This window comes from Stegostoma tigrinum, unplaced genomic scaffold (genome assembly GCF_030684315.1).
Source record: "Stegostoma tigrinum isolate sSteTig4 unplaced genomic scaffold, sSteTig4.hap1 scaffold_57, whole genome shotgun sequence".
NCBI lineage: Eukaryota > Metazoa > Chordata > Chondrichthyes > Orectolobiformes > Stegostomatidae > Stegostoma > Stegostoma tigrinum.
This window is the reverse complement of record NW_026728505.1, coordinates 3,075,778-3,147,866: the sequence shown is the minus strand read 5'-3', so window position 1 is coordinate 3,147,866 and position 72,089 is coordinate 3,075,778. Positions and strand designations below refer to the sequence as shown.

The 72,089-nt window shown below is 45.5% G+C and overlaps 1 long non-coding RNA gene and 4 other non-coding genes across 5 annotated transcripts in view; 1 reads left to right on the top strand and 4 right to left on the bottom strand.

Moving 5' to 3' along the window:
- Positions 1-8,838, bottom strand: part of LOC132208897 (uncharacterized) — a 12,799-nt gene extending 3,961 nt beyond the window's left edge. Inside the window, exons 1-3 of the long non-coding RNA XR_009444999.1 lie at positions 8,679-8,838; positions 6,808-6,962; positions 3,072-3,172 (exon numbers count right to left, since the gene is read on the bottom strand). This is a non-coding gene — a long non-coding RNA (uncharacterized LOC132208897). The remainder of the gene's footprint in view (positions 1-3,071; positions 3,173-6,807; positions 6,963-8,678) is intronic.
- Positions 8,839-18,820: 9,982 nt separating this feature from the next.
- On the bottom strand, positions 18,821-18,902 carry trnas-uga (transfer RNA serine (anticodon UGA)). The gene has a single exon. It is a non-coding gene; the product is annotated as a tRNA-Ser (tRNA).
- A 5,936-nt stretch (positions 18,903-24,838) lies between these two features.
- On the bottom strand, positions 24,839-24,911 carry trnar-ucg (transfer RNA arginine (anticodon UCG)). The gene has a single exon. It is a non-coding gene; the product is annotated as a tRNA-Arg (tRNA).
- Positions 24,912-41,884: 16,973 nt separating this feature from the next.
- On the top strand, positions 41,885-41,957 carry trnav-cac (transfer RNA valine (anticodon CAC)). Its single transcript has one exon. It is a non-coding gene; the product is annotated as a tRNA-Val (tRNA).
- A 4,335-nt stretch (positions 41,958-46,292) lies between these two features.
- trnar-ucu (transfer RNA arginine (anticodon UCU)) lies at positions 46,293-46,384 on the bottom strand. Its single transcript is given in 2 exon segments — positions 46,293-46,328; positions 46,348-46,384. It is a non-coding gene; the product is annotated as a tRNA-Arg (tRNA).
- Between the last annotated feature and the right edge of the window lie 25,705 nt (positions 46,385-72,089).

Sequence of the window (72,089 nt, the reverse complement as noted above, 5' to 3'; positions counted from 1 at the left end):
CCCAGCAAGTCTTTTCTGACCTGTCTCCAGTTTAATAATAATAATGTCCTTCCTGTAACAGGGCAACCAGAGCTGCACACAATACCTCAGATGAAGCCTCACCAATGTCCTGTACAACCTCAACATAACATCCCAACTCCTATACTCAAAGGTCTGAGCAATGAAGGAAAGTATGCAAAACAATTTACTAACCACCCTGTTGGCCTGTCTCCATAAAGTTCGAAGAATTATGCAGTGAATCTCAGCATTTCTCTATTCCACAACTCTACCCTGGGTGCAACCATCAATTGTGTAATTCCTACCCTTGTTCATTTTACCAAAATACAATATTTCACATTTATTCAAATTGAGCTTCATCTTCTCCTCAACCCATTGACCCAAATGATTAACATGTCACCGTCATCTCAGATAACCTTCACTAACCACTATACCACCAATTCAGTATCATCTGCAAATTTACTAATCTTGTCCCTTAAATTCTCATCCAAATTGTTAGTGTAAATGAGAAACATAAGTGGACCCTGTACCGATTGCTGTGGAACACGCTGGCCACAGAACTCCACTCTGAAAAATCCTCCAGCACCGCGTTCTCTCCAAAAACTAAACCAATTTTGTTTCCAATTAGCAAGCTCTTCCTGAATCACATGTGATCTAACTTTACTGGAATTCTGGAACCCTGACAAAAGCTTCACTCTCATTCTAGAGGTGCTGCAAATCTGACCCAATTCCCCTGCCATTTGACCATGAAACCTCTTGATCGTTCCTTGAAAAGTTAAATCCCAAATCTTTGAGAATAACTATTGAATCTGCATCTAGCTGCCACACAGACTGTTGCAGATTCTGGGAACTTGCTGAGTCAAGTAACCTTCAAGATTTCACCCTGCATTATTTGCCAATTATCTGAATGTTGTATTCTGTAGTTACCAAACATTGTCACAACGTTCATAATTTTTCTCTCTCTGCAAACTATTATCCGGGAAATAAACCTACTAAACTAAATCATTGCTAATCAGCTCCAAGGAGAATCATCCGAGCTTCTGTTAGCTCTCTCCAAACCAGAAACCCATCATAATTATAGATAACGAAGTGTGGAGCTGAATGAACACAGCATTTGCTGCTTGGCCTGCTGTGTTCATTCAGGTCCGCACTTTGTTATCTCGGATCCTCCATCATCTGCAGTTCCCATTATCACCCATCATAATTGTTATTTACTTATGGGACGTGGTCTTTGCTGCCCAGACTAATATTGATTGTCCATTTTTATTTGATTTGGAGAAAGTGGCAGTGAACCACTTTCTCTCACTACTGCACTCCGTGTGCTGTAAGTGCACCACTGTGCCGCTCAGATGATAATCCACCCTGGAGCCTCACCACACTCTCTATCGCAGGAATCATATCTCAATCCTCACTACTCTCCCAATCATGAGAATGACCCTTGAGCCTGCACTAATGCAGGGTCCACCCTTAAGACTTACGACCTTTCCTATCACTGGAATCTCTCTCCAGCCTCACGACCTGCCTATTGTTGGAATCCCCCTCTAGCCTCAGATCTCTCACGGTCTCTGTAGATTCCTCCAGTCTCTCAAGCCTCCTTATCTCTAATCTCCTCCAGCCTCAACACTCTCCTATCTCTGTAAATTCCTTCAGCCCGTATAAACTTCCTTAGCTCTGTAATTGCATTTACCCTCACAAACCTCCTTTTGTTTGAGGTCTCCTCCAGCCTCTCAATCCTCACCATTTCTCTAACTCCCTCCAATCCCACACTTTCCCTATTTTTGAAATCTTCTCCAGTCTCAGAACCCTTCCAGTCTCTAATATCCTCCAGCCTCACAAATCTCAACATGTCCCTTCCTCTAATACAGTCCTAATGATGATGCCCCATTTTTATTCCTCCACTTGATGGTGGCACTTGCAATTTCCTGGGATTCAAGCTCCAGAATCTCCTGGTAAACCGCTTCATCTCTATACCTCACTCGTCTCCCAAAAACATTAACCAATTATGAGTCATCTATTCTAACATCTCCTTTCCTGAGAGGGAAAAAAATTGCTTGAACTATTGCTTGGTATCTTCTCTGTGAAGTGTCTCGGAGGTCGACAGTACAGAAAAGGGCTCTGTGGCCCATCCAGCCTGTGCCAGTTAAAAACCACCACCTAACTATTCTAATCTAATTTTCCAGAACTTGGCCCATAGACCTGTCTGTGTTGGCATCACAAGAGTGCATCTAAATATGCCTTAAACGCTATGAGGATCTCGGTGCCTACCACCCTCACAGACAGTGAGGTTCAGTGCCATTGTCACAGCATGATGACATCACAGACAGGAACAGAGACGAGCTGAGTCTGTGCAAACCAAAGATGCCCCACACACTGTGAAGGACGGGAGGGACCCGGATAGTGGGCAGAGGAGATTTAACAGAATGGTTTGTAGGAAGAGGGTTTTTAGTTGCATGGTTAGGACTGTTTATTTTTAAAATTTTTCTTTCATGTGACCTGGAGGTTGCTGGTACATAGAGAATATCCATCTATGATAGATGGACTCTCCTTCTCAACCTCTCCCCTCGCCTGGGGTGTGGTAATCTCCAGGTTAAACCAGCCCTATGGTCAGGTAGGACAGTGGTGACTTTACCTCTGACACAGTGATGCCACTTTGCCTCGGTGGTGTAGAGGGGAATGTTGAATGTGGTGAATGGGACACCACTTTGACACAGTGCTTCATCTGGAGGATGTTCACTTTTTCAAATAGTGTTGGGGTTGTACTCATGCAGGGAAGTGGAAAATGTTCCAACACAATCCAGATGAGTGCCTTACAGACAGCAAACAGTCATTGAGGAATCAGGTGCTTGGAGAAACTGAGATTGTTCTCCTTGTAACAAGGTATTTTGAGGGGACCGTTGATAGAGTTGTTTACAAAAGAAACACTTTATCATGATAAAATGTACACATGACTGATCATAAAAAACATTACAGGACATATATTGAAAATTTTAGGGACGATCTATTGAGAGAATGGGGTGATTTCAGAGAAAAAAAATAGACGGCAAATGAGAAATTAGCAGGAACACAATACTCACACACAATGCAAATATCCAGATGTTGATGAAGTGAGTAACTCTGTCAGAGTTTGGGGTTACAATTATTGAGTTTCCCCACCTGAAAGTCCACTTGTAATATCCTGTGACACAAATTCATAACATCCATCACTGTCAGTCCGGGTAGAAATTCACAACATCCCCTCATCCTGGCTGAAGATGACTGTGCATTGTCCCTATTGCACATTATCCCTTGTGGAGGTCAGTCATCGTTTCAGAGGGAAATCTATTTGGGTTTCTAGGAATTTCCACCTGGGGACTTCATGTCACTGACCAGAACTGCAGCTCTTTGACACATGGCAAATAATGGCCAAGATTTAGTGACAGGAAAGAGAAAGAGATGGAGTGGGATTTTCCAATGACAGTGAAGTCAAATATTGGTTTTTAACAGAATGGATGAGATGGACATCACCAGAAAAGAGGAGCAGACAGAACAAGGACAATATCTGAACTGGCATGAGGGAAGAGGCAAGGAGGAGGAGGAGGAGGAGGAGGAGAAATAAGAGAGACTTAGAATGTTTGTGGTTTAGCAGGAATAGGGAAAAGGATTAAGACGAGCTCTGATAAGGCTTCACACAAGACTGGAGAAAGATGCAAGTTTGGGACTGAAACGACGAGCAACATGCAAAGCAATTTGGTTTGGTGGGCTAATGAAAGAGAAGGAAGCAGCAGAGGCATCCGATTTGGATTGTCTCAATCTGAGTGACATGGAGTTTCTATGTGTCTCCCTCACTTGTTGTTGGAGGGGAGGATGGAGGAGAGAGGATGATGGACAATGGTTTGCAAAAAAAGAACAATGCCTGTGTTAGAGATATTCAAAACTGAATGAACAAACCTGATGAATTAACTTTTATACAGAATATTAAAATGTACAACAGAAGTCCGGTTTTGAATCCCATCTCAGCAGATGGTGGACTTTGAATTCAATAAAAAAAAACTGGAATTAAGAATCAACTGTTGCCATGGTACCATTGCTAATGGCAGAACAAGGAAAAAACCTGACGTCCTTCAGGGAAAGAAATTTGTGAAACTCAGCAAGCCACTCAGTTACAAATCAGTGCAAAGTCTCAACAAAGGAATGAAGCTGGGTGGCCCACTTGGCATCTGCCAAGGCACAAGGAAAGACACCTGCAGAATCAGCCCTATCGATTCCATAAACACCTCCTCACTAATATCGGGGGCGAGTGGCAAAATTTGGAGTGATGGCTCAAAGACTAGGCAAGGAACAGCATCATATGCTTAGAATCTACCTTATAGACAAGTGACACGCACCACCATCAAGGTCCGTAGTGACGGCCTGTCCCAGGAGCAGGACAGACATGGCAGAACAGACATGGCAGAACAGTGCTATTCTGATCGCAGTAATTGACCTGGGAATACGACATTGGCTCTGACGCCTGGAAGACTCATGGCTCCTGTTGAATGCCATGGACCATCCTCCCTCAGTTGATAAACTGGCAACAGTGTTATCGCCAGATTATTAATCCAGAGACCCAGACACCATTCCGGGTACCTGGGTTCGAATCCTGCCATGGCAAATGGTGGAATTTGAATTAAATAATGATGTGAAATTAATAGCTGAACGATGACCATGAAACCATTGCTGATTATTTGGGTTCGCTTATGTGCTTTCGGGAAGGAAATCTGCCATCCTTACCTGATCTGCATGACAGGTAACTGCAAACCCACAGCAATGTGGTTGACTCTTAACTGCCTTAAGGGAAATTAGGATGGGCAATAAATGCTGGTCAGCCAGCGACTTCCACATCCCAAGAGAGAATTTTCATAAAAAACTCCATGTTGAACAGCAATTGGTGTAAGCACAGAGTGTAAATGGCAATAAGTGTACTCAATGCCCGCTATGAGGAGTAGTTCACAGCAGGATTACCAGTCAGGCTGGCTGGGTCCTAAAGGGAAAAAAACACTACTTAGCAGGGACTGAAGCAGGTGCTGCCACAACCAACAGAAGGGAAAAACATAGCAGATCTCATTGTCACGAATTTCCCAGCTGCAGATGCATCTGTCTGTGACAGGATTGATAACAGCGACCACCGCACAGTCCTGTGGAGACTAAGCCTCATCTTAACCTTGATAATACCCTCCATTGTGTTGAGTGGCACGAACATCGGCTAAATGGGACAGACATGGAACAGATACAGGGGCTCAAAACCAAACATCTATGAAGCTTTGTGGGGCATCAACAGCAGCAGAACTTTCCAGCACAATCTGTAACCTCAGGGGCCAACATATTTCGCACTCAACTATTACCATTGATCCAGGGGAACCACACCTATTGAATGGATAGTATAGGAGGGCATGCCAAGAGCAGCATCAGGCATAGCTAAAAATAAGGTGCCAACCTGGTTAAACTTCCCAACAGGACTATGTGCATGCCAAATAGCACAAGCAGCAAGAGTTAGAGCTGAGCCATCCCAGAGCCAGTAGATCAGATCTAAGCTCTGTAGTTCTGCCACACCCTGTAGCGAATGGTGATGGGCAATTAAACTGGAGGAAGCATGCCAGAAAATCCCCATCCTTATTGACAGAGGAGCCCAACCTATCCACACACAAGACAAGACTGCTGCATTTGCAGGAATATTCAGCCAGAAGTGCCAATTGTATGATAAATCTCAGCCTTCTCCAGAGGTCCTCAAGATCACAGATGTGAGTTTTCATCCAATCTGATTCATTTCAAATGATATTAATAAGTGGAGGAATAGTGCAGCAAAGATTATGGGCCCTGGCAACAGTACCGATGACTTGTGCTGTACAGCTTGCTACCTGCCAAGCCAAACTGTTTCAGTGCTGCTACAGCACTGGCATCGACTGACAATTTGGAAAACTGCCCAGGTCTGTTCAGCACAAAAATACAGAGCAAGTCCAACCCGACCAATTTCCCCTCAAGCAGTCTACTCTCTATCATCGGAGACGTGATGGAAGGTGTTGACAACAGCGGTATTAAGCACTTACTCAGCAGGAACCTGCTCAGTGACAGCCAGTTTGGGTCACGCCAGGCACTCAGTTCCTGATCTTATCACAGACTTCATCCACAAATTCACAAACATGTGAATTCCTGAAGTGAGGTGAAGGCAACAGCAGAGTCCTGCACAAAAACCATTTCGTTCCACTTCAGTGACAATGACACCTTAGTTTCAGCTCATCTGCTGAACCTCTCATCTAGTTCTGCGTTACCTCTAGACTTAACTATCCAAACACACTCCCAGTTGACCTCCCACATTCAACGCCCCTGTAATCTCAAGAATACATAAAATTCTGCTGCACACATGTTCATTTGTACAAAAACCTGTTCACTCATCACTGCTGTACTCCCTGACGCACAAAGGCTCCTATTTATGAGTAACAATTTAAAATTCTCACCCGTGATTTAATTCCTGGCCGTGATGATCCCCGTTTCCCTGCACCACACAACCTATGAGACTCTGTTGGAGTCAGAAAGTAAATGGAATTGTCAATGTGTTTAATCATTGTTTCACTACTGGAGGCTGTTTCTACAGTTTCCAGGCAACATGGTCTGGAATTCCTATGATAAACCTCTCAGGTTTGTTCTCCTTCTTTTAGGTAGTCAAAAAAACCTGCGAATTTGGTAATGTTTTTGGTCACCTAACCTAATAGGCCTTACATCAAAAGTTTCTTGATAATATCTTTGTGAAATTATAAACAAGATAAAAATACATATAGTTTGTTGATTTGGACATACACCATCAGCTCTTCAGTATCGCCAGATGAATGATCTGTAACTTCTCAAATGACCGCATTGTGGGAGCACCTTCATCATACGATCTGAAGCAGCACACGAAAGTTAAACATGACCTTCTCCACAGGTAACAGGGCTTTGGCAACGATCGCTGGTATCTGTGGAAGGAGAAACAGAGTAAATGTTGCAGAAGTGCAAAAATGAACGAGAGAATAAAAAAGCTGTAGAATGTGGTGGTCTGAAATGGAAGAAAAATGCACTGTCTTTCTGGGAAAATATTACGTGACTTTGAAAGACGCCATTCAAAAATTAATCTGGGAAGAGAGCAGCACACAGTTAGGGGGTGGACAGCAGTGGAATATTCAGTTACAATAGGTATAAGAAAAGAACTGTAAAATACGAAACAAAGATCAAATATATCCATCATTAGAGACTGAAGAGATTAGACACCGACAGAGATTTGATCAGGAAGCACAGAACTAAGTTAGCAGTGCTAGCTGCTATGATCCCACACTCTGGGAATGAAATCCAGAAGAAACAAACATTTCTCTTGGTTTGAATTCACTCAGCGTGATTTCATTTCATTTCTGAAGAATCGTCCAGACTCAAAATGCTGGCAGTACCGATTCAGTCATCCATGAACTGGAGGAAGAGGTGGGATTCGGGGCTAGTGTAGGTATGGAAGAGAGATTGTTCCACGTAACCGACAAAGAGGCAGGCGTAGCTTGGGCCCATGCAGGTACCCATGGCCACCCACTTTGTCTGTAGGATTTGGGAGAAGGTGAAAGAGAAGTTGTTGAGGGTGAGGACGAGTTCACTTCATCATACAAGGGGGTCAGTGGAGGGGAACCGGTCAGACCTGCAGGACACGAAAAAGCATTGGGCTTTTAGGGCGTGTGCATGGGGAATGCAGGTGCTCATGTGGTATACTGCCTCTGCTGCAGCTGTTGTGGCCTCCCCCACATCTGGGAAACCAAGCGGAGGCTTGGGGACTGCTTTGGAGAATATTTACACTCAGTACGCAATAAACAACTGCACCTTGCAGTACCATTCCACCAGCAACATGTCCATCATGGCCTTCCTGCAACACGATAACGATGCCACCCAAAGGTTGCAGGATCAGCAATTCATATTCCGCTTTGGAACCCTGAAGCCCAATGCTATCAATGTGGATTTCACAACCTTCAAAACCTCCCCTCCCCCAACCACAGTCCAACACCAGCCCAGCTCATTCCCCACCTCCCTAACCTGTTTTCACTCTCGCCTATCCCCTCCTCTCATATCAAGCCACACTCCAATTTCCTACCTGCTAACCTCATCCCACCCCCTTGACCTGTTTGTCCTCCCTGGACTGAACTCATCCCTCCCTACCTCCCCAGCTACACTCACCTTTACCTGCTCCATCCCCACCTCTTTACCTTGTCTGTCTCCTCTCCACCTGCCTTCCCCTCTCTCCCTGTTTATTTCAGAACCCCTTTCCCCTCCCCATTTCTGAAGGGTGTAGGCCCGAAAAGGTCAGCTTTCCTGCTCCTCTGATGCTGCCTGTCCCGTTGTGTTCCTCCAGCTCCACATCTTGTTCTCTCACTTTCTCCCAGGGACAGCTGCGCATGCGCCCAGCTTCACCTCCGCCCTCAAAGTTTCAACGCTGCCGCGCATGCGCCCCACGGATCATTGCCCCCAATAAAGATGGCGGCGGTCACACGGGCCTATCACTATCTGAGGCTTTAATTTATTTTCTGCAAACGTGAGCCTGGGAGTTTCAAATGTGGGTTTTCCGATGTGCACTCCCAAGCCCATACGAATATCACTTCCCTGCCACTTTCTGCCGTTTTATCTTCTTCACCGGGTCCTGCTCTAACCTCAATTGCACAAACCTCCGTCTCAGCGAAGGGGCCAGGCACAAAACGTCAGCTTTCCTGCTCCTCTGATACTTCTTGGCCGGTTATATTCACCCAGCTCTACACCTAAGTATCTCGGAATCTCCAGCATCGGCAGTTGCGACTTATCTCAGCAAACCTGCACTGCTCTCGTAGATGATCACGTGGTTTGCACTGATCCAGCCCCCTCTTCATTCCGATTGGTTGGAAGGGTCATGCACGTCAACACTGTATTCCTATTGGTCCCACACTGACATCAATCAAACAGATGCCATTGTGACCTGAGCATGCGCAGTGCTTTCTGTTGTCATTGATCAATGAGACTGAGAACTGGATGAGAAAGATTGTTACATTAGCGATCCTGGGGCTTTAATAAGTCGCTCTGAGGAAGGGGCACTGCACCCGAAACGTTAACTCTCTCTTTTTACCTTCACAGATGCTGCCAGACCTGCTGAGCTTTTCCAGCAACTTTGTTCTTGTTCCTGATTTACAACATCCCAGTTCTTTTGTTATTTTTGAATCAGTCACGATTGAAAAGGCTTCCTGCAGCTCAAAGCTAAAAATACTCTTGATACCGCTCTGGCAGCGAAAAGAGAAATGGCGGTGAAATAAGGGTAATAAATACAGGTATAACAGTCCTCAGGTAAGATGTTAAGGGAATAATTATGAACATGAAGAACATCACGTGGTGAAGTGAGGTGAATGTTGTTCATATGAACTGTGATTGGGCAGAGAGGAAGGTTTATCAAAAAAGAACAAGCATAAAAGAGATTCTCAAGAAAGGTCTGTGCGATAGAAAGCAAGGAGAATCAGAAGATAAAAGCCCAAGATGGAGGAAACAGTTTGAAGGCCAAGGCTGCAAAAACTTCAATAAGTTGTTTCACTGCTAGTTATTGACACTAGCAGTATAACCCACATTCAACTGGAAATAGCTGTCTGAGTTTGTCACTGTAGTTTACTTCATAACAGATAAACTTTTCCACACTTTGTCTCAATAAGGCTGACCGTTGGCTCATAAATCAGTTCTGCTGCCAAGTCCATTCCTGTTTGAAAAGGGGTGTAGATCACATTTAAATAGACAATGTTAAATGTTAATCCAGGCTGGCAGCAAAACTCCACTCCATCACAATTGACTCCATCCCTGCCCCTGTAACTGGCTGGTTACACACTGCTCACAGCCATGGTGCAATATTTCACCTCAAGATGAGCTTCCAACCACATTTCTCACCCCCACGCCCATTACCACAAAGGCCACGTATAATTTCAACCTCAACAACATCTCAGTTCATCTGTTGCTGAAACTCTCATGCATTCCTTTGTTACCTCTCGACTTAACTCCCCAAACACACACACGGCTGGCTTCTTAATTCTACTTTCTTGAAATCTTGAAATGACCCAAAAATCTGCTGCCCGTGTGTTTACTCTCACCCATTTCAACGTCTTCGGGTTTTGCCATCCTGTGCTCATTAACATACACATTTTCTGGGTGGCGAAGCACCAAGGTATTAAAATTCATGTCCTAATTTTGAAATTTTGTCATCAAACCTCCTTCTTTTGATAGTGCCTCCAGCTGCAAAGCCCTCTGAGATACGTCTGAAGAAGGGTCACTGGACACAAAACAATAATGCTGCTTTCTCTCCATCTGCACTGCCAGATATGCTGAGTTTTTCATGAATTTCTGTTCGTGTTACTACTTTCAAGCATCTCCAGTTCTTTTGTTTTTTTCCGTCAAGATATTTGTTCTCCCTGACTTCCAACCTCCTGTGGATTTCTGGATTTAACTCTCCCACCTTTTTCATGTTTTTGGTTGCCAAGGCCATAAGCTCTTGAATTTACTCCCTAAACATCCCTGGTTTTCAAAGTCCCTTTGTTTGTTCAGGATATTCCTTGAAACCTACTTCTTTGGCCAGTTTTGTGCCACTTGTCCTAATACGTGCCTGGTATCAAATATTGTTTTGTGACAACCTTGTGTAAAATGTCGGATCATTGGATTGAATCAAAAATGTGAAAACATTTAAATTGTTCATTTGGAAAACATCACTAATCCTTCACGATCATTTGGTAACTCCTTACCTAATATCATTGCAAGTGTGACTTCACCACACGGACTGCAATCGTTCAGAAAGGTCAAACATCATATTCTCCAGAGGTAACTGAGAATTGGCAATAGTTACTGATACCTGTGGAGAGTGATCCAAAGTTCATGTCTCAGGAAATGTTGAATGAATGACATGGTGCAGAACTTGTTGGTTAATATAAGCTCAGAACAGAAAAGAAAAGGACTGCTTTAAGAATAATTCCTGACTACAAAACATACTGTGGGAAGACAAAGCGTCTTAATCCATAGCGTTCAATCAAAGAAATGTGGTGGAAAGCTCATCTGGACGTCATCTGATAGAGTAACAGAAGCATTAAACAGACAGGTACTCACACAATATTAGAGACAGAGGGAAGGCAGAAGTGAAACAGAGCAATATGCTGAAATGGATTCGGATCCATACTAAAGGAGACACACCAGCCTGAGAGCTACAGAGTCTCTCACAGGTAACAGGCACAACACTAAAACTCAACATTGTTGACGAATGGTCAAAAATACTCCACCACGTCACTGTTGACAGTTTGAGATTCTCCTGTTGCACCTGCAGCTGGAAAGATATCAGAAATACAGGAGTTAGAGAAAAATCTCTCAGTTAAGGAAATCCCTAAGGAACAGGTGATGTCACTGTGCTACTCTTGCTGCAGTCAGATCCTCAGAGGAGATAGATTCATTCATAAACCAGAAAGTTTCAGGACTGAGGGAGTTGTGATGCGATGGACCAACTGGAGTTGGAGGGAGATTTTATGAATGAATCTGTCTCCTCTGAGGATCCTCCCCTCCTGCAAAATGTATGATAATCTGTGTTCGAGTATATCTGGTCAACCTTGGCCAGGAGGACGGATGTTGTGAATTCTTGAAAAACAAAGAGAGGTGTTGGAGCACCCAATAGGACTGAAAACCTCTCGGGAGAGAGAAATAGTGTTAATGTTTAGAACCAGTTATTATACTTTTATCTCTGCACTGATAGTGATTGATTTTTGAAGTTTCTTTCACTGAGGCTCATATGAGGACTTACACATAAAATATTAAAACAAACAGAGGGAATAATTTGTGCATCTGATTTCCAACTGAGACTGACACTGTCCTTACTAAACTTCTTTTGCAGAATATATATATAAAAATCACAGACAGAAAACTTTAAACAAACATCAAATCAAAATTTGGCATGATCAATCGATTAATCAGAAACTGGACATTATTGGCCTTTTGAGTATAAGTATTCAGGTCCCTGTCATTACCATTCACTGCATGTAATTTAACCATTATAACCTCCATGTTGATCTAAATCTGACATTTGTATCCCTTGATCCATTTCTTTTCAGTTAAAGTAAACCCCTTATTTTGCTGACATTGCCTTAACCAACAGTAAACATTACAGTTCCGTCAAATCTCCCTTCAGCTTCAGTTAATCCCTGACATCATAAACCTTTCCATTTTTAACCTTCCTGGCAAAGGAACAGGTCTGCTCCCTCTCAGCGACTGTCCGTCCTTCCCAACGTGTGGGTGATCTCTGGTTTGCACAAACCCAGATGCTGTGTTCCCGTGTGTGATGTCATCATGCAGCAACAGTAGCACAGTGACACCGCCTGTTCCTTAGGGATTTCCTCAATTTATTGATTTTTCTCTAGCTCCAGTATTTCTGCTATCATTCCAGCTGCAGGTGCAACAGGAGAATTTCAAATTATCAACAGTGACGTGGTGGAGTATTTTTGACCATTCGTCAACAAGATCTTGGACAAAATCGAGAAGGAAGATCTGATGAAGAAGCTGTGTGCAAGAGCTTCTATTAGCCTGGCTGCAGTAAATGTTTGTAGATAGTTTGACTGAGCGGTCAAAGTCACTGCATTTAAGCTCTAGTCTCTATCGAGTCATGGGTATGAATCTTACCGGTAACCAAAATCTTGAGTGATCTACCTCAGACAGTCACATCGAAGGAGCTGGGCAAATTCAAGTTTGCAATGTTTACATTTCTTCTGGGTAACTGTGGCTGCTTGGGCCTCTGATACTCTCGGTGCTGAAAGTGGGAAAACGGGCAACAGACTCCGAAAATAACAAGAGCTCTGGCTTCACAACGGCCCTTCAGCGCTCCGCTACCACCCTGCTTTACCGGATTTTGCATAGCTTGTTGATGCCAGTTTTTATGGCTCAACCAGTCAGCATTAGGTGGTAAACTGAAGTCGGGTGTTTGAGACCATCCAGGCACACAACTTTAGTTATTTTGGATCAAGCAATTTGAGTGACCACCTACCTGCATGTAACCCATGAAAAAGCTACAACAAGATTGGATTCAAAACACATCCATCAATGATTCTCTCTTCCCCAGCTCCACACAGAGTGAGATTGGGGCAACCAGCAGGGTTTGACTTCGCTCTCCAATCTCCATTGCCAGGTTTTATGGGCAGAGAGATCAAGGACAGAAAGATCAAAAGATCGTACAAGTGGTTTGAGTGCAGTCTCCTATAAATTGTCTCTGCAGGTGATCTAAAGTGTTAAACGGTGTGAGTAAAGTATCAACAGCTGAATAACAGATGAAGGGATGACCTTTCATCCGATTAAATGAGGCAGAGAGATAATTACAAAAACAAACTAAAAATAAGGTCGTGCTTGGCACAAACCAATTTCTGATAAAGGGTCTAGGCCCAAATCATCGGCTTTCCCGCTCCTAAGATGCTGCTTGGCCTGCTGTGTTCATCCGGCTCCACACCTTGTTATGGCTTGAATTATGTGATAGGTATAAGAATCGCCTGCTGATAGTCTAACCAAAGTAATAAATAATCCAACATTGTACAAACTAATCGAGAGAGAGGTCATAACAATTTATCAAGGTGATGGTGTCGAAATAGGACAATTAGGAAGATTTTACAGACACAGAACAGTACAGCGGGATCACTTGTAGATATGAATTTAAGATCATGATTGAGGCTGTCTTCATGGCCATGGAATCTGGCTATCAGTTTCTGCTCGTGATTCTGCGTTGTCATGTATCTCAAAGGCCATCTTGCATGCTTACCCGAAGATCAGAAGCTTAATGTACTTTATGCTGAAGTGTTCCCCAACTGGGCGGGAACATTCTTGTCTGGCAATTGTTGCACAGAGTCAATTCATTTGTTGTCATGGTCTCACTAAAATACCATGCCTGGAGCATTCTTGCCTGCACTGTGTGAGATCGATAATGTTGGCCGAGCCACATAAGTATCTCACCTGATGGGTGGTGGCCCCATATGTGATGGTAGTATATGTGTCAATGATCCGACATCTTTCAGAGGCACCAGTGACAGGGTTATGTCGTGTTGTGGTCGATGTTGCCCTGAAGGTTGGTTTGCTCGCTGCGAACGACAGCCTGATTAAGGTTTGGAGGTTGTTTGAAGGTGAGAAATGGAGGTGTACGGATCATCTTGGTGAGATGCTGGTCATCATCAATGACATGTTGAAGGCTGTGGAGAACATCGTGCAGTCTCTCTGCTCTGGGGAATTACTTAATGATGAAGAGTACTCTATAGTTTGCATCTTGTGTCTGTCTTCTGAGGGGGGCATTGTGGGTTTTCACTGTGGCACATCGGAAATGGTGAGCCTCTGTCCAAAACTAAGTCTCTGTCGGTGATCAAAACGTGTTAGATGGTGTGAGTAAAATGTTAACAGCTGAATAGCAAGGGAAGGGATGACCTATGATCCAAGTAGAGGAGGAAGAGAGATAATTACAAGAAAATTAAAACAAGACGGTGCTGGAGAGAAACAAAATAACTTTGTTATTCCTGCAGAACATTAAAACCAATTTTGAGACTTATTCCAGGATTTTAAATGAATATTTTAAAGTTATTGCCCTCATCTTTGAGCAGCCCACATGACTGCAAATTACACTGTCAAACGCTGAATAAATCTGGGAAATTGCTTCAATAAACCCAGTCATTTCTGTTACAGATCGTAAGGAATTCTCATTTGCCTGATGAGACACAATCAACAATTTGTCTGTTCTGTGTGCAGGGTGTCAGCGAAGATCTGAAGAGACCTTGTACAACTGAAGGTTTCACTGTTTTAAGAAACGTTCGCCAATTTTACTGCTTACAGCAGCCAGTGCATCGGAGGCCTGCAGATCCGGCAATTGCTCAAATCTGGGGATGCTGGTTACATCGCAACTACATTTAAACTCTCTCCCAACTGAGAAAGCCCTCGAAAATCCATCACAGTTTGAAGGAAACTACAAAACACATATGGAGTAATGAATTGAATTATTGATAATGTAGAAACCATGTTTTAGGATTACCGAACGAACGAACATTGCTGATGGTTCAAATCTGAAAGACTAAAAGTGAATGCGAGAGACACCCAGCAGGGCAGAATGTAATCTGTCAGCAGGGAATCTCTCCATCCTCAGAGACTGGGGTTAGATTCGTTAGAGCAGAATAGGCTGAGGAAGGGTCACCGCACCTGAAAAGTTAACACAGGCTTTTTCTTCTCAGATGCTGCCAGACCTGCTGAGCTTTCCCAGCAACTTCTGTTTTTGTTATACACTGAGAGACGGGGAAGAGGGGAGGGTGGTGAGGAAGTGAGTGTGATGTGTACATTTATGAGGGAAACAGACAGAGTAAACAACATGAATCTTTGTGCTTGGTGGTGGAATCAGTATCGGGGAGGCGGCGACAAGGACAGACACTTTAGATCAGATGTGAGGATTTTTTTCACTCAGATGGTGGGAATCTGAAACTCACAGCCTGGAAATGTGGGAGAGGTGAAAACCATTCATCACATTCCACTGCCCTTTAGATGTATAAAAATAAGCGCTGAAAGAACTGTGGATGTTGTATATCAGAAACAAAACAGAAATTGTTGACAAAGTTCTGCAGGTCTGGCAGCATCTGTGAAGAGAAATCAGAGTTAACTTTTCGTGTCGAGTTTCCCTTCCTTAGATCTATTCTCTCCGCAGATGGTGCCAGACGTACAGAGTTTTTTCAGCAATTTCTGTTTAATTGTGACGCCATTTCAGACACGTCTCTGGGAAAAGTGCTGGAAATGACACTTGAACAGCTATTTGACTGCAATGATTCGATGGGCCAAAGGGCCTTTTTCTCTGCTGTGGACTCCGAAACCGGGAGATTGGTTCAGCAACGGCACGCGGAGCTGGAGGGGGATGGTGAACAAAGGGAATCAGCGGGTGAAGAATAGGAGAATTTCACTGAAAAAAGTTTTTAAACCAAGGGGAGTGGTGATGGAGAAGTAGAGACAAAAGAAGCGTCTGATATAACAAGGTGTGGAGCTGGGTGAACACAGCAGGCCGGGCAGCATTGCAGGAGCATGAAAATTGACATTTCAGGTCTGGGCCCTTCAGAAATGGGGAGGGGGAGGGGTCTCCGAAGTTAGTGGGGAGACAGTGACAGCAGGTAGATAGAGGAGCGGATAGGGTGAGAAAGAAGAGGGACAGGTCTGATGAAGCTTGCAGAGGTGAGTGCAGGAAGGGAGTGGGGATGTGGGTTGGTCAGTGAGGAGGGAGGGGTGGATGTGGGAGAGAAGATGGACCAGCCAAGGAGGCAGGGATGAACGGGCGCTGATCTTGGGATGAGGTCAGTGTTGGGGAGATATTGAAGCTTCTGAAGTTCCGTTAATACCACTGGGCTGCAGGGTTGCCAAGCAGAATATGAGGTGCTGTTCCTCCAACCTTCGGGTGGCATCATTGTGACACTGGAGGAGGCCTAGGATGGTCATGTCATCAAGGGAATGGGAAGGGGAGTTGAAGTGGTTGACGACTGGGAGGTGTTGTTTGTCACAAAATGAGTGTAGGTGCTCTCTGTGATCTCTGAGCCTGCGCTTGTTCTCCCCGATGTAGAGGAAGCCACATTGGGAGCAGTGGATACAAAAGACCTCATCAGCAGATGTGCAGGTGAACATCTGTTTAGTATGGAAGGTTTTCTTGAGGCTTGGGATGAAAGTGAGGAGGGAGGTGTAGGGGCAGGTGTAACAATTCCTGCGGTTGCAGGGAAAGGTGCCAGGGCTGGTGGGGCTTGTGGGAAGTGTGGAGCGGACGAGGGAGTCGTGGAGAGAGTGGTCCCTCCAGAAAGCAGATCAAGGTGGGGAGGGAAAAAATTCTTTGGTGGTGGGGTCAGATTGCCGGTGGTGAAAGTGGTGGAGAGTGATCTGTTGGATCCGGAGATTGATGGGGTGATACGTGAGGACAAGGGGAATTCTGAATTTGTTTTTATTGTGGGGAGGGGGTGTAAGGGCTGAGGTGCGGGAAATGCAGGAGATGCGGTCAAGGGTATTTTCAACCACTGTTGCGGGGGTGGGTTGTTGTGTGTGTGTGTGTGGTCATTGCCGTCCTTGAAAAACAAGGACATCTCAGGTGTCCGGGAGTAGAACACCTCATCTTAGGAGCAGAGAGGGCTAGGAAGGACAGACAGATATCAGAAATGGTCCACGTGAACGTCAGGTCGGGGGTGGAAGGTGTTAGTAAAGTGGATGAAATGTTCCAGCTCCTTGTGGGAGAATGGAGCGGCACTGATACAGTCATCGATGTAACACAGGAAGAGGTGGGGGACAGGGCCAGTGTAACTGTGGGAAAGGGACTATTCCACATTTCCCACAAAGAGGCAGGTATAGCTTGTGCCACTGTGGCCACCCCTTTCATCTGCAGGAAGTGGGAGGAGTTGAAGGAGAAGTTGATAAGATTAATGACGAGTTCGGTTACGTGGATTTCGGTGAAGGGGGACTGGTCTGGCTTGCGGGACAGGAAGAAGCATAGAGCTTTTTTGTAGAATGCAAGTATACAGGTATTGGACATCCATGCTGAAGATGAGGTGTTGACGGCCAAGGATTCGAATGTTTTGGAGAAGGTGGAGGGATTGGCTGGTGTCCCGGATGTAGTTGGGGAGCACCTGGACCAGGGGGAGGAAAGAAAGTCGAGATAAGTGGAGACAAGTTCGTTGGGGCAGGAGCAGTGACGATGGGTCGATCAGGGCAGTCGGGTTTCTGGATTTTGAGATGGGGATAGAAGCGGGCGGTGTGGGGTTGGGGAACGATGAGGTAGGAGGCTGCTGGTGATCAGGTTATGGGTGGTCTGGGAGATGCTGTTTTGGTGGTCGGGGGTGGGGTTATGATCGGGGGACGGTAGGAGGAGGTGTCAAAAGCTGACACATGGCTTATATATGTTATCCTTGTAGGAGAAAATTACATAGAATACTTGCACACACAGCAACAAATGTCCCCGAGAATATCAGAGTCAATGTGTGAGCCTCTTCAAGAAGGGCAAGGTGCCAGACTGTCTTTGTTCAGTTGGACAGATTCACGCTTCATTCTCCCCTCCCTTCTAAAGGTTCATAATGCTGAGCCTGAGTTTTTGTGTTTTGTTTTCATTCCCAGCAACTGCAGTGATTTGGTTGGTGGGGTTCATAAATTGGCACATACCCATGAGCAGCTTGTGGACTATTTCAGCTTCCCCTCCGCTTTTGCTGTTCTCGGTGAGGCCTTCAAAGGATTTTCGTTGCCTGCAGATCAAGAATTCAAAGCTTATTTCACTTTCAACGCCACGAGAAAGTTTAGTCTGGAGCTCCAGCAAATGGCTCACCGTGTCACCATGTTTGTCCCTGAAAGTTTTTCTCCGAAAACACGTTAACTTTTATGAAGATAACAAAGTGTGGAGCTGGATGAACACAGCAGGCCAAGCAGCATCTCAGGAGCAAAAGCTGACGTTTCGGGCCGAGACCCTTCATCAGAGAGGGGGATGGGGAGAGGATTCTGAAATAAATAGGGAGAGAGGGGGAGGCGGTCCCCCTCCCCATCCCCCTCTCTGATGAAGGGTCTAGATCCAAAACGTCAGCTTTTGTGCTCCTGAGATACTGCTTGGTCTGCTGTGTTCATCCAGCTTCACACTTTGTTATCTTGGATTCTACAGCATCCGCAGTTCCCATTATCACCGATCACAACTTTTATGAAGGTTTGGTTTGTTTGAACATGACCGGCAGTGAGTTGCCTTTTCCAACCATTAGCAATCTCTTGTTGGCCCTGCTTTGACTCCTGTCATAAACAGCCTTTGCGTTTGTACTCAGCTTTCACCCGTAGTCAGCAGAATTCGAACCTGCGCAGGAATAACCCAATGGATTTCAAATCCATCGCCTTAACCACTCGGCCATGACAACTGGGAGAAATGCCCTTCTGTTTCTCTTTTCAGGTCATTTTGCATGGCCAGTCACGCTGTGGATGAATTATTGCTGGGTTTGTTTGAATCTAATCACTGCAGATTTCGAAGTGTTTAATGTAATACATGGTGATTCGGGTTGTTTAATTCCAATAGATAAAATAAACGTTCATTTGCAAATGAAAATATACATTGCAGGAAAAAAAAACCTCAGCAGATCTGGGAGCATCTGTGGGCAGAGAACTTGAGTCAACATTTCAGAACTTCTTCAGAACTCTGTTTACTCCTTTATGTGGTGCAGTTTAGGCTTTTGATTCTGATTCCAAGCATTCCCAGCTCTTTATTGTACCTATTAAAGCAACATGGAAATAACTTTATGGTCACTCACCTAACAAGATTTCAGTTTGGTGAACATTTTCCTGACTACATTAAAACCCATAACTGTACAGTCAAAAGGGAACTGGTGGAGGGAGAACAGCACTTGTTCCTTCCTCAGTGGCCTCAAACCACCAACTTCACATTTCACAGTCGAAAGCACCAGCCAATTGAACCACAGAAAATGGCAAGCTCTTGCAGCAGCCCTTAAAGCGGGCTTGTAGTGAATTCAAACTTCTAACTGCTTCGCTTGGAATGACAATTGTCTTGTAACAGCTGTACTTTTCCAAAATAAAACCTGGGACATTCATTGAGGGGACATGGGATCAGACTGATCCTAAACTCTGCAGACCCATCCACATCACTGGGAACCAGATCTTCTATCACCGGGCCTGTCTCCCTTTGACTCTTTCAGTGCCTTGTCTATTTCTCAGTTTTCTCATTGTCCCGGAGCCGAGATTTGAATTCCTGATGTGCAGGAACGAGAATTCTTTCCATGTCTCAGCTCAGTTCATGTCCCAATAACACCCAGCCTCTTAAAGAAGTGGCAGGTGTCTGGACTGTTTGTGCTCAATCAGAAAGTTCACTCCATTCGCCTGTGGTTCCAGTTCCCAGAACGTTCTGGCATGTGGTCAGGGGAGGGAGATTTTGAAGCTTGTGAAATCCACATTGATACCCTTGGGCTGCAGAGTTCCCAAGCAAAATATGAGATGCTGTTCCTGCATCTTTCAGGTGGCGTCATTGTGGCACTGAAGGAGGCCCAGGATGGACATGTCGCCAAAACCACCCCGGCTCGTCCCCGCCTCCCTAACCATTCCTCCCACCTCAAGCCCCACCTCCATCCCCTACCCACTAACCTCATCCCGCCCCGCTGACCTGTCCATCCTCCCTGGACTGACCTATTCCCCCCTTAACGCCACACCTACATTCAACTTCACTGGCTCTCACCCTGACTCTTTGACCTGTCAGTCTTCTCTCACCCTGTCATCTCTTTTCTCCATCTTCAATCCGCTTCCCCCTCTCCCTATTTATTTCAGAATCCCCTTCCCCTCCCCCATTTGTGAAGAAGGGTCCCGACGTGAAACATCAAGCTTTCCTGTTCCTCTGATGCTGCTTGGCCCGTTGTGTTCTGTCAAGGCGAGGTATGTTCAAGGCTGAGATAGACAGACATTTAGTCATTTTGGGAGTTAAGTCAATTGTTGGGGAAAAACCTACCCGTTTCACTGATATCTTTTCAGGAAGGAAACTGCCATCCTTACCTGGTATGGCTTATGTGTGACTGAAGACCCACAGCAATGTGGTTGATTCTTTTCTGCCCTCTCTGGAAATTGGAAATTGCTGATAAATGTTGGCCTCTCCAAACATCGCCCTCATCCTTTGTATGAATAAAGGATCTGCAGTTCTTGCTATCTCCTGCTAACAGCAGATTTTCTGCAATACATCTACTGAACAACATCAGATTATCACAGAGATAATGGGCACTGCAGATGCTGGAGAATCAAAGATAACAAAGTGTGAAGCTGGATGAACACAGCAGGCCCAGCAGCATCTCAGGAGCACAAAAGCTGACGTTTCGGACCGAGACACTTCTCACAGCCCGGCTTTCTCCACATTGAAACGCAGGGCAATAATATGAATCATTTTGAAACTTGGAGAGACACACTTCACTGGTGAAGGTGCTTCTGGTGTAGGAACAGGCGCGGGGCTGTGTACAAGTCAGGTCGCAAGGATTAGCGTCATGTAAGCTGGTTGGCATTCAGGGTTTGCATTGCTCAGGCATGGGTACAATTCCCAGTCAGGAAATGATGATTTGTATCTCTTCCCGTTAACTGTAGGAATGAAGTAAGTTCCTGGTTATGCACAGAACACGCACTCTGAATCGACCAGAATCAGTCTAGTGAGAGGTTGCCTTCGCATTGAAGGATAATGGCAGCAGTTTCATGGGATTTTGACCACAACAAACTTCCCTCCAAGTTTCTTACCATTCTGAGTTTGAACTATGGTGCTGTTCCTTCAGTGTCGTTGCTTCTAAATCCTGGAACTCCCTTTCTAATAGCATCAAAGCTGCACCTATGTGCCAAGGAGTTTGAGTGTTTAAAAAAGTAACTTATCACATCTATCTGTGGAGGAATTAGGGGTGGGAATTAAATCCAATCCCATTGAATGAAGCACTATGCCAGGCATCCGGGTTGCTGTTTCTAACTGAACACCTACAAACGGTCAGGAGCACGTTCAGAAGCAAAGTGTGGGAGTGAAACAAAAGAGAAAGGTAACAATGGCTGTGAGGGGCGGCGGGGGCATGAGGCAGGAAGTGAGTGTGGAGATATTGGTGCAAGGATCAATATTGGCTCCAATGGGCCAGGCTTTACCTTTGCTCAGTAGCCAAAATGAACCTATTCGTCTTGTTAGGTTCCCTCAGTGTGTGTTAACTTTGTTCATGGGACACAAGAGGATGAGCCCATGCTCTTTATCCAGTCAGCTGAAACAGGTGAAATTGTCAGGTTTAAACCAAAGGGTCCACGCCCAAAACGTCAGCTTTTGTGCTCCTGAGATGCTCCCTGGCCTGCTGTCTTCATCCCGCTCGACACTTTGTTATCTTGGATTCTCCAGCATCTGCAGTTCCCATTATCTCGGGAGAAAATTGTCTCTTTCCATGTATTTTCACAGGAGAATATTGAGCTGTCAACAATCCATGTGGAAACGTGGTGTAAGATTGAAATTCTCACTGAGTAACACTGATACAGGAAAGTTCCCCAAGTTACTGTGATTGCGTGGTTAAGGAAATGGCCCTTTCGATGGGTAAAAAAGTGTGTAGTAAACAGGCGATCTTGAGTTAAAATCCCAGCGGTGCCTGAGCCTTACATTGAAGATACCACGTTTCAACGTTTCTGAATTGGCATATTATTGATCTGAACAACAAAGTTATTTGCTCCCCTTTATTCATTCACAGACTGAGAGTGCCACTGGCTCGGCCAACATCTGTTGCCCGTTGCGAATTACCCACCATGTTTTCTGTGGGCCTGGAGTCAGATGTGGGCGTGATCAGTAAGGATCAAAGATGCCTGAAGGACATGAGGGAACCACATGGGTTTTGGTCCCCTGACGATCGATTTATGGTCATCATTGCATTCTAAATTACAGTTATTTATTGAATTGAAATCCCATCATCTTCTGGGGGTGATATTTGAACTTTGGTCTCCAGAAAGTTACCTGGCTTTCTGAATAAACAGTCCAGCAACAATACCACTTGACCATTAATTGTCCTGTCGGTGCAGAGAACTGAGCATGGTGCCTTTGTTTGAGTGCAGATAATTGTCATTCGGTGCTGGTATTCCTGTCGCCTATTTTCTCCCCATCTGGGAATGGTTTCCTGCTGACAATTAATTCATCCTGGGGTTTGGTAGGAATAACAAGGTCCGGCAGAATAAACTGCAGCCCTACTGCGGAATATTGTTTTAATGAGACAGGCACCACGAACTGATCACTCTCATTCTCTGCTGTTACCCTGTTCAATCATTTTACACCAACAGTAAAAACATCACTGTAATTGTATAATTGCAGCAATTTGTTTCTTTTCTAGTGGATTAGGAATTCTATTTAGAAGTCTAAACACTCACCATGTTTTGAGGGAATAAGTACATCCTTTGTTCGGTCCTCATTGACAGAAACTCTATTTGGAGAATGTCAGCCCAGTTCCAAGCTTTACAACTGGGTTGGGAGTGTTGGTTGTGATGGGGAAGCCTCTCAGCAGCTCCAGTCTCAAATACTCTCTGATTTCCAGACTTTTCAAAGAGCAGCAATGGGAAATGCGGGATATAGATATTGAACCCCTACAGTGTGGAAACAGGCCCTTTGTCCGAACAAGTCCACACCGAACCTCAGAGCATCCCACCTCGACCCATTTGCCTATAGCCTACCTAATCTACACCTTCTTAAGCACCAAGGGCAATTTAGCACTGCCAATCCACCCACCCTGCACATCTTTGAACTGTGGGAGGAAACCCATGCATTCGCAGGGAGATTTCACAAATTACACACAGACAGCCGCCCAAGGCTGGAATTAAACGCTGATCCCGAGCACTGTGCCACCGTGCTGCCCTCAATATGGATGGTTAGAGAGTCGAAGAATATAAAAGGGGATGAAGTGAATAAGCAAAGACAAGCAGAGATGCATATTGAGGTAGACACTGAAAGGACCAATTCTCCATTAAACACTGCTGCTAACTAACTGAAAGGAAAAGGCAAATAATTCCATACAAGCAGAGCCTTTCACCAACTGAGGGAGACGGAAGCAGCATTAGAGCAGATAAAAATCTGTTAAAGTTGTAAAGTTGATGACTGGAAACTAATGCGATATTTTGATAAATATACTGATTCGACAGACAAAAGCGATAATTTCCCTGGTGTTCTCATATAGAGGGGCAAAACTGACCTGGTTCTGACGAATGCTTAGAGGATCTGAAACGTTAACTCTGTATCTCTCCACAGGCCTGCTGGGTCACTCTGTCAATTGCTGTTTTTGTTTCAGTTTTCCAGAATCCGCAGTTCTTTGTTTCATGTTAGCTTGAATATTGTTTGGGACACAGTTAGTTACCTCACAGCCCCTTTCCTTCCATCATAGGGGAGGTGATGCAATCCATGCAATCGATTGTCAGAAGAACACATCCGGGACACTCATGCCCTTTCGGGATGAAAACTGCCCACCCTTACCTGGTCTGGCCTACATGTGACCCCAGACCCACAGCAATGTGGTTGATTGATTGAATGCTGCCGAGCCAGTAGTGCCAGTTAATGAATAAAATTACAATGAGTCAGCAAAGCTGGTGTCACTAAAAGCTAGGAGGGAAGATCTTCAACTCAATATTTCAAACCAGGGCCGTGGATCCAAAAACACCAAATCTGAACCACGAGACAACAAGGGAACACGCTGGAGGGCTTGTATCATTTCACAATGACATTGTTTTTGCCTTTCCATTGTTGATCCTTTTGCTTACAGGTCAGTTTCCCCTTGTCTTCGAGTTTTTATCACGTGGAAAAAAATGACTATCTGGGCCATTGTGTCAGTGCGCGTCATCAGCCATCTATCTTTCCTAATCTCAGTTTCCAGTATTTGGCACACCGTGTTGTGCATTCTGACGTATCAAGGGCAAATATCAATGAGGTTAACACTGTAATCAAGGTTTTGTGACAGTAAAGCTGTGTTACAGCCCACTTATGGAACTCATCCTCACGTTTAGCCACAGAGGGAGATATACGGACACATCCCTCAGGATGACACTGACTCCAAGTGCTTCACATTCACTCTCTGTCCCCACACATGTTTCACCGACAATAGGCAGATTTACATAGAACACAAACAAGTTCTCCAGGCAATGAAACCTGTTGTTGTGAGCTCGGAAATGAAACCAACAGTGAGCTGAAAAGGTCCCCAACACTGCTCATGCAAAACTTCCAATTTCATAGTTTCGCTTCGCGGAATCTGACAACAAAATCACCCGCCATATATTCCAAATTCAGATGAACATGTCAGCTTTCTAGCCTTGAAAATGGGCGAGCCGTGCTCAAGCCAGGCAGGACTCGAACCTGCAATCTTCTGATCCGAAGCCAGACGCGTTATCCATTACGCCACTGGCCCACAGTGGGCACTAGGCTTCTTGATGAGTTGAGATTTTTACGGGGACCAAGGTGGAAATGTGATACATGAGGTGAGCACCAGCAAAGGTAGCCTCTGTTGCTGCTTCACTTCAATGGACCCCACGTTGGGAAGCAGTTAATTTCACTTGCAAAAGAAGCAAATTTGCCCTCAGATGCCTGTTTCATTGTCATCTGTTTCTCTGCTGAGACTTGGCATCGTTTTATTCAGTTACTGCGCCAGTTTACGAACCATTCTAGTGAAACATTATTTCACACAATTACTAACCCTAAACTTTCGTCCGGTGAAGTGGATGCATGTGACATATTTGTAGCAAACACCCTTCGCAATCATAGACTGAAATCAATTTCATAAAGAACCACCCCATGCTCCCCTGAATATTAAAAAAATCAGAGGCAACAACGGCTCTTGCAGGATTCACGCCAGCAACGTCTCACATTTCTAACAGCCACCTGATGTGAGAATCAGACCACAAGACCAATGACGCAGTCTGCTGATGTACCACTTAACAATAAATGAGGTGCCAATCATGCAGTGATGGTCTCCCTACCTCGGATGTAGCAGACAGAGTTGAAGTTCTATCTGCTCCAGAGGTATATAAGAACATATCTGAACGTGTTGCTTAAAAAAAATCCTATTCCCTGTTGCTTCAATGAATGCAGCAATGAACATTTTCTGTTTATTCTGTCTCACTAACCCGGAGACAGAGCTCTCTCCATCGGCAGACTCGTTAAATTATTTGGCCATGGGCAGGCAGTGCTGGGGGTGGTCCACACTTTGTCGCTGTCTCTCAAACACTGGAAGAAGGAAGGAGCAGAAGGGGTGGAGTCAGACTTATGCGGCAAGTTGTAAATGGTGATTTTGAAATTTCATCAAATGACATTTACCAGAGGCAGACAGAAAGATGGAGAGCTGCTGGGAAAGATAGAAGACAAAACTAGAGATTAGTATCTTCAGCAACTTAAAATGCGATCATTCTGTGCAGCCTGTTTGATGTTCGGAACTTGTCCGTACACCGGGCGTCCGTTTGTTTGTGATCTCCACAGCCGGAGTTAATGCCTGATACCAAAAGTCCCACGTTGAGAGAATCCGAGTGAAGCCCTCACACACTGAGAAACATTCCCAACGGCCCTGAGTTGCGGGGCTGCAGACTGTACGACGCAGAAGGGAGGTTTAATAATGAGCCATTGTTTCTCCCCCACCCGCTCCCTCACAGAGACATGGAGAGTGACATCATAAACCCATGGTGTCATTCCCGTGCAGAAAGAAGCTGTTCAGTCCATAGATTGCACAGCGACTCGCTGCCTCTTGTATTTCTCTGTAGTTATTCACAATCCGTGATATCTGTCCCTAATAATGGTGAACTCTGTCTGTGTCATGATGCAGTCTCTGACATCCTGATTCTTTTGTCATTCATGCCTGAAACAGCGTGGGGAATTACTGCCAGGCATGAAAACAAAAATACTGCAAGTAATGACTTTCTACTTCACCGGTTTATTCCCATCTCAGAGAGGAAGTTTTACATTCCGTTCGGAGCAGACAGACTGAAAACAGGAGAAGACCATTCAGACCTTCACAAGTGTATCAGCTCTCCTGTGTGAACTTGGCCAGTGCATCAACATGAGGAATTTATTTCAGATACGTGAAGCTGAGCAAAGCAGAGAGCTGATTAAAATGCGTGGTGCGGGCCACTGCAAATCACAACTCTCACCTGCAGAAAATAGCAGAGGATGGTTTTGATCCAGCGATTTCTGGGTTATGACCCCAGCATCACCCACTGCGCCGCTCTGCTACATTGTTGGGCGAGCTTCACAGGCAAGTATTCAACTTTCCATCTGCAGTGCAGCATTTCCATTCGAGGATGATGTTAAATGTTTTTCACTGTTGTTTTGTTGCACAGACGTATCACAGCTGTGCAAATATAACCTTTGTCTTATTTCCCACGTTCTGTTGGTCGATTTCACTCAGAATCACAAAACTTGTCACAGCACAGAAAGAGGCCACGCACCCTACCTTAGTTTTGCCACGTCTCCACAATAAACAAATGATTATCACTTTCAGTATCAATCTTTTGCCTTCTCCCTGTCACATCTGCACAGATACTTTTAACATAACGGTCCAATTCCGTTATGTGTTGATTGAATGTGCCTGTGTCATTGTCAGATATTGATTTACCGACCCGAACCACTCCTTGTGTGAGAACGTTCTTCCTGAAGTCACTTTTACTTCGTTTTCCTCATGCCTTCCAATCTCTGCCTGGTCATTCTCAATCCTTTCAGGTGTGGTGTGGTAGCACTTTCACGCCTTTATTTCCACTGTCTAGACCCCTTGTGACTTGGAAAGCTGCATTTGGATCGCTTTACAGACTTCTGTTCCCCAAGGAGAAATGTCTCAACTTTCCAACCCATCTTCATTTCTGACATACAGGTACATTTCAAACCTTCAATATTTGGACCTATCTTCAATGCTCCATACTCACAACACCTTCTCTGCCTCCAGAAACATTTTTTTTGATGCATCCTGGCCTGTTGTGTGTTTCCAGTCTCCTCTTTGACCACCATTCACATGAACCTGTTCACCGCTACCTCCAATCATATCACATTCCTGTTTTCTGAAGTTTCACACTCGAAATTGAGCAATACTTCAGCCTAAGGATTCAGAATCCGAGTGCCTGTGTGAACATCCGAAAACTCTTCCTCTTCCTTTGAACAAGTGCGCCCCTTTGCTGTGTTCACTGAACACAGAACGGCACTTCTAGTCTATCCCAAAGTCAAGCAGTTCGACCGCATTTCACGAAGCTGCTTTTTGAGTTAAACAATTGTGTATTTTGACAAAATGAGTGTGGTTGTGTCGGATACGAGACATGGCCCGCTGGCATTTCTAAATGCTGTAGGATCAAAAGCAAGAATCATATCCCTGGATTCAATGAGCCACCTGTAGGCCAAATGGCCAACACCCCAACCAACTGAGACTCACTTCATGTGACATACATCCCACATTGCTTCAGGAATTCCAAGGATCAAACAACTTCCAGAACATCATCGTCTCATTCTGTCTCCCTGCTGCAGGGCGGTGCTGTTTGTCCATTAGCCCAGAACCGTCTCATTAAAACGTTGTCTTTCTGCCTGCAAGCAGTGCTGGGGGAGGGCAGTGCCCTTTCGATCTTCTCCTCCCTCTCAGTCACTTGGGGTGGGTGAGTCAGTTACACGCATACTCAGGTAATTACCAAATTGTGAACTTGCCCCCAACGCCTGTTATCCGAGAGATAGAAAGACGGTGAGCTAGCGGGAAGGAGAGAAATGGACACAGGAGACTCTTCCCTCGGGTAAATTGAAATAAGTTCTTTTCTGGTGCAGCCTGTTTGATTTTCAGGATTAGTCTTCAAACAACAATCCTGTAGGCAGTCTTTTGCAAAGCAGGCATTAGTTTCTTTGCTGCGTCCACAGCAGGAGTTAATGTCTGACCACGTTATGTGAATCTGAGTGAAACACTCGCTCACTGAGAGACATCCCCAACGACCCTGAGCTACGGGGCTGCAGACAGGACAACGTGGAAGGGAGGGTTAATAATGAGCCATTGTTTCTCCCCCACCCGCTCCCTCACAGAGACAGGGAGAGTGATGTCATAACCCCATGGTGTCATTCCCACGCAGAATGAAGCCGTTCAGCCCATCTACTCTCTGTCACTTGTATTTCTCTGAGGTGTTTTCCCAATTGGTGATATCTTGCCGTAATAATGGTGCCTATGCCGTGATGCTGTCTCCGACATTCTGCTCCTCTTGTTATTTACATCTTAGCATGGAGAATTACTGCAGGGCATGGAAGAATGTGTTTCAACTTCCCCAGTTTATTCCCGTCTCAGAGAAAAGGTTTACAAATCAGTTCAGAGGAGACCGACTGAGAACAGCAGAAGAACTTTCAGACCGTCACAAGCATGTAACCTCACCTGTCTAAATTTGGCCCGTGTTTCAGTATGTGATATTTAATTTCACACACATTAAACTATGAGAAGGGCAAAATTGATCAAAACACAGAACAAAACATGACGCACCTGGTGCAAAGAGGAGAGGATGGTTTCTGATGCTTCTACCTCACAGTTATGGTGCCAGCATGCTCCCATTGCACCACTTTGCTGTTGGATACAGTAGTTTTGTTCAGACAAGGATTCAGCTTTACATCTGGTGTGTGGAATGTACCTTCAAGAATGATGCAAAGAGATCTTCACTATTGTTGTGTATTATTCTGTTGCACAGACGTGCCATGGCTTTGTAAATATAACCGTTGTCTCAGTTCCCACACTCTGTTGGTCAAAATCTAATTCCATTCAGAATCAAAACATTTGTCACAAAGCAAATGGAAACAATGCAGCCAGCCTAGCTGTGCCCGCTCCCCGCAATGAGTAAATGAGTATCTCTTTTGCCTTCTCCCTGTAACTCTGCATATTGCTACTTTTAACAATAACCATCGAATTCCGTTTTGTGGTGAATTAATCTGCCTCTGTCGCAGTCAAATGTGTCATTTGCAGGCCTTCATTACTTTTTGTCAAAAAAACGCTCCTTTGCATGTCACTCTGACGTTTTCCTCATGGCTTTAAATCTCTGCCTGATCGTTCTCGATCCTTTCAGGGGTGTGAGCATTTTCACCCCCTGATTTCCTTTGTTCATACCCGTCATGACCTGGGAAGTTTCAATCAAACCAGTTTTCCGTTCAGCAAGGAGAACTGTCTCAATTTACCAATCTCTCTAGATTGCTGACTTTGCTCATACATGTCACCATTCACATGAACCTGTTCAGTGCTGTCTCGAATTGCTTCCCATCCCATCGACCTGAAGTTTCACATGCATATAATTGATCAATAGCACAGCTGGACTATTCACTCTGATGAATAGCCCAGGACCGAAGCATCAAAACTCCTTCTAATCTGATGCTACCTGACCCACTGTGTTTATCCAGCTCCATGGTGTGACGATTCTGACTCGAGCATTTGCAGTTCTTTCTGTCTGCAAATTCATTCAGAGTAGGATTGTGTTGAACAAGAGCATTCGTTTTCATTTTGAACAATTCTTTTCCTTTGCTGTGTTCGCTGCAATCATAGCTTTGCCCCATTCCTATGACGGGCTTCATTGAAGCAAGTTGTTTTTTGGCAAAAGTGAGAGTTAAAAAAAAACAGAGCTCATGCGGGATTTACACCTGGGACCTCCTGCATGTCAGTATTGTACATGACCCTACCTGAGAATCATGCCTCTCGACCAACAAGCTGCCTGTATAAAGGTATTCTGCAACGCCCACCCCCACCCAACACCCCAAACTCCCAGAGTGTGGTACATTTCGCATTGTTTCGGGAATTCGAAGCAACAGAAAAGTTTCAATAGTATTTTCTTCTCAATCTGTATCTCTGCTCCCCCGATTGTTATGTTTGCCTCTTCTCCTGCACCGGGCTCACTCTAATGGCAGATTATTATCCCATTTTCTTCCAGTTGGATTACAACAAGGTTTGAAAGATTCACTTAGCTGGAGATTGGATTTCTGTTTTGTTTCGCTTCCATGCTTCCATCGACCATATGAACGTTGTTTCTAAATTTGCGACGCAATTCTCCAGCCTCAACATGCCCAAGGATGAGGGAATTTAGATTTTTTGGACAGACTCCAAAGGCTGGGATGGTTCTGTTCAGTGAAAATCAGATTAAACAGATATTTCTTGGCGCTAGTGTTTGGATGAAGCAGACAGTGAGAAACTGTTTCCACAGATCAGGACCAGTAAACAGGGGGATCGTATTTTAGAGCATTGAAGATAAAGAGAGTTGTATTTCTACCGGACTTTTCACCACCAGTGATGATGTCTGTTGACTATGGGCAGAGGTTGTTTTAATCTTGCTTCCTTCTACCCCATGTGATAAATCTTCACTGCAAAGACTCTCAGGGATCTCAAACTGACCTTGATCTCATCGACATCAGACCTCATCATTTTGATGCATTTTGATCTGCTTCCAGCAACACCATGCATCTGAAATAAATATCTCATACTGATATATGGGTCAAGTTTGCGCTGGTGAGGTGACACACTTCTGAAGGTCTGAGTGGTCTTCTCCTGTTCTCTGTTGGTCTGTTATGATCTGATTAAAACTGTTCTCTGACATGGCAGTGAAACACATCAGTTGTGGTGTGTTCCATGCGCAGGACACCCTCCAGCAGTTGCTCACGCTGTTTCAGACAGCAACGTCCTCCCGACAAAACGAAAAGTTGTGAATGACACGAGGATTATCATATCGGAGAAAAAGTCATGGCACAAACACAATACACCATTATTAAGATAGCCATTACAGATAGTGAATAATCTCAGAGAGATACAAGGGTCAGAGAGTGGCCGTGGACTCGATGAGCTGGACGGCTTCTTTCTGCACTGGAATCACGCTGTAGGTTTATGGCGTCACTATCCCTGTCTCTGAAACGTGGAGATGCCGGTGGAAAGTGCCACTTCACCTGAAGGAGGAGCAGGGTTTTGAAAGCATGTGACTTCACACAACCCTGTGGGATGAAAGTCTGGTGTCCTGTGACTCCTGACATTTTCTACTGTCTCTGTGACAGAGTGGGCGTGTGAGGGGGAAACAATGGCTCATTTTTAACCGTCCCTTCCGCGTTGAACTACCTGCTGCCCCGCTGCTCAAGAACGTTGGGAATGACACTTACTGAATAAGTGTTTCAATCGGTTTCTCTTAATCTGGGACTATCGGCGTCAGTAATTAATTCCTGCTGGGTCGCAGCAAAGGAACCGATGTCGGTGTTGTCAAGTTTATTTGCTGCAAGATTGCTGTGTGAAGTTGAATCCTGAAATCAAACAGACTGCACAGAAAGATCCCAAATTAAGTTTCTAAACAGAATAGTCCCCAGTTTTGACTTCTATCTTCTCCTCTTTGTTTCTGATTCATGTCAGTTGACTAAAGTTCCCTGTTACCATAAATAATTTCCTGACATCTGATTCTGCCTCTTCTGCTTCTTTGCCCTTCCAGTGTTTAAGAAGGAGCTGCAAAACGTATACCATGTGCAAGCACTGCGTGCCCATGGAAGGAAATGGTTTAATCCATCTGCCATTGAAGACACCCCGGTCCTGGGGGAGAAAGAGAAAATAACAGCTGCCCCAGTGCAGGGGTAGAATGGGAAGAAACTGTTCGTTGTTGCTTTCACTGCCCGAACTGAGATTTTTAAAAATGCAATCAGCCTGTTGAGAGATATTATTAGACAGCTTTTGAGCAGATGGAACCTTGAAACAAACCTCTGACATCTGAGTTTGGGAAAAATGTTATTGTATGAGGGTCGCCTCGGCTACAAGTGAAAGGTGTAGTTGGCTATGTTGGTGTCGAAATATGATTCTCATTTCAGGTTATTAAAAGGCTTGTGAGAGGTCCCACGTTAAAATCCTGAGCAAGAACTTGTTATCTGCAGTGGTGTACTCTACTTGCTGTTTGGCTTCTTTTCACGAAAATCTTCGACAGCTTGGGAGCGTGGTTTGTTGTGAAATCAAAGCCTCTCTGAGATCACAAAGCATCTTTGTCGTGCATTAAAATCACAGGCACTTTCGTGTCTGGCCTCACATTAAACAACTCCGAGGATTCTGTATTTCTACTAATGATGCTCATGACACTTTTCTTGGTGAAATGAGAGAAATATTGTGTTTTGGTGGCTGAATTAACCGAACAATATCCGATAGAGGAATCTCTTCAGTTGTTTCTTTCCACTCAGATCCTTCGTCTCTCATTGCACCTGAAAGAGAGTCGGGAATAAGCCCTGGATCCGCCCTGGATTCGATGTGAGGGCAGAGGTTGTTGTTGACAACATAGATTGATCAAAGTCTTGTTTTTGATTGGTTTCAAATGTCTTGGCACTTTTACACGAGAACATAGTTTCGGGATGAGGTGTGCCCAATGTTTTAGACAGAATGCCCGGCTCCCTTCGTGTGCAAAGTAATACACCAATTGTTCATCATGGGGTTGAAACGCACAGCCACCTCCCTCTGGGCAGCCTCTTCTTTCAGATGGTGACAACACCATTTTAATACTATTATACTGATCTTTTATTAATTAACCAATAAACACCCAATTTATTTTGCAATTTTCAGGAGTTTCCCGCTCCTCCTGTTGTAGCAGAGTGACAGAGTTCGGAAAGAAATGTTTCCAACCAACAGTGATTAATTTTCTCTCACCGGACACAGCGACAGTGATCTTTATCCAACTGCGGGAGCGGGAACCACAGCCTGACCGCACTTCTGCATATTAATGGTGAGCCTGAATTTTATAAACTGTGTCAAGAGCAGGGAGACAAAATGAGAAGGTATTCTTGAGACCCTTTGCTCTTTTGAATTCCAGGAGCAACATGGAATGCACTTCATTGTGAGTGAGTCTCAGCTGGTTCAAAGCTGGGTGCAATTGGTGGCAATGGCTGGTTTGTCAGAAGGATTTTTTAGCTGTACCGGGTCATTGGTTCAGGGGTATGATTCTTGCTTTGAAGATTGTGTATTATGGCTACACGAGAAGCCTCTAGTTCAAATCCCACACGGTCCATTATTGCTTCCAACCATTGTGCCAAATCTCCTAATCAACTGGCACACCCCACCCCGCCAAAAGAAAGCTGCGTACAATCAGTTCCGACTTCCTGAAGTCATGAGAGAGCAAAGGAAACACTTGTTGATAACAAAAACAGATACCTCAGGATGTTAGCACAAGCAATACAACACTGGACGAAACCTCCATATAAAACAAATGAAGATGAGACGCATGAAATGCAGTGTGCTCAATGCTCTGGAAACCTGCAGTAATTCCCTACTCTGTTTCAGGCAACAGGGTCCTCCCAAAGAAATGGAAAGTTGTGAATAACAAGAGGATCGTGACCGCAATAAATCAAGTCATGGATCAGCCTATTGGAGACAGCATAGCAACACAGGCACTATTATTAGGACAGAAATCCCCGCTCCTAAATAACCACAGAGAGATAAAAGTGACAAAAAACTCTCCTTGGGCTCGATGTGCTGAACAGTTTATTTTTTGCACGGGAATGAGGCCATGAGTGAGAGTTCTACGCAGATGCTCTTAATGTGGGATTTCTGGCGTCAGATATAACAGATATAACTCCTGCCCGGTTGCAGCAAAGTAACCGATGGCCATGTTGCAAAAGTCTTTATGCAGGTTTGCTGTGTGAAGGCAAATTCTGAACAACAATCAGGCTGTACAAAATAATTCACATTTATTTACCTGAGAGAAGAATCTCTGGTGTCCATTTCTCTCTTTCCCAGCAGCTCAACCTCTTTCTCTGTCTCGGATGACAGACATTTGTCAGAAGTTCCCAACCAAAGTTGCTGATTTCCTGTGCATGCGTGCCACTGACCACCCCCTCAAGTAATAGCGAGGGATCAGAAGAGCGCATATGCCCCTCTATCTCTCTCTCCAAGTACTGTTTGCAAGAGGAAGAAAATGGTTCAAGCCGTAACTGAAGAGTGTCCCGTCCCAGGGCAAGGGAGTAACAATACCACCCGGGAGCAGGGAGACAGAATGGGAAGATGTTCTTCAAATGGTCTTCTGTTTCACACATAATTCTGTCGTAGAAATACAAGAGTTTTACTGGCTCATTTGTAGTCAACCAGAATGTGAGAGGTTCCAGATTCAAATGTCGGACGAGCTCTGTTTGTTTGATATTCGTTTTGCCAGGTCGCCCAATCAGCTTTTTGAGAATTTGGTAGTATTTCACAAAGTAGGGATTCTTGAAATAAGATTGAGCTTCTGAAGCAGAGGTGTCATTGGAGAGAGCATGGCGCGGCAACGCAAATAGTGAAAGTCAAAACAAGTCATTCAGATCATTTATCCATGCAGTCTGGCGTTGAATTATGCTCCACTTGGATTATCACTAATATTTGGGCTGATAACATCAGTAAATGTGTACGCGAGGTGAGTGGAGACAGCGCTGAGCAGGATCACGTGAATTGTGCCGGATATGTGGAATGTCAGCAGTGAAGATGGTTTGGAAAGTTGGAACAGTTCTCCTTGGAGAACCGAAGGGTAAAAGTGGGTTTATTTGAACCTTTCCAAGTCATGAGGTATCTATGCAGAGTCATCAAGGAGAAAATGCTCCCTTGCATGAAAGGATCGAGAACAATTAGGCAGAGAATTAAAGTGATTGGGAAAATAAGTAAAAATGACATGAGAAACATTTTCTTTTTCACACAGGGGTTGCCTACGATCTGTAATCACTGTCTGATTGTCACAAAAAAGAAGGTTCAATCAAATTATTGAAAAATGAATTAGATCATTATGTTAAAAGCAGCACTGAGTTCCAGGGAGAAGTCAAGAGAACGACACTAAAAGTTCTCCCCATGTACTCATTGTGGAGAATGGGCACGTTGAAGCTGGGTTGCATCGTCTCCGTCTGCGCTGGGACAAGTTTATGTTTCTATGTGAAATCAGAGTTAGACCAGCAGAATTTGGCAATTTAGGCAAATGTTACATTTACACAAATGGAGCATATCTGCACAGCATACAGATTTCATAGGGAGGGCGGTGCTGTCTGAATCAGCATGGGATAGTACTGCAAGCTGATTTGTGGATCAAACAAAGTGCACATTGCCATTCATGTCATCCCAGAGTGAGAGACCCAGCGATGGCCAATCTCTCTATCGTACATGTGTCTGCTCGCTTGGGTGGTGGCTACAAATAAAGCGTGAAAGTGGAAACACATGGCAGATTTGTTTGGGTTTGATGTGCTTACTGCAAGCAGGAAACTAAGGAAGATAGAGGATAAAGCAATTGAAATCTGCTTGCAGGAACAGCAAACACATTGTAAGGCGCATTGGTATCTCTTGATGCCTTGAATTCGGTTGATAGTCCTAGCATCCCTTGCACGAGGCCACGCTGCTACAGAAAACATTATGTCACTGCCTCGAAACGTTGTGCCGTAGCGAGGCAAATATTTAATTGTTTATCAGAGTTTCATGGCAGCAAATACATCTTTTGCCAAAGTGAGGGGAGTCTTCATGTAACAGACGTCATATAAGGAACTCTTTCAGATAAATAATCTCACTCCATCTCAGCATGCTGTGCGTCTCCTCGGCACTTTAACTGTCATTGTACGTGCACTGAAGGTGTTTTGCTTGTTCTGCGTCTCTATCTGCCTGACTCTTACCTTCTGGGCGGTGTGGTGCAATGCAATTGCGGAGCCAGAATGAGGCTGCAAAAAAAAACATGCCCTCGTCTTCAAATGCAAAGGAAAACTAGCAAGTATAACTGAACGTTTTTTTCTGACTATTCTGAATTGTCTCCGTAAGTCTCTGCTATCGGCCCTATACTGGGCCAACTCTTAACCCAATTTTCCATTTCACTTCAGCCCTAACTTCGTACTGATGTCATTGCCCTCTTAAGGTTTGAAACACTCGTCTTTACTCCTTCAAAGTAAACAGGAAACTCAGTCACACTAAGATCACATCTACGAGTTAAACCTTCACTCGAAGGAAGGTCTAGGGTCCAAAAAGTGAATGACAAACATTTTACTCTGGAATTAACAGCCAATAGGCTAGAAGACACGAGTAGAGATACAGTCCATGACCTCCGATTTACAAGACAAACACACTCCCATCTGCTTCTGTGGTATTTCCGAATTGACTAAACCACTGCATTACTATGAGTGAGATTGTTTGGAAATATTGGAAAAGTAAGACAAACTGACAAGTTACTTGGTGTTAAAATACATAACGGGACGGTGAAGATAGAACAGCGAATGGTTGTGTTCAGACAAAATAGGATGTCATTCTAAACAATTCAGTCAAGCTTCCCATTGGCAGACAAACGACAATGAGGGTTTGGGTCGACCTTTGCAGCGATCAGTTTGCAACAGCTGAATGTAAAAGTTTTCCTACAATTGGCTTGGCTTTAATGAGCGCATAAATGAGGGTCAGTGCAGTAATGATTTCCTAGCTCGGAGAAGGGAATACTTGCCTTCAAAGTCACGTCAGGAATGTTCGTTGGAATCATCCTAGGAATGTAAGCACTGTCCTCTGGGAGCAGACAAATTACATCAGCCAATGCTCGATAGAGTTTAGAATATTGAGAGGTGAGGAAAGTACGTCCATTCTCAAAGTAATCATTTGATTCATTCAATATAGGGAAGCATGAAGTGATGCTCAAATGGGGCATCAACACAGAAAGACAGTACACCATAATTAGGAGGTTTTTTTTAACTTAAATGTAAATTTCAGATTCAGTTTAACATTTGGTAAAGGAATTTACTGCCCTGACCCAATCTGCACTGCAAGTGACGACAGCCCCACAGAGAGGTGTTTGTATATCACTTCCCTTGGAAATGGCCGAGAGTCAGTCGGGTTACTGGGATATTGACATTATAAGTTGTTCCCACATTCCAAGAAGTAACAAAGGAGATGAGAGCTTTTGATCCACAGAGGAACGATGTCCATAATGTGATTAGACAATAATTTGGGTTAGTTGAGTTTATAAATGGAAAAAAATAAGTCACATTAAGTCAGCAAAAAGATCATTGTGCAAGCGTAATGTCTGTAGTTCAGCCTCAATTGGATCATCGTATGTAATTTTTGTCATCGGTCTTCACCAACAATGCAGAGATTAGAAAATACACAGCTGACTATATTGGGATGATGGACAGGATGCAGGATTACATTCGCGTGATGTTGCAAAATTTGGAAAAGTTGCATCTGAACCTGGGAAAATTGGGAAGTAAACAAACGTAATTTCCCTGACCATGCGAGTTGAGTTTCAGAGTGCCTGTATAGGAGGATGATTCCCTCTTTCATGAGAATCAAGTTCAGAGAGGTCAGAGATTCAAAACCATCAGTGAATGATGAAGGAAATATTAGAACAGAGTTTCTTTCTCTCAGAGAGTTAAGTTGGCAACAATTTTCCAGAAATAAAGTTAGAAGCTGATTCCAGAGGGTTTAAAAAAACAAATTAGAAAACATAGAAGGAGTGGATTTAACAATGGAAGAGAGTCAGTGGCTGGATCTTACGGGGATCGTGGGGGGAGGTGTTGGGCGAAATGTAGGTGGGAGGGCAAGGGTGGGGGCAGGGCCAGGCAGGAGAATCAATTCAAATTTAAATGACTATAGGTGTAAGGAAATTTTATGAACAGATGATTAAGACAACGCGAAAACGCTTGTGGTTTTGAAAAGTGCGACATATTCTTCACAGTGAAACCCATTATATATTGCGACAGAACCGATCAGGATTTTTCAAAGCAGATACAGGAAATTTAGAAGTAAATACATTTCGTGAAGGCGTGCAGTTGAATAGCGTTGACAAAAAAACAATTTATGAATTTGAAATGGGTGGCATATGTTTCCCCGTGAAGCATTAATAACAGAACTGAGGTTATTTTGTTATTGGAAACAAAAGTTATGCCCTAACAATTAGGAAGTGAACTGTCTCTGGGAGATGCAATTCCTGCTTTTATCTGGCGTCTTTTATTGACTGGGTTCAAATTCTGCCAGAGGTGTTTTTTCATTCCGTTTCCAAGGGGATGGATGAATGCCTTTATTATTCTAACATCAAATTCAGACGTGAAAAGGGGATGTTTGATGAAATTAAATCGGAAGAAATATTCATGAAATTGACTCCTTCTTGCTTTTGGCTGAGATTTGCTATTTTGACGACTATGAGTTGGCTTCCATTCCTGGTTCATGACAGTAACCATAGCGGAAGCAGAGCAGCTCTGGCAGGAATCCATTTAATGCCCCTGGCAGGAATCCATTTAATGCCCCTGATCAACGAATGATCCCCAGAAAATGAGTCAATGCCTGAGACTCTTAAAGATGGGGAAGGTGCCATGACTGTCTCTGTTCACCGGACAGTTCACCCTTTACTCCCTTCTGATTCCACTTCCCAAAGAATTTTTAAAGATTCATAAAGCTGAGACTTGGTTTTCTGGTTTGTTTCTTTGCCATTCCTAAAAGCCGCATGATTGGGTCGGTGGGTTTAGGAAATGGAAAAGTGCCTACTCGCAGCTTGTGGGACTATTTCAACTTGCCTTCCTTTGATGCCGCTGGGACATTAACTCGGATGCTCTTGGTGACGTTTACAAATGTAAGACAGTGAAAGGATTCTCGTTCATGTGCAACAGAAAGTCAAACCTCATCACGGCTTCAGTCGGATGAGAAATATTGAAATGGAAGTATAAAGATGCTATGAGCTGCATTCGAGCCAGAGAGAAAATTACAAACTCCTGATCTTGAAACAGATGCATTACCATTACCTTACCCAGTAGGGAGCTGAGGAAAGCACATCGGGTTCGTTCAAAACCAAGAGCATTAGGTTCCTCATGACCCGAGTGCAGGAATACAATGAGTTAATTGTTTTGTCGTTTTACTTGAAAGGATATTGGTGTAAGATGCCTGAGGGTATCTGTTTTGGAATCTGCCCCCACCCCCATCCAACAAACAAATCGTTTCTTTCTGGCCGTTTCTGATGGAGGATCGAGAATTATTCCTGGATCCGCCCTGTGACATACAGAATGGAATCAATCTCCCCTGGTCACAGCAGGATGTTAAAGCACAAGAGAGAGGCTGAAGCAATCAAGGGCAGGATGAGGGAGACAAACAAATTGGAGAATGACAGAAGATGATTGGAGACAGGCAGAGAGCATGGGAAGAAGTTGGATAAAATGTGCACGGCTTTTGTCCCCCTCTACTGGTAACGACGTCTTGTTGGGATACAATCACTTCTCTTAATCCTGCGCAGCAAAAGCTCGCTCATTGAGAGCCGGAGGTGCAACAGTAGCATGTCCGCAGGCAGTTCATAAGGTTGTGTGCTCTCGCCACATCAGGCTCATGGTGTTTGGCGGCAACATGAGCCACCGATATTGGGGATTCTGCTTCTTTGTGCTTTGCTTATTCAGCAGCTTTTTAAGCATGGGGGATGTTCTCCTATAAAATTTTAAATGGGAACATTGCTGCAGGGATGTGATGTGCCCAACACAACCTGTTCATCGTGGGGTTTAAACACACAGCCGCCTCTTTCTGGGCAGTTGCTTCATTCAATCAGTGACAGCATCATATTGATAAACTATATTGATATTTTCACACTGAATTTGTAAACATGCAGCTTCTCGTTGAAATCTATCAGGATATTCCAGCTCTTCCTGTTAAAGCAGGTGGCAATGAGTTCAGGAAGGTAAATTTTCAAACTACAATAATTCCTTTTACAGTTAGAATGCTCTTTATTGGACAACAGGAGAGGAAATTGCTGTCCCACGGCCCCTCTTCACATTACACAGTGAGGCTGAAATTTATAAACTGTTTCGGTAAAATCCAATGGCAAATAAAGAGATCAGGTTGGTTGATGCAGTCCACTTCCTGACTGGTGTCTGATTTAGAGGTAACTCTCCAGGAAATATATGTCATGTGGGTCTATAGCATGAACAGTGAGTCTGAAGTTAGAAGTGGGTAGCTATGGAGGGGCGGATTTCTGACTGGAGGTCTGTTGCCAGTAGGGTTCCTTTAGGATAATACCTGGACCTCTGTTTGTAGTTTTTGTAAGTAATTTAGAGGAAAACGTCAGTCATCTGATTAAGGTTGCTGATGAAATGAAAATTGGTAGACATGTGGATCGGCCGGAAGGATACAAAGGATAAAACAGGATATAGACCAAGTGTAAAGTTGGCAGGACACGTATGATGCATTTTTGGAGATCAAATGTAAGAAGAAAGTTTGTAGTAAATGTCAGGAGGCTGAGGAGCATTGAAATACAGAGGGATCTGGGTGCAAATCCATTGCTTCCTGAAAGTGACAACACAACTGGCTCAGGTGGAAACAAAGCCTACAGCATGCTTGCCTTCATCTGTCCAAGCAGCGACTATAAAGTTTACCAATCTTATTGCAATGACTTCAAGACGTTGTTTTGAGAACATTTGGAGTACTATGCGCACTTTTCATCGCCTCACTGCAGGATAAATGTGCAATCATTGCAAAGTGTGCAAAGGACACTTACCAGCATGTTGTCTGGATTGGAGTGGCACCCTTGACTTGCCCTTGTTGTCAACGAGCATTTCATTCTAGTTAGCTAAACAAAATTTTGCAACAGCACAGAAGCTGAGGGGTGACCTGATAGAGGTACATAAAATGAAGAGAGGGATGCATAGTGTGGAAAATGGGAATTTCTTTGCTGGGGGAAATATTAAATATTAGCAGGAATAGGATTGAGGTGAGAGGAGAAAATTTCAAATGAAACGTACAAGGAAACTTTTCTTCCACTAAGTTTTGGAAGTGTCTGGGTAGGTGGCAGAAGCAGAAATGTGAGCGAAGTTTTTAAGTGGTATTTAGAAAGACTCGTCAAACAGATAGAGAACAGGGATGAACTATGTTCCACTTTGTTTCGACTCAATCAATCTTTGGTTAAAGTGACCGAACACTTTGCTGTGGGACGGTCTCATTCCTCGTAGCCCAACCGATTCATACACACACTCAGGTGCCTTTGAAATGTTGTCATTTTTACAAGTGCCCACCACTTCCTCTGGCAGTTCACACCATACACACACCACGTTCGGCGTGAAAAAAATGACCCTAAGAATTCTTTTAACTTATTCTCCTATCACCTTAAATATATGCCCTCCCATTTTGCACTCGGGCTGACTCTTGGAAATTGACATTGACTATTCCCTCTATCCATATCTCTCGTGATTTTACAGACTTCTATCAGGTCATTCCTCAACTTCTGATGCTCCAGGAAATAAAAAAATGCCCCAGTCGATTCGGCCTAGGCCAACAGTCCAAACCCTGCAACCCTGGCAACATCCTCATGAACATTTTCTGGGCAATTTCATGTTGTATCTTTTACTTTTTACAATGTCAATAACGTTGGACAGCATCAATCGATTTAAAACAGAGAAATCAAATGTTGAATGGCTGCAAATTTCAATGGTGTTCGAAGGACAGTGGGTGGAGCAGTGGGGCACTGTGTTTCTGTAGTGTAGTGGTTATCACATTCGCCTCACACGCGAAAGGTCCCCGGTTCGAAACCGGGCAGAAACACTGGCGCACCTTTTATCACTGCCACTGGTTTCTTCATTCCTGTGGACAGAGTTTCCTTGCCTTGCCCTTGTCAGTGAGCCTTTCATTCTGGTCAGCCACCCAAAACTGCAGCTGTCATAACACTACTGCTGTGGACAGGAGGGTAATGCCAAAGCATTGCTGTGGAAAGCTTTGTTAAATTTCTCTCCTTCCTGCTCCTGAATATGGGCCGATTTTGAGAGCACAGGTGCTCAACCTTTTTATGCGTGCATTTGGTGTGCCCGTACATTTTTCCTGTCATGCGGTCATGTTGCCTTCCTCCCACCCCAAGCCGCACCTCCATCTCCTACCTAATAACCTCATTCCACCTCCTTGACCTGTCCATCTTCCCTGGACTGACCTATCCCCTCCCTACCTCCGCACCTATACTCTCCTCTCCACCTATCTTCTTTTCTCTCCATTTTCGGTCCGCCTCCCCCTCTCTCCCTATTTATTCCAGAATCCTCACCCCATCCCCCTCTCTGATGAAGTGTCTAGGCCCGAAACGTCAGCTTGTGTGCTCCTGAGATGCTGCTGGGCCTGCTGTGTTCATCGAGCCTCACATTTTATTGTCTCTTTTAATGTTCTCTTTTAGCTTCTCCTTGTAACTGTGCACATTATCAATTTTAACAGGCATCGAATTCCCCTTCATATCAACAGAATCTGCACAAGGGGTTCTGTCAGACAGTGATTAACAGACCCGAAACTTCTCTGTTCAAAGCTTCAAACAGACCAACTTTCAGTTTTCTTCTCTATAAGGTGAGCTTTCCCAACTTTCCAACTTAACATTATTGCTGACATTCCACATACACGGCACCATTCACATGAATCTGTTCAGTGCTGTCTCTCATCACTTCAAATCCCGGCTTCCTGAAGTTTCATTCCCAGGACTGAACGATAATGCAGCTGAAGGATTCATTGAGAGGCGGATTGCATGGGCGAACAACCTGAAACACTTGTTCTCGCTTTGAACAGGTGATTCCTTTTGCCGTGTTCACTGCAATGGTACTTCTGCCCCATCCAAACTGCAGGCAACCCGACCTCTTTCAACGAAGCTGCTTTGAAGAAAAGCTCCTCGGGCAATATGGCAAAAGGGAAAGGGGAAATCCGGTCTTGATGGGAAGTTGAACCAGGGACCTCTCGCACGTCAATGCCGTAATTGTAACCTCAGTGAGGATCATACCCCAAGGCCAGCAAGCCAGCTACACGCTTGCTTACTCAGCGAAAAACCAGCTGAGACTTTCTCAAAGCAAAATACCCCCATGTTCTACGAAGTCGAAGCTGCAAACAGTTTCAAGAACATAGATAACAAGGTGTAGAGCTGGATGATAACAGCAGTCCAAGCAGCATCCTGCTCCTGAGATGCTGCTTGGCCTATTGTGTTCATCCAGCTCCACACTTTGTTATCTTGGATTCTCTAGCATCTGCAGTTCCTATTATCTCTGTGTGTGGAGCATGTTCCTCTCATTCTGTCTCGCTGCTCCCAGCCCAGTGATGTTTGTCCGTTGAACGGAACTGGGTCTCTCAGATGGTGGAGTGAATTGTTTTCTTCCACTTGGATCACAAAAAGATTGAAAGATTCATGGAGCTGGATACTGGGTACTTGTTTTTTTCCTACCTTTCCATGTTTCCAACAACCAACTGATTTTTACCCCTTAAATCTTGTCGTAATCCTCCGGCTTCCTCATGACACGGGGTGAGGGAATTCAGTTTTGTGCCGAGATTCCAGAGGCCGGGATTGCTCTTTTTAAAGCCAAGAAGTTTAAATGGAGATGGCGCAAGAGTTTGGATGAAGCAGACAGCTAGAAACACTTTCTAGGGAACTAGAATTTTAGAACATAGAAGATAAAGAGAGAGAAATAGTAGGAACTGTCGATTCTGGAGAATCTGAGATAACAGGTTGTAGAACTGGATGAACACAGCAGGACAAGCAGCATCAGAGGAGCAGGAAAGCTAAAGTTTTGGGTCTGGGCCCTTCAGAAATGATAAAGAGAGTTATGTTTACATTGGACTTTTCACCACCTGTGATGACGTCCATTGATCAATGGGCAGACCTTCTTTCAAGCTTGCATCCTGCTTATCCACATGCAATTTCTTTGCTGTAAAGAGTCTGAGGCATCTCACCCTCAAATTAATCGAAACCTGCCCTCATGGGTGAAGAATGGAGTGTTATACTGAATGCCTGTGATTTGAACTTGAGAGGTGCCCCTGTTTAGATTACATTCTCTCCAGCGGAAACAGGCCCTTAGTCGCAACAAGTCCACACTGCTCCTTGAAGCGTCCCATCCAGAACCATCCCCTATAACCCACACATGCCTGACCACTACAGGCAATTTAGCATGGCCCATCCACCCAGCCGGCACATTTTGAACTGTGGGAGGGAACTGGAGTACCTGGAAGAAACTGATGCAGACATAGGCAGAATATGCAAACTCCACACAGGCAGTTGCCTTAGGCTAAAATTGAACTCAGGTCCTGGTGCTGCGAAGCTGTAGTGCTAACCACTGAGCCACCATACTATGCTTCCCCATTTATGCATCCCACTTGAAACAGGAAACGCCCCCCTAAGCAAAGAACCAGCAACAGCGCAGAGCCATTAACACTAAATCACGTGAGTTTTCTTCTAAACTGTGTTCATTACCGTTGCTTTGAAGAGTGAAAGCCGCATTAAGTGTTACTAACAATTTCTTCCCATTCTCACCCGCTGCTCCTAAGTGACTCTGTTTGCTCCCTTCCCTCCAGACCAAGCTCTTTCCATTGGTGGCTGGAGAAAATCATCTTCCACTGGTAGGCAGTGCTTGGGGAGAACAGCATGAATGCTCTCTACTGCTTCCTGTCAAACACAGTCTTGCGGGCCGGGGGAGAGTGTGGTGGAAGTGAGTGGTATGGAAAGTCAGAGAGGCTGTGCAAAAAGGAGATTGCACATGCAAAGGAACTAACATTCTGTTAGGAACCTTGTCCAAATAATTGCATCTAAGATAGTCAGAAAATGCAGAGCTGCTTGAAGAAGGGTAATTGCTCTCAATTTAGGGGAAAAGTGCTTGTGGCCTTTCAGATGCCACAGGGAGGTCACTGCTGTCCGACTCAGTGTGGAGTATTACTACAGCGAGCTCTGTCCCTCATGCACACTGCACCTATGTGTATAAAACTCACCATCTTCTTCACAGCTCAGAGAATAAAGGTTGCTCTGCAAACCATCCCAGAATGACTGAGAACGGGAGAAGGCGCTTTAGGCCATCACCCTGACAGCTCCTGGAGAGAAAAGAGATGTGTGAGAGCGCACTGTCCCCACGGTTGTATTTTTTCATCATTTACAACCTTGGCCCCTGTGATAATAAAATTAATTTGAGAGATTCATTGAGTTGCAGATAGCAGGAATCAGTGAGTCAGTTTAACCTTTCTCTGAAAACGGTTGAGTAAATTGTGCAAAGTAGCAGTTACTTCTCCCTGGTGTTTAGGAAATGAGAAACAGCAGATGGCTGTTTCCAGAACATGACGTGAGCCATAGGTGATGGGCCCATCGGGTTCCCACTGTGACACTCTGCTTGCATGAGCTGAACACATGTAAAGAAATTACTCAGTGACAACATCTGTTGAATTAACTTCTGCGAGGGTTTGCAGCCAATGGAATAAAAAGCTCCAGGGGAGCAGGGGTGTAACATTGTCCGTGAGGAATTGTTTCCCAGATTCGAGGTGGGTGCACAGCACTGTCCTCAGGTCTCAGTCTTGGGACCACTTCTCTTCCGGACAGATATTACTGATCCACATTTTTGCACAGAGTGGACAATTCCAAAATCCCAAATTGCACAATGTCACTAATTTATTCAACACAGAAACGCACTGAAACTGTTTTTTTTTAATCTTCCACAGCCTGATCTGACGCTGGAATATTCCAGCTGTGAGAGGGGCGTGGTGAAGTTGATCAATTGATATTCAGTGCTGTTGATTCACATTGTCCTCACCACGTTATTATTTAGTACTCTTTTCTGCTGAAAATGTGAACATGCCTCACCATTCGATAGAACATTTCAATGATTTTTTCCCCAACCGTCCACATAACCTTGTGGACCATTGGGAATCGGAAATTAATCGATTTCCACCATCAAAAAAATTCGAAAATAACTTGCCAACTGTGGAAGGTAACGTTGCTGTTACAAACCAGTCGAACTTCACCTCGAACTCGCATTTTTTTTCAGGTAAGCAACAGATTCTGGTCTTATTGTCTTTCAAACGGTATTATTCCCAGAAAGCTTGCCCTGAAAATCTGACGAATTTCCTCTGGCCAGCAATAGGGCATGGGCAACCTTCATTAAAACTTGACTCTGGTGGGACTCGAACCCACAACCTTTGAATAGCACTGTTAATGTTGACATAGAAGTCCAACGTGCTCTCCATTGCACCACAGAGCCTCAGGCGTTCCGTTTTTGCAGTACAGAAGTTTGACGCTTGTGCATTATTTTTGTGTCTTTCTTCAGGCATCCGTTTTTATTCGGGTCTTCGAAGCAGGGTCAACAGACCCAAAACGTTAACTTTGCATTTTCTTCACTGATGCTGCCACATCTGTTGAGTTTTTCCAGCAACTTCTGTTTTGGTATCCCATTTTCCAAAACCTAACTCCTATCCATGTGTGATCTGGCACTTCAACTGATCATCTAAACACTCTTAAAATGTTCTGAACATTCTTCGCTTAACCACACGTTCAGACAGTGAATTCCAGATACCCAGAACTCTTTGGGGGAGAAAAAATGTGCCTAAAATCTCATCTCCTCTAACCCTTCTGTGCCCTGTTTTTAATCTACGTCAATGGTTACTCATGCTTTTCAACAAGATAAAGTTTATTCCAATTTTCCGTATATAACCGCTTCATATTTTTGAACACGTCAATCAGTTTCTCCACTAAGCTCTCTCTGCTCTCAGAGAAACACAACAGCTCTAGCCTCACTCATCTATCTTCACTGAGGAAGTGCTCGAGTCCAGACAATATCCTGGTCTTTAAAAAAAAAAACATTAACAGGATGAAGTTATTGCTGGCCAGGCCCATCCCTTTTCCCCGGTGGCCTGCATCCACCCATAGGCCAGACTAGGTAAGAATGGCAGTGTCCTTCCCTAAAAGGCATGAGTGAATTAGATCAGGTTTCTCCTGATAATCGATTCATGGTCGTCATCAGCTGTTTTTTATGAAGTAGCTTGAAGTTCCACCATCCGTTAGAGCAGTAATCGAGCCCGGGTGCTGAGCGTGTTATCGAGGCCTCTGGATTAATAGTCGAACCATAATACCGCTGGACCATCACCTCCCCTTTGAAGGACCGGCTCTGGATGCCCTCTGGGACAATTACACTCTCGCTGCAGTCTCACGATCAAAATGGAACATGTTCTTTGAACAAAAGCAGAAATTTCTGGACAATTCAGCACAACTGGCATCATCTCTGGATATAATTGGTTGTCACTTGTGCCAGAGTACAGTGAAAAGCTTAGTTTATGAGCAGGACAAGCAGATGATAGTAAGGCAAGGATGTACAGATGAGCGGTTGTGAAAAGTCTGAGGCAGAGGCATAAAGGTCACATTGCACAGGGTCTGTGGTTATCGAAATCACCGTTTGCAAGATCAGCATTATTTGCTGTACTGGGTCTGTGGCTCAGGCATCGTCAGTACTCAGGTCTGGATGGCCACAGCATCCTTAAATCCGTCAGATTTAAAGCAACATTACAACTAATTTTTATAGATTTAGATTTAAGTTTAAAAATGTAGATTGGTAATAACACATGTTAGAGTTAGATCTGCTACAGGGATGTCACAAAGAGTCATGTGGTGTCAGTGCCATCACAAAAACAGAGTCCAGCAACGCTTCTTAAGAATGGACAGTGCCAAGGAAAAGCTAACAGAAAAGACATGCTTCCCTAAACAATGTGGCCTATGTGCATATGTCTGAATATGAATATTTTTGGGGAATTCAACACTTTTTTATTTCAAGTACATCTTATCTTTCAATTCCTTCCTGAGACATGGATGGTGCTTCATTTCCTTCAAGTCTTTCTGACTGTTTTGTAGCATTTTCGAGTATTCTGAAATACCTCCTTAAATGTTTGCCATTACAAGTCTACTGACCCACTCTTAAACCTAATTTTCAACTTTATTTTAGTCGGTCCTAACTTCGTAATGTTCCCGTTTTCCACACTTTGGTTTACAGTGCGTATCTTGGAACCAACCTTCTCTTCCTCAAACTAAATATAAAACTCAGTCACGCTGTGCTTACTTCTGCTGAGGGGTGGTTTCACCATGAGGTCAGCCCTGTGCCGTTGCATATTACCAGATACCTTATGTCTTATTGTTGCTGGAAAGTATTGTTCTGATATATTGCCCCAATAACACCTCATCAACTCACTATTCAAACTACATTCGTCAATCTGGCTTAGCCAATTTATACCATCATTAGAATCACCAAAGATTGTTGCTGTGCCGTGATTAAAAGGGAGAGGACTGCTTTAAATGGAGCAGTAAGAGAATGATATGGTCTTAAAATCGAACAGTTGGCAACGGCACACACTTTGGTTCAGCAATTAACAACCATTGCTTGTTAGATGCAGGAATTAAACTCATGATTTCCAGTTCATGAGATCAGTCCCTTTCCACAAGCCACCACATCTTTACAGTGGCCAGGTGCTGCTAAACTACTGCATTCTATCAGTTTGGTACACACGAACCACCATTGTTTGAAATATTTGGAATGGTGTATTCAGACAACTTTGCATGTCATTGCACACGATACAGTACAGACTACCATGCACAGGAAAATGACACTGAGAAATGCAGCATTTATGTCAACCTTTGCTAGAATCAGATTGTAAAAGCGCAATGTGAAAGTATTACAGCAATTTCCATGGGTGTAATGAACGTACAAATGCAGGTCGTTGCAGTAGTGATCTCCCTGAACTGGAGGAGGAAATACTTGCCTTCGAGGCCACATCAGGAATGTCCATTCGATTCACTCCAGGGACGAGATGTCTGTGTTCCATGAGCATACGACTATATAGTGCTCCACAGAGTTTAGAACAATGAGTTGAGGGAAATGCCTTAATTAATAAATGAATAATTAGGAAGAATCCAAGACATGGAAGCACAAAATGATGTTAAAAGGGGACACGAATATGGAGAGATGATACACAATAAGTCGGGTAGTTTTGTTTCGTAAATTTTAGATCTCAGATCCACGATTGCCTTTGGCGAAGGTATTCACTGTCCTTACCCAGTTAGCACTCGAAGTAAAAGCAGCCCCACAGTGAGGTGATCGAGATCATAGAACTTCTGTAACATCTATAGTTCAGCCTCGCTTGGAGCATTGTGCAAAAACCTTATCGGATTAGTAAAAAAAAGATGCAGATGGACTTTACTGGGGTATAATGTGATTAGAAAGGACACATATGGGTTTTATCAGGGTGGTGGAAAGTTTGCAGGATTATATTCACCAGACGTGGCGTCAGTCAGAAATGCTCTAACTGACTCAGAGAAACTTAGGAAGTGAACTAATGGTGATTTGCCAGAAAACTGGAGGTTCAGTTTCTAAAAAAAGTGGAAAATTCCCTCTTGCGACCGAATCGAAGTCAGAGAGGGAAGACATTCACAATTGTCGGTAAATAATAAAGGAAATATTGGAGCAGAGTTTCTTCCCGTCAGAGCATTATTTAAATCCGTAACAATATTCCAGAAACAAAGGTAGTCAGTGATTCCAGAACATTTTGAAAGACATATAAGCAAACATACAATAGATAATTTAACAAGGGGAGAGAGTCTGTGGCTGGGCCTGGGTGGGAGAGATGGTGAGGATGGCGAGTTCGGGGGGTTGGTGTTGTGGGGAATCAATTTGACTTTGAATAACTTCAGATGTGAATGGTTGATTAAAGCTACTTATAATAATGATCGTGGTTTTACAAGATGTGGCATTAGATGATCAGAAGCATTATAAATTGTGAAATTACTGAGCAGGATTTAAAAATAGCGTAAAGGAAATTTAGATGTAAATACATTTCGTGAGCGTGTGTGGTTGAGTATCATCGATAATAAAAATTCTTACGGCTTTGAAATATGTGCTAAACGATTCTCCGTGAAGCATTATAAAGGGAACAGAACTTTGTCTTTATCAATTGGAAAATAAAATTATACGCTAATAATCAGGAAGTGTTTCGTCTCTCGGAGATGCAATTCCTGATTGTATCTTGTGCTTTGAAGATTTGACCACATTTGAAATGATTTTTGCATCTGTTTCATGCTTATTGATCCTGCTGAAGAACTCCATCGAATAGTCTCTGTGGTTTTCGTATTTTCCAGCCTCTGTTCTTCTCAGCAGCACATCAATTCAATGAATTCCGACAAAAGTTGAATGCAATGAGAAACGGTGTAATGAGTTAAATCTAATTCTTTTTCATTATTGTCATGGATTCTGCCATTTGGCAGCAAAGTGAATAATATGAAACAGGCTAAAAAAAAACAACCCTTTTCTTTTCCCGGGGGTAACGCTATGCAGGTTAAGCCACGTGAGAAAGGTGGTCGAGCTGAAACTCTGTGCTGATGTTTCTGTACGTGTTTAATACATGCTGGATATTTGTTGATAACTGAGATGTTTCCCACCAAACAAACCATTCCCCAATCCACTGAAATTGACATTTTCTAATAAAGTTGAATTTGCTCAACATCAGCCTTATTCTTAGCACACTGTCCCCATGTCATTAAGAGCTAATTCACGTGAAGCTCGAACTCATAACGGGTATTTCACAGGCCTCTACACTTTCATATAACTATCAAATATTGGCCAATTCCATCACTGGACCCACATTTTCCACATTACGTTCATATTTTAGAATGTAGATAATGAATTTTCCATGGTGGGATTACTTGCCAAATGAGGAATGGAGATGTGAGAAGCTCAGAGTGGAGCGAAAATTTGCAATTCGGTGACCCAGAGGCTGTGGGAGAGTCAGTAAGTGAGTCTGTTCAAGGCTGAGATTTCAAAATATCACACTGTCAGTGTATAGTGCAGGAAAATATTGAAAATGCACACTTCAAAATACAATGTAGATTAACATCGGTTTCAGCACCAGTTTGCTCACACAAGGAAGTAACCCCTGCTGCAGAAGGCCATTTAATCCCAGCTCCCAGGCCCAGAACCAGAGAGACTTAATGGCACAGCCGCGAATATACAACCAGAAATGGAGGTGGCAATGAGCACGCAGAGCTACTCTGTGGCTCTGATGACACAATCGGTGAGCACTCGGTGCTTCTATGATGGTATAGAGGCGCATGAAATGCCGAGGCTGCGAGATCCAACCTCACCCGGAGCAGCATTTATTGACATGGAGCAGGGATTGCTGGGGCATCAGGCTGTCTGAAAGGGTACTCAGCAATTTTAATTGGAAGCAACATCGTTTTTGGCAGCACAGATGTTTGAGAACTCGGGGAGGATCTGTCCGTGAAAATGTCTCAATTATAAAGAAAAATGCTACAAACATTCAACTTGTAAAGAGAGAAACCTGTGCAGGGAGAAACTAGATTAATTGCAGGAGGAGCGTTTTCGCTCGTTTCATGTGATTCAACTTCCTGCAAACAGACACAGGCATTTAAAGTAATCTAGACGAAAAGTAATGGGAATATACAATGTTGTGGCAGGCTCGAGTTTTCCTCAAGTTGTAGAGGAAAAGTAGTAAAGTGGAATTGAGATTTGTTTGAACAGTTATAATGTCATTGAATAGCTGATCTCTCCACCCTGAGGACAAACGTGTTTTCTTTGTCCGTGAAACTTGCTGCATCACAAAGTCAGTGCTATTAATCTGAAGCAGTGATAGTGATCATCTTTACTGGCTGCCCACATTCTGAATGATAGATTAGATTCTCTACAGTGTGAAAACAGCCCTTCGGCACAACAAGTGCACACTGCCCCTGGCAGCATCATACCAGACCAATCTTCCTTCTACCCACTCATCCCAGAACAATTCGGGCAATTTATCACGGACAATGCACCTAACCTACACATCTTTGGACTGTGGGAGGAAACCCACAAAGACACAGGGAGAACGTGCATACTCCACACAGACAGGTACCTGAGGCTGAAATCAAACCCAGGTCCCTGGAACTGTGAGGCTGTCGTGCTAACCCGTGAGCCACCATGCCATCTGTTGCTACATGTGTCCGTGTTAACACTAGAACTGTAGTGTGTAAGGGCAGTGTGTGCTGGGTGCCAGTGGTGCAGGGGATAACGTGCCTGATTATTACGAAGGAGATTGTAGGTTTGACTCCGACCTTGCTTGACCCCAATGGTCGCAATATATTTCACCTCCTGACTACGCTTTCTCACTGCTCTGAAAATGTGATGACGTTTGAATTTCTGCAAGAATCAGAACACTTTCTGTCTCCGATTGGTGAATGTCCCACGTCCCAGCCTCATCAGAGAAAGGAAAGTTGAAATTGTCCCACAAGTTTCTCATGAGTAGCTTTTAGTTTCCTAAACCCACTGACCCAGTCATTGCAGCTACTGGGAATGGTAAGGAAACAAAACAACTCACCCAGTCTCAGCTTCAAGAATCTTTAGAATCTCTTTGGGAAATGAAATCAAAGGAGAATGACGAGTGAACTGTCTGACTGAACAGAGACAGTTCAGGCACCATTCCCATCATTAAGAGGCTGGGACACTGAAATTCATGTTCTTGGGGACATTAACTATTCTGATATATTCAGAAGGATTCCCATCAGAATTTCTTTACCTCTGCTATTGTCCCTGTCGGTAAAAAAAAATCCTGATTTCATACGAGGTATCATACACAGGCTGCCGAGGTGAAAGTGCCAAACGCTAACCACCAGACCACCAGGAATGACGGCAGAAGCATGTGCATTTTTTCTTAATAACATAGCTTTTGAATTTTTTCTGTCTACCGAAATGATCAAATCAATGAGGTTTTATCGACCGATCAATCCCAGTTTCCAGCACTTGGCCTGTAGCCTTGTATGCTCTGATGGTTCAAGGGTTGATCACAACAATGTTTTCCCTGTGATGTTTTATTCTCAAAAGTTACAATAAATGGGACTGAAGTTTGAGATTCAGTTCCTCGGGGAACGGAACCGTATTTTCACCTTCAAGTGGAAGCAATTAAGTACATTCTGCCAAAAGTGACAGAGGCGTCAGGAGAGACCAACCCCCAGAAAGCAAGGATTTCACCCGCCTGACTTATGTTGTTCAATTTCAGACTTCAAAATCAGACTCTGTTTGCAGCAAAGAAAGGAATCGTTCAGCCGCTCCCCTGTCCGTATTACTGCCCCATTGTTTCCTCATTATTCTGCAACTTATACTGCTCCAACTCATTCTTCCTGTCAAAATGGAACCATCCTCACATCAGCTGCTTCCGAAATACCTGGAAGGATAAACAGGAATGTAATGTTTCAAATGCATTTCTGGCAGGTGGAGGAAATGACATGTTGGCGTCAATACTATTGCATTAGAAACAACTTCAAACAACATTTAAAGAGTTCCTTCGGATGTTGGATGCAGCAGGCAGTGAAATTTCGCACAGGACCCAGAAAGAAATGAACTCATGGTTACTCAGTGAATCACCAAACGATAGACCCAACACTGCAGGAATAGGTGTCCTCTGAGAGAGGGTCTCATTCATTAGAAACGGCAGTGTAATAAATGACTGAACAGATTGTGTATAATAGAGCAAGACAGTGTAAAGAATAATATTCTGCAGTGTAGCCGTTATTGCATTTGCCTTACAGCAGTGGTCCCTCATTATTCAAACAAGGTTTGTTTTACCATTTTTCCATAAACGGGAGCAAAGTTCATTTTTATATTGCTGTTCTCATCACAAAATATTGCTGCTTCTAATTTAAAGACTAGGGTTTGCTTAAAAATGTTCTAAAGACAGGGGGAATCTGCTGCAGCCCTTGTCAAATTGAGCAAAAGCTTTTTCGCCCCTTTCACACGAGAAGAGCCGTTCATGCGGAATAAGTTTCTGTAAACTGTGTCCCAGGGATGGGCAGGAAGCCGCTGATTGAAGCTGCAGTAGCCACTTTCTGCTGGCAGCAGGAAATTGGAGAGAGGGACCAACGCCTGCCGCTTGTCTCTGTCTCACTCTGTGTAGAGCAGAGGAAGACAGAATCTTTGATGGGTGTGTTTTGCGTGCGTTAAATTGAAGGAATTGGAGCCTTAATTGCTTGACCAAAGCAACTGAAGCACATGGTCTCGAGCCAGCATCTTTTCTAATTTACATCCTGATGTTGAGCCATGGATGTGGGCCTCAACAAACTGAACAATCCACGAATGTCGAAGTGCCGGTGTTGGACTGGAGCGGACAAAGTCAGAAACCACACCACACCAGTTTATAGACCAACAAATTTATTTTAAAAGAGATAATTAGAGCTGCAGATGCTGGAGAATCCGAGGTAACAAAGTGTGGAGCTGGATGAACACAGCAGGCCAAGCAGCAGCTGAGGAGCACAAAAGCTGACGTTTCGGGCCGAGACCCTTCATCAGAGAGGGGGATGGGGAGAGGGTTCTGGAATAAATAGGGAGAGAGGGGGAGGCGCACCAAAGATGGAGAGTAAAGAAGATAGGTGGTATAAGATCCAAAGAGAACAGGATCAGTTGTTCCAGTATATCTAACCAACTGAAGTCCTGAATTCCTGATGACATTCCTGCAATTCCAGTCTCAAACGTCTCTAGGAACTTAACATCTTTCTGCAAAGGCACAGTAAATATTTGGGCTCCTTTCTACAGAGATAGAATTGAAAGGATGAAAATTATATTTCAATTATTTGATTTGAAAGTTTGATTCCACTGGGAGCACTGTCAACATTTGTCATTGGCATTTGGTCAAAGGAAATAGACGCTCCGGAATTATGTCACACAGGTTCAAAAAGACATGATCAGAACTGAAAGCATGTAATCCTCAGGCACGACTGGGGAGCGCTTCTCCAGAAAAGAGAAGATTAAAGGATGATCTGACTGACGTCTTTAAAATGATGAAGGGCTTTAAAAATCCAATAGTGATTTCATGAGAAACCTCTTTCCCTATGAGAGGTCAGAATGTGCAACTCACTTCAAGAGCGTGAGATGGAGGTGAACAGAGGAATATATTTAAGAAGTTCGATACATACCTGATGGAGAAAGGAATAGAAGGATCTGCCGATGGCAGAGATGAAAGGGGAGGATATGGAGCATAAATATTGATGGAGACTAACTGAGTTGATTGGACGGGAGACTCAGTGGAACAAAGACAAACTTATTTACTTCTGATCTAATTGGAGTGGTGAGGGGAACATTGTTTCCTATCCAAGATAAAATAAATTTACTTTATCGGCTTTTGGGGATCATTTCCTTTGGAATGTGCGGTCTCAGGTTAAACAACATCAGCATCACTGGAAGCAAAGTGGTGAGACCGGCCAGTCCAGAAGAAGGAAACCCTCTGACCCTCCCACTTAACTCACTGTCAGAATGAACATGTCTCAGTCCTGGATGTGATTTTCCCTCATTTTCAAAACAATTCATGGGATATAGCATCACTGTCTAGATCAGCACTTATTGCTCATCCCAGTTGTCCTCCTTGAGAAGATGGTGGTTTCTGGGACTGCAGTCTTTGAGATGTAGGGTCAACCACAAATTTGTTTGGGAGAAGTTCCAGGATTTAAAATCACTGAGAGGAAAGAAACAGCCAATATGGAAGACTATGATATTCATGTCCCAGTTATTTCAGTGACTCCATTAGGTTTTCATGTGATGGTCATTTTGAGATTTCTGTCTGCAAACCTTCCCTTTCTAACATCCTGTTAATGAGAATGGTGTGCAATATGGAGAAGAGCATGCAGATGCTAACTGTCCCTCGTAGCTGCTTCACTTGTTTTTCTAGACAGCAGATACTGTCTGTTTGAAATGTGCTGTCCAGCAGCACATATAATGCAGATTAACAGCAAAATCCAACTCTTATGATCATTTGTGAACATTCTTTTACTTCGACAGACTGGATGACTGAATGAATCATTTCCCTCACTTAGAACATATGAATAACTTCTCCCCAGCATGACCTCGCTCGTGTACCTGCAGACCAGATGAATCTCTGAACCGCTTCCTACACTTGGAGTATTTGAATGCTCTCTTCCCTGGATGGATACAGACGGTGGAATTTGAATTCAACAAATATCTGGAATTAAGAATCTAATGACGACTGTGAATCCATTGTCGGTTGTTGGAAAAACTCACCTCGTTCACTAATGTCTTTTTGGGATGGAAACTGTGATCCGTACCTGGTTTGCACCACATGTGTCTCCAGACCTACGGCAATGTGGTTGAATTTGAACTACCCTCTGGGCAATTAGAGATGGGCAATCCATGCTGCCTAGCCAGCAACGCTCTCAGACTATGAATGAATCTTTAAAAAAAAACAGCGCAGGTGAACGGCCTGTCTCCAGTGGCAGCAGATTGGTGTTTCCACAGAGCACATGAATCAAGGAATCCCTTCTCACACTCAGAGTAGGTGAAAGGTCTCAGTCTCGTGTGACTGCATTGATGAAACTGCAGCATCAACAAGGAATGGAATCCTTTCTCACAGTCCAAGCATTTCCATAATTTATCCATATTATAGGAGGTCTTGTGTCTCTCTAAGTTCCTGCTGTGAATGTTGTGATGTTTCTTTCAGCTGTGAGACTAAGTGAAGGTATATCAGTTCACTGGAAGACTCTTATTTGGGTGCAAATGTATCAGTACCTTTCCAGACAAACTGTTGTTTCAAATCTTTCGAAACAAATAGACATTTCTTGATCTATGGTTTCAACCCAATACAATTCACTTGTGACCTATTTCAGTGGCTCCTTTGGATTTTTACATGATGGTTGTTTCAAGATTTCTGTCTGAAAATGTTCCCTTTCTTAGATCCCGCAAAATGAGATCATGTTTATTATTATTAGATTAGAATTTAGTTTAAAAATTCAAAACAATCAAATATAATTGTTCATCACTTCTTGACTGAACAGGTTCTGCTCCCTCCCTGGGTTCACTTCCTCTCCTTTCAGCTGCTGCAAGTCACTAATTTCACACCAGAATTGAAAATCATGAAATCAGGATAAATTGTTTTCTCAACGATATCGGAGAGTGGACGAAGTTTCAGCCTGGGCGAAGCTTAATATTCATTCAAGGAGAGGGAATTGACAGCGTTGCGTGACAGCTCTGAGCAGATTCAGAAGTTGATCGTTCCACATTCGTGTTGAGACGGGGTTGTGGGCGGGTGGGGGGATTGGGGGGAAGGCTCTGACAGAGTGGGTTTGCTGGTGTTTCATCAAAGCATTGATGTTTCTAAAGATCGTCTCCCAGTCAGAGCATTTAAATGGCCTCTCATCAGTGAGAATAAGCCCATATCCACAATAATCGGAGGGCTGAGTTAATCCCTTCCCAAACACATAGCAAGTAAAATGTTTCTCCCCAGTGTGGATGACTGGTGTTCACTGACTATCAGATGTCAGAGTGAATCCCTTCCCACAATGAGTGCAGGTGTACGGTCTCTCTCTAATGTGACCATGCTGGTGTATCAGAACCTGTGCTGATTTAATAAATCCCTTCCCACACACTGAGCAGACGATGGTCTCTCTCCAGTGTGACAGGCCTGTCATAAGTGAGGTGGGAAGAACAGGTGACTCCCTTCCCACACATGGAGCAGGTGAATCGCTTCTCCCCGCTGTGTACACATCGATGTTTAGTGAGGCTGGGTAACTGACTAAACTGATTGAAGCTCTTCCCACGCTGAGAGCAGATGAACGGTCTCTCTCCAGTGTGAGACGGCATATGTGGCCTTAGGCTGGATGATGATGTGAATCCCCTCCCACACACAGGGCAGGTAAAAGATCTCTCTCCAGTGTGACCTGATTGTGTGACATTAGAACGGATGAAGACGTGAGTCCCCTCCTACACACACAGCAGGTATCAGTCTCTCTCCAGTGTGAACTCGAGCGTGTGACATTGGCCTGGACCATGAATTCTATCACTTCCCAGACACAGAGCAGGTGAAGCTTCCTTCCCTGTGAAGACTTTTGTGTGACATTAGGTTTGATCTCCAAGTGACTCATTTCCCACATGTGGAACAGCTGAAAACGTTCTCCCCTGTGTGAACAAGTCGATATTGAATTAGACCTTTAGAAATCCTAAAGCTTTTCCCAAAGTCAGAGCATTTAAAAGGTCTCCTGTCAAGGTGAACCCACTGGTGTGACATGAGGCTGGGTGACTGAGCAAATCCCTTCCCACACATTTAGCAGGCGAATAGTCTCTCCCTGGAGTGACTGTGACGGTGAGCTTCCAGCTGCCCTGGGTATATGTATCCCTTCGCACAATCCACACATTCCCACGGTAATTCCATGATGCTGATCTCCTGGCATCTCTCCAGATTGGATGACCTGTTGAATGCTTGTCCATAAACACAATGTGTGTGCAGTTTCTCCGCTCTGTGGATTTTTTTTTCCCAGAATGTTAACTGGATGATGTTGAATAATTTCTGCAGTTAGCTCACTGGAACATTCAGAATCAGTTGTATCAGTGTGCGGGTGTTGGCGCTTTCACACTCACACTGATGTTTGAAATCTTTTCCCACAGAAATACCAGATAAACATGTTCCCTTCAGTTCCTGATGAATTGAATAACTCTGTTGGATCTTGACACTGTGTTTGATATGATTCTCCCATCTTCAATGTCTTTCTTTCTATTACTCTGTGAAATATTTACAAACATCATCACTGTACAGGGTGAAATCTCAGAACAAACAAATTCAATTTCTGAGAGGCATTTTTCTTTTTTTGCACCCACCCCAAAACTGATGACCCACACTAAAAGATGTGAAAATCAGTACCAAAAGCAAAAGCAACATTCCTAGTAAATCAGGTTGTTATTCCCAATGTCTATCAGGCATTGTATACCCAGAGGTACCAACTTGTGATGGGAAGTACCCAGCCCAGCGGTGGACACTGCAAGCTCCCTGTCCAGATAGAGGTCACAAAAGACACATGATACCCTTTGGGGTTAGTAGGAAGTTCTGATGCTGGGGTCTGAGATAACAAGGCGTGGGTTAACAAGATGTGGGGTAACAAGGTGTGGGATAACAAGGTGCGGGATGACAAGGTCGGGATAACAAGGTCGGGATAACGAGGTTTTGGACAACAAGATGTAGAGCTGGATGAACACAGCAGGCCAGGCAGCTTCAGAGGAGCAGGAAAGCTGATATTTCGGGTCTGGACCCTTCTTCAGAAAGAGGGGAGGAGAAACGAGCTCTGAAACAAATAAAGAGAGGGGGAGGCAGTGATAGAAGGTGGATAATGGAGCTGATTGATGGAGAGAAGATGCACAGGTCAACAAGACTGTACGAAACTAATAAAGGTGAGTGTAGGTAGGGAACAGGGAGGGGATAGGTCGGTCTAGGAAGGATGGACGGGACAAAGAGGCAGAATGAGGCTAATAGACGTGGAAAAGGGAACGGGACGGACAGGGAGGGAATGAGAGACAGTGACAGGGAGCAAGGGACAGGGAGGGAGGGATGGGGAGGGAGCAAGGGATGGAGAAGGGACAAGGGAAGGACAGGTAGGGAGCGAGGGAGGCAGGGAGCGGTGGAAAAGAGATGACAGTAGGCGACAGGGTGGGATCGAGTGACAGGGAGGGAGCGAGAGAAATTGAGGGAGTGAGGGATGGGCAGGGAGCCAGGGAGGGGGCAAAGGGCAGGTGGTGTGTGAAAGAGAGACAGAGATGAAGCAAGGGAGAAGGAGCAAGGTGGCAAAGGACTGGAAGGGAGTGAGGGATGGGGTGGGAGAGAGCAACAGAGAGGGAGCATGGATTGAGGAGGGATCGAGTGATGAGGAGGGAGGGAGTGAGGGATGGGGAGGGAGCGAGGATTGGGGAGGGAGTGAGGAAGTGAAGGAGTGAAGGATTGGGTGAGAGCGAGGAATGAGGGATGCGAGCGAGGGCTGGGGAGCGAGGGATGGGGAGGGAGTGAGGGACAGAGAGGGAGCAAGGGATAGAGCACGAAAGGAGTGAGGGAGGGAGTGTGGGGCGAACAAGGGTGGATGGAGGAAGGAGCAAGGGGGTGAGCGGGGGACTGAGCAAGGGATGGTGAAGGAGCAAAGGACAGGATGGGAACAAGAGAGAGAGGGATGGGGAGGGAGCAACCGAGCAGATTGGAGAGATGGGCAGGGAATGGTAGGAACAGGGAGGGACAGAGACAGGAAGTACCTGACAGGCTGGAGTTGATGAAGTGAGTGTTGGGGGCTGAGCAAGCAAGGGACATGGAGGCATCGAGAGATGCGGAAGAAGCACAGGAATGAACGAAAGGCAGAGAGCGACCGTGAGAGAGTCATGGAGGGAGCGATAGCGAAGGAGAAAGGGAGAGTGAATGAGAGAGCAAGGGACTGGGAGGGAGCAAGGGACTGGGAGGAACCAAGGGACGGCAAAGGTGCGATGGATGGGATGGGTGCGAGGAAGTGAGGGAGCAAGGGACAGGGTGGGAGGGATGCGGATGGAGTGAGGTAAAGGGAGACAGAGCTGGGACAGGGAGCAACGGACGAGGTAGGAGTGAGGGAGTGAGGGATGGGGAGGAAATGAGGTACGGAGTAACAGGGAGAGAGCGAAGGAGGGGGCAAAGAAGAAATGAGGGAGGGCACGAGGGGTGAGTGACGGGAGAGTGAGGAGAGAGGGAGAGTGAGGGAGAGTGGGAGCGAGTGAATGAGTGGCGGGGTGGGAGCGAGGGATGGAGTGGGAGGGATCAAGGAATGGGCAGGGAGAAATGTGGAGGGACCAAGGGACAGGGAGGGAGTGAGGGATGTTGAGGGAATATGGGATGACAAGCGAGTGAGGGACGGAGAGTAATCAAGGGAGAAAGTGATAGAGCGAGGGACATGGGGGAATGGACATTTAGAGAGCGGGGGATGGAGGCACGAGGAGGAAGCTAGGGGTGGGGACGTTGCGAGGGAAACATGGGATGGGGCAAGAGTGAAGGAATGAGGGACAGGGAGCGTGGGGCCGGAGGGCGCGGTGGGACGGGGATACATATGAACACGGACGAAGAGGGAGCGAGGGACAAAGTGTGAATGATGGAGTGAGGGTTGTGGAGGGAGCAAGGCAGTGATCGACGGGAGGGATCGAGGGAGGGAGCGACATGAACAGTGAGAAGACGGGTCGGGCAGGAATGGAGTGAGTGAGGGACTATGAGGGAGCAAGGAACTGGGAGGGTGCAAGGGAGTGGGATTGAGTGAGGGACGGGGATGGAGAGAGGGGCATCGAAAGACAGGAACAGGGAGGCACAGGGAGCGAGGGCCAGTGTGGGAGCAATGGAGTGAGGGTCAGGGAGGGGGAAAAGGGAGGGAATGACAGGGACAGAGCGAGGGTGAGGGAGTGAGGGACTGGGAAGGTGTGATGGTCGAGTTGGGAGTGAAGGAGTCAGCGAGGGGGAGGCAATGATGGAGGGGGTGACAGGGAGTTAGTGACGGAGGGAGCGACAGGGATAGAGTGAGGGAGAATGAAGAAGTGAGCATGGGCTTGGGTGGGAGTGAGGAACGGTGGAGGGAGGAAAGAGGAGGGATCGAGGGACAGGGACAGGGACGGGTGGAGGGTCAGGGATAGAGCGCAGGCGGGTGAGAGTTGGACTGGGAGAGAGTGAGGGAGTGAGCGATGGGGAGGTAACAATGGCGGAGCGACAGGGACGGAGTGAGGGAACGAGGGACTGGAAGGGAGTGAGGGACGCGAGGAACCAAGTCATGCTGATGGACCAAAGGACGGGTAGAGAGGGATGGAGCGTGGCAGTGAGGGATGGAGAGGAAGGGAGGGAGGGAGTGAGGGACGAAGTGGGGTGGAGCAATTGACGGGGAGATACCGAGGGATGGGGAGGGAGCGAGGGAAGGGTGGAGCGGGAGGGAGCAAGGGAGCGAGGGATGGGGAGGGTGGGAATGAGCAAGGGAAGAGGAAGGAATGAGTGATGAAGAGGGAGCAAGGTTCAGGGATGGCGACAGGGAGGGAGGGAGGGACAGGGAAGGAAAGGCAGGAACAGTGAGTGAGAATTGGGTGGGAAGTGAGCGACGAGGTGGGAGCAAGGGAGAGAGTAATGGGGAGAGACCGAGGGAGGAAGCGACATAGTTGGACCGAGGGAGAGAGAGTGATGAATAGAGGGACTGGGTGTAGTGAGCGATGGGGTGGGACTGAGGGAAAGCGAAGGACCTGGGGGCAGGTGGAGAGTGAGGGACCATGGGAGAGAGGAATGGAGAGAGAGGGAGCAAGGGAGTGCATGACGGGAAGGGAGGGAGGGAGGGATGGGGTGGGATGGAACAAGTGACAGGGATAGAGTGAAGGACAGGAAGGGAGCAAGGGGATGAGTGACGGGGAGGGAGAGGCGAGGTGGAAGCGAAGGAAAGGGAGGGAGCAAGCAAGGGACAAGGAGGGAGCGATGGAGTGAGTGGCAGGGAGAGAGCAAGTGAGAGGGAACAAGGGAGCGAGGGACTGGGAGGAAGAGGCGGGGAGGGATCAAGGGACAGGGAGGGAGCAAACAAGGGATGAGGAGAGAGTGAGTTTCAGTGAGGGAGCGAGGGAGAGGGAACAAGGGAGCGAGGGACTGGGAGGGAGCGAGGGAGACGGTAGAACTGAGGGACAGTGAGGGAGCGAGTGATGGGGACTGAATAAGGGATGGGGTGGGAGCAACTGAAAAGGGGTCGGGGAGGGAGCGAGGGTCAAAGCGGGAGCAAGGAGTGGAACGATGGGGAGTGAGTGAGGGAGGGAGGAGCAGAAAGAGAGTGAGGAGGAAGGAATGGCGTGGGATGTAGGGAGCAAGTGACAGGGATGGACCGAGTGATGGCGAGGGAGCGAGGGACGGGGAGGAAGCGAGGGATGGGAAGGCAGCGAAGGACAGGGAGGGAGCACACAAGGGACAAGGAGGGAGTGAGGGAGTAAGTGACGGGGAGGGAGCAAGGGAGAAAGGGACTGGGAGGGAGCAAGGAACTGGGAGGGAGTGAGGGACGGTGAGAGAGCGAGGGATGAGGAGTGAACAAGGGATGGGGTGGGGACCGAGGGATGGAGGGGGAGCACGGGACCAGGAGGGAGTGAGGGACAGGGAAAGAGTAAGGGGCTGGCAGGGATTGAGGAGCAGGTTGGCCGCGAGGGAGTGAGGGATGGTGTGAGAGTGAGGGGCAGGGAGGAGCAAGGGAGGGAGTGAGGGAGGGACTGAGTGATGGAGCGACAGGGACAGAGCGAGGGAGAGGGAGCAAGGGATGTGGAGGGAATGAGGGGCGGGGAGGGAGGGAGGGAGTGAGGGATGAGGAGGCAGTGAGGCACAGGAATGGTGACTGAGAGGGAGGGACAGAGACAGCGATGGAAGGGCAGAGACAAGAATTGAGGGACAGTGTAGGAGCGAGAGAGTGAGGGACAAGGAGTGAACGAGGGACATGGAGGGAGCATGGGAGGGGGCACAGGAATGCAGCAAGGGAGAAGGAGTGTGGGAGAGAGGGGCTGGGAGGGAGCGAGAGAGAGAGAGAGATGGGAGTGAGGGAGGAGAGAAGAGAGTGAAGGACAGGGAGGGAATGAGGGACGGAACCGAGGGATAGGTTGGGACCATGGGAGTGAAGGACGGGGAGGGAGTGAGGGACGGGGAGGTTGTCAGGAGCGAGAGTGGGAGCAATGGGGAGGAAATGAGTGAGGCAGCGACAGGGACGGAGTGAGGGAGAGGGTCTGAGGGAGCAAGGGATGGGAAGGGAGCGATGGTGAAGGAGGGGGTGTGGGACTGATGGATAAGGAGGAAGAGAGTGACAGGGAGGGATATTGGGGTGGGGAAGGAGCGAGGGACAGGGAGGGAGCGAGGGACAGGGAGGGAGTGAGGGACGGGGAGCGAGGATGCAAGGAGACAGGGAAAGAGGGAGAGAGAGAAGGAGTGAGGGGCAGGGTGGGTTTGAGGGAGGGAGGGATGGGAATGAGGGAGCGAAGGAAGGTGCGAGAGCTAGGGACAGGAGCGAGGAACAGAAAGGGTTCACGTGATGGGGAGGGAGTGAGGGACAGGGACAAGGGCAGGGAGCAAGGGACAGGGACAGGAACAGGGAGCGGCAGAGGGGCAGGTACAGGGAGGGATCCAGGGACACGGATAGGGAGGGAGGGTGCAAGCAACAGGAAGGGAGGGAATGACAGGGAGGGAGTGGGCAACAGTGAGGAAGGGAGGAAGCAACAGGAAGGGAGGGCGGGATTGGGAGGCAGGAACCGAGCAACAGGGAGGGAGCAAGCGATAGGAAGGGAGGGAGCAACCAAGAGACAGGGAGGGATAGAGGGTGTGGGAGAGAGACAGCAACAGGGAGGGTGCGAGCAAGTGATGGGAGGGAGAGTGCAAGCAATACGGAGGGAGGGAGCAAAGTGAGGGAGGAACGGATTGAGAGACAGGGAAGGAGCAACAGGGTGGGCGGAAGTGAGGGAGCTAGTGACTTGGAGGGACAGAAAATCAAGGTGAGAAGTAGTGAGCGAGCAACAAGGAACGAACGAGTGACAGGTAGGGAGGGAGCAACAGGGAGGGAAAGAGGGAGCAAATGACAGGAAGGGAGAGATCTAGCAACACGGAGGGCGGGATCAAACGACCGGGAGGGATGGAAAATCAGGGAGGGAGGGAGGGAGCGAGCGAGCAAAAGGGAGGAAGGAAGTTAGCAGAGAGAGCAAGCGACATGGAGCGAGAGAGAGCAACAGGGGCAGGAGCTGGGGAACGGGGGCATGGGGCCCAGAGAGCCAGATCCAGGGCTGTGGAACAGGGGGACATGGGACAGGTAGCCAGGGGGTTACAGAGATAAGTGAGGGTCTTGAATGGAGAGAGGAAGACAAGGAGGAGGGGGCAGAGAGACTTAGAAAGTGGGTCAGATTTAGAGAGGTAGAGACAAGTAAACGGAGGCAGAGTGAGAGGTGAGAGCGAGGGGAGAGGAGAGAGAAACAAAGGGACCAGAGGGGGCTGGGGAGAGAGATAGAGAGGGGGAGGGGGACGGAGAGAGGAAAAGAGGGAAGGACCTTGACAGGTGATTTGGGAAAGCGAGGGACAGAGGGGAAAATGCACAGTGGGAGATGGTGTTCACACAGGCAGAGGGAGAGAAAAGCGGGTGTGGACATTTGACGAGGAGGGCGAGAGAGACAGGACGCAGGGAGGCAGTAAGTGTGTGCGTTGGAGAGAGTGGATGGAAAGAGACAAGGAAGGGAATGGAGAGAGGAATGGGAAGCGGGGGTACGGAGAAATGTTGGTCAGAGAGGGAGAGAGCAAGCGAGGAGAGACAGGAGAGAGAAAGAGACAGAGATGTACCAGAGGTGAATGCAAGGACAGAGTGACTTAAACCCAACTCCTGAGCTCAGTCAGGAAATCCTCCCATTCCCTTGGGGCCGAGTCTGTCCCTCTCATACTGAGCTTCTTCAACACAAAGACAAACAACAATACAGTTTGCTTTGCTGCTTGGCACTTTTTAATGAACGTTAATTACATATTGAAGTTATGGATGCAGTCAGTGGACTGGTGCCTTTTCTCTTTGGCCTGTGAGTTGCGAGAAACGTTGACATGTTTCCCTGTAACCCCCTGTGGCATAAGGTTGGATAAACCAGCACTACCCTCAGGCTGTTACCATAGCGACAGGCTGCTTCATTGCTGAATCATTGCACTGAAATGAGAAAATCCTGGAGGGATTGATTAATGAGTGAATTTGATTGATTGATGAATTTGGGTAAAGGGATATTTCAGCACATTCTTCAGCTGCTGCCTGAACTTAGTCTGGGTCACGGCATAAATCGCAGTGTTTGTGCAGCAACTGAGAAGCTGCAGCATGAAGCCCAATTCCTGCACAAAGTGATTTAGATACACAGATCGATACCCAAGCGCATACATTCGGAACCATATGGAATACAGCATTAACATTGCCCATAACTGGATGAAATTGGCCGAGACCATAAACAGTAAAATGATGGATTTTTTTCGATTTCGCATTTCGGTGTCACACTGACCGTCCCCATTGGAGTGATGCCGGAGTCTCCTGCGGGTTCTGCTGGTCACTAAAATGTGTGTGACGGTAAAAACAATGAGCAGCAGAATCAGGAGAAATGGGAGAGTCGGGGTTAGAATGTGGTGGAGGAACTCGATTGTGACCCAGACGCGAGAGAATCGAACACCGTCTGTTACTGCACAAAACCAGGGGTAGTTCACCAGCTGATAGCGAGCTGTGAGCATAAAATACCAGCAAATGTTCTTGAAACAGCTCAGCACAGTCACTGTTCCCACAGCCACAGCCGCCGTTTTCTCACTGCAATATTTACTTTTCAGCTTCTGGCAACAAATGGCCACAAATCGATCAAAGGTGAAAGTGACGGTGAACCAGACAGAACAGTCAGTGGCTGCATAAAGCAGGACGGCGTGGATATTACACACGGGGATGGACTGCAGGAAATAAAACTGTTCCCGATAAACAATGGGAATGTGTCTCAATATCAGGTCGAGGATAATGACGAGGAGATCGGCCACTGCCATGGCCCCCAGGTAACGTCTGACACATGGAGGCAATTCACAATCTTTAAAAATCGGGACGTAGATCGTCACTACGTTAACTGAGAAGAACGAAAACAAATAAATTCTACATCAGTTTAATAGAGGTCCCAGTGACATTTTCAAATGGATGACAGATTCATTGAAAAAAAGCTGAAATACAAATAGCAATGTCACAATTTTTTCCCAAGAAATGTAACGTATAACACAAGAAACACTCCAAACGCAAACATACAGATAAACATCCATAAGAACAGATGGTTTCGAGAACATTCCCACACACTTGATCATTCAAGAGCAGGCACAGGCCACTCCTTTATGGTTTGGTATACATAGAGGGTGAAGATGTTGCCTTCCTGGCGGATTCTGTCCCAGATTCTTGACAAAATACCGGGGTTGGAAATTTCTGTCTTTTCATCTAAATTGTGGTCAATTTTCGGTTGTGAAGAAATATGAACACAGGGAAATGTATTCACCACTTTAACTGTCTCAGGGGATTTTGAAACCATATCTCCTTCTCCCTGGAATGGGACCTTTACCCTCGAGCTCTTATCTTTTGTTCAATTCACTGACATTCAACCGTTCACAAATAATTTCGGTTACAGAATGTTCCAGGGAATGTCTGTTATTGAATGAGATGGAGTCATAGAACATAGAACAGTACAGCACAGAACAGGCCTTCAGCCCACAATGTTGTGCCGACCATTGATCCTCATGTATGCACCCTCAAATTTCTGTGACCATATGCATGTCCAGCAGTCTCTTAAATGACCCCAATGGCCTTGCTTCCACAACTGCTGCTGGCAACGCATTCCATGCTCTCACAACTCTCTGTGTAAAGAACCCGCCTCTGACATCCCCTCTATACTTTCCACCAACCAGCTTAAAACTATGACCCCTCGTGCTAGCCATTTCTGCCCTGGGAAATAGTCTCTGGCTATCAACTCTATCTATGCCTCTCATTATCTTGTATACCTCAATTAGGTCCCCTCTCCTCCTCCTTTTCTCCAATGAAAAGAGACCGAGCTCAGCCAACCTCTCTTCATAAGATAAGCCCTCCAGTCCAGGCAACATCCTGACAAACCTCCTCTGAGCCCTCTCCAAAGCATCCACATCTTTCCTATAATAGGGCGACCAGAACTGGACGCAGTATTCCAAGTGCGGTCTAACCAAAGTTTTATCGAGCTGCAACAAGATCTCACGACTCTTCAACTCAATCCCCCTATTAATGAAAGCCAAAACACCATATGCTTTCTTAACAACCCTGTCCACTTGGGTGGCCATTTTAAGGGATCTATGTATCTGCACACCAAGATCCCTCTGTTCCTCCACACTGCCAAGAATTCTATCCTTAATCCTGTACTCAGCTTTCAAATTCGACCTTCCAAAATGCATCACCTAGCATTTATCCAGGTTGAACTCCATCTGCCACCTCTCAGCCCTTCTCTGCATCCTGTCAATGTCCCACTGCAGCCTACAACAGCCCTCTATACTGTCAAGGACACCTCCGACCTTTGTGTCGTCTGCAAACTTGCTGACCCATCCTTCAATCCCCTCATCCAAGTCATTAATAAAAATTACAAACAGTAGAGGCCCAAGGAGAGAGCCCTGTGGAACCCCACTCACCACTGACTTCCAGACAGAATATTTTCCTCCTACTACCACTCGCTGTCTTCTGTTGGCCAGCCAATTCTGTATCCAAGCAGCTAAGTTCCCCTGTATCCCATTTCTCCTGACCTTCTGAATGAGCCTACCATGGGGAACCTTATCAAATGCCTTACTGAAGTCCAGGTACACCACATCCACAGCTCGACCCTCATCAACTTTTCTAGTCACATCCTCAAAAAACTTGATAAGGTTTGTGAGGCATGACCTACCCCTCTCAAAGCCGTGTTGACTGTATTTGATCAAGCCATGCTCTTCCAGATGGTCATAAATCATATCCCTCAGAATCCATTCTGACACCTTGCAGACGACAGACGTGAGACTTACTGGTCTGTAATTGCCGGGGATTTCCCTATTTCCTTTCTTGAAGAGAGGGATTACATTTGCCTCTCTCCAGTCGTCAGGTACGACTCCAGTGGAGAGCGAGAATGCAAAGATCTTCGCAAGTGGCGAAACAATTGCATTTCTCGCTTCCCAAAGCAGCCGAGGACAAATCTGGTCCGGGCCTGGCGACTTGTCAATCTTAATGTTTGATAAAATTTTCAGCACATCAGCTTCCTCTATCTCTATCCATTCCAGCATGCACACCTGCTCTTCAAAGGTTTCATTCACGACAAACTTCGTTTTTTTCGTAAAGACAGAAGCAAAAAACTCATTTAGGGCTTCCCCTACCTCCTCAGGCTCCACACACGAGTTCCCTATGCTATCCCTGATCGGCCCTACTCTTTCTTTGATCATTCTCTTATTCCTCAGATAAGTGTAAAATGCCTTTGTGTTTTCCCGGATTCCTTCTGCCAAGCCTTTCTCGTGCCCCCTCCTGGCTCTCCTCAGACCATTTTTGAGCTCCTTCCTTGCCTGCGTGTAATCCTCTCTAGCTGAACTTGACCCTAGCTTCCTCCACCTTATGTAAACTACCTTCTTCCTTTTCACAAGAAGCTCCACCACTCTCGTCATCCAAGGTTCCTTCATCTGACCCCTTCTTGCCTGTCTCAGAGGGACATATTTAATCATCACTCGCAACAACTGTTCTTTAAACAGTCTCCACATGTCTATAGTTCCCTTACCATGGAACAACTGCTCCCAGTCCATGCTTCCTAACTCATGTCTAATCGCATCATAGTTTCCTCTTCCCCACTTAAATATCCTCCCATTTTGCCTAATCGTCTCCTTCTCCATAGCTATGTAGAATGTGAGGCAGTTATGGTCACTATCATCAAAATTCTCTCCCACCACAAGATCTGATACCTGCCCCGGCTCGTTTCCGAGCACCAAATCTAGAATGGCCTCTCCCCTCGTCGGCCTGTCAACGTACTGCGTTAGGAAACCCTCCTGAACACACCTTACAAAAACAGCTCCATTCAAATCTTCTGCTCGAAGGAGGTTCCAATTAATATTAGGAAACTTAAAGCCACCCATTACAACAACCCTACTGCGTCCACACTTTTCCAAAATCTGTCGACCTATGCTTTCTTCAATTTCCCTGCTGCTATTGGGGGGCCTGTAGTAAACCCCTAACGAGGTGACTGCTCCCTTGCTGTTCCTCATTTCCACCCATACTGACTCAGTAGGCAGATCTTCCTCGACAATGGAAGCTTCTGCTGTGATACCCTCTCGGATTAGTAGTGCTACACGCCCTCCTCTTTTTCCCCGCCTCCCTATTCTTTTTAAATGTTCTAAACCCTGGAACATCCAGCGTCCATTCCTGCCCATGAGAAACCCATGTCTCTGTTATGCCCACAACATCATAGCACCAGGTACTGATCCATGCTCTAAGTTCATCATTTTTATTCCTGATACGCCTTGCATTAAAGCAAACACACTTTAACCGATCCCTTGGTTCCTTCCCAGGAAAATCCTTCCCACTAGCTGGTCTACCTCTTGCTACTGCCTCACCTGCATCAACTCTCACCTCTGGTATACAGCTCAGGTTCCCACCCCCCTGCCATACTAATTTAAACCCTCTCGATCTACTCGAGCAAACCTTCCACCCAGGACATTGGTCCCCTTCCAGTTCAGATGTAACCCGTCCTTCTTGTACAGGTCCCACCTTCCCCAGAAGGCATCCCAATTATCTACATATCTGGAGCCCTCCCTCCTACACCAGCTGAGTGTTCAGCTGCGCCAGCTCCCTGTTCCTCGCCTCGCTATCTCGTGGCTATGGTCGTAAACCAGAGAACACTACTCTGTTCGTCCTGCTCTGCAGCTTCCATCCTAACTCCCTGAAATCACTTTTTATATCCTCAATCCTATTTCTGGCTATATCATTTGTGCCAATATGTAACACGATTTCTGGCTGTTCGCCCTCCCCTTTTAGAACCTGATATACCCGATCGGAGATGTCCCGGACCCTGGCACCAGGGAGGCAACATACCTTCCGGGAATCCCGATCCTGACCACAAAATCTCCTGTCAATTCCCCTAACTATCGAGTCCCCTACCACGAGTACTTTTCTATTCTTCCCCCTTCCCTTCTTTGCCACAGTGTCAGGCTCAGTGCAGAAGAACTGACTACTATGGCTTTCATAAAGATCCACATCACAAAGGCCCTTCTGTCCATCAGTTTTGGTGAGTCTCACTCAGCCTCGCAGTGGAAATCTCTCCCCAAATTCAACACAACTGGCAAACACAAATTAAAGGCATTGCCAGATCAGATGAAGTGGCCAGTTATCTCACATTCTCAATCCACCTCACAGAACCAGTCCAGACACCACAAACCCAGATTAAATATCTGTTCAGCATGGCAACGGGTGCCATGGGTGTGAAAATCACTGCCAGAGAGAGATGGTGCGTTTTCAGTTTAGGTATAAACAAATGGGATGGGTTGGATATATAGACAGAGAACGGGAGGTTGAGAGGCAGTGCCATGGAAGGATGTGTTCACATGTTTTAGAATGCTGACATGGAAACATTTTGACAACATCTTGCAACATCGGTCAGTTTTTCAGGAATGATGTGTGAATAGGATATTGCTGTGAGCTCAGATGATGGAGAGATTTCATTGAGCATTTGTTCTGCATTTGTGACTGAGAGTGTGGTGAGCACAGTCTTTGGCTCATTGGGCTGAATCTAAGAACAATTTGTCTCAGTGACATTTTAATTGAGTGTGACAGAGGGATAGTCTGCAGGAGGCCGAGCTAGTTTTCTGATGCTACCTTATCAAACTCCCCTCATTATCCACCTACGCCAGCACATGCCATGCCTCTCATTCAATGCCAGCCTGATTCTCCCACGCATCATGACTGGTAATAGTTCCCATCGCCTGGATGGGCTGGGTATTCCATGATCCCTGGTGCAGGTGCCATGTTTAAAATGGCAATGGGCACACTTTTACCTTTCTCATTTCGGACCCAGCCTGCACGGTTTACCCAGAGACTGATAGCTAAGGGGAAATTTCACCAAGATTTATCAAAAGAGACACGGAGATCCTGGTGCATGGGCTAGTACAAAGGAGGAGCATTTTTTAGCAGAGGAAACCACACCAACAGACACACCGAGCATGGCCTGAGCTCACCACCCAGCTCAGTGCAGTACCTGCAGTCCGAAGAAATGTCCAGCAACACAGGACAAGCAACAATAACCTTCCCCGCTCTGTCAGGGTAAGTATCACCATATTGTCTCTGCTCCATCTCTCTCTCTCTCTCTCTCAAAGACACACACACACACACACACACACACACACACACAGACACACACACACACACACACACACACACACACACACACACACACACACACACACACACCTCCGCTACATCCATACACTGAAAACACTGCATGGATCCAACACTGTCGACTGATTCAATCCGGACACCTCACCACTTCCCCCTCACCTACACCATCACTAACAGCAGGGCCATGCACATTCACCTTCATTCCCTCCCTCCCTTTCCCTCATTCCAGGAGTAACAGCCTGGAATAGGAT